This window comes from Castor canadensis, chromosome 1, assembly GCF_047511655.1.
Source record: "Castor canadensis chromosome 1, mCasCan1.hap1v2, whole genome shotgun sequence".
Classification (NCBI taxonomy): Eukaryota; Metazoa; Chordata; class Mammalia; order Rodentia; family Castoridae; genus Castor; species Castor canadensis.
Genome location: NC_133386.1, coordinates 188,855,231 through 188,927,319, shown reverse-complemented (window position 1 = coordinate 188,927,319; position 72,089 = coordinate 188,855,231). Strand labels below are relative to the sequence as shown.

The 72,089-nt window shown below is 33.1% G+C and overlaps 3 protein-coding genes and 4 pseudogenes across 3 annotated transcripts; 6 read left to right on the top strand and 1 right to left on the bottom strand.

The window, feature by feature from the left end:
- Positions 1–1,255: 1,255 nt before the first annotated feature.
- LOC109677171 (olfactory receptor 4A5-like) lies at positions 1,256–2,190 on the top strand (annotated as a pseudogene).
- Positions 2,191–17,488: 15,298 nt separating this feature from the next.
- On the bottom strand, positions 17,489–19,118 carry LOC109677168 (actin-related protein 3-like). The gene is given in 3 exon segments (XM_074068607.1): positions 17,489–17,709; positions 17,711–17,761; positions 18,092–19,118. Coding segments are annotated over 3 exon segments (1,125 nt in total). The 5' UTR covers positions 19,003–19,118; the 3' UTR covers positions 17,489–17,546.
- A 9,424-nt stretch (positions 19,119–28,542) lies between these two features.
- Positions 28,543–29,468, top strand: LOC109677167 (olfactory receptor 4P4-like; annotated as a pseudogene).
- Positions 29,469–40,415: 10,947 nt separating this feature from the next.
- On the top strand, positions 40,416–41,171 carry LOC109677166 (olfactory receptor 4P4-like). Its single transcript, XM_020153299.1, has one exon. It carries the CDS (start codon positions 40,416–40,418, stop codon positions 41,169–41,171), a length of 756 nt encoding a protein of 251 aa, XP_020008888.1.
- Positions 41,172–50,920: 9,749 nt separating this feature from the next.
- Positions 50,921–52,672, top strand: LOC109677165 (olfactory receptor 4P4-like). Its single transcript, XM_020153298.2, has 2 exons — positions 50,921–51,929; positions 52,668–52,672. The coding sequence occupies exons 1-2, from the start codon at positions 50,921–50,923 to the stop codon at positions 52,670–52,672; spliced, it is 1,014 nt and encodes a 337-aa protein (XP_020008887.2).
- A 483-nt stretch (positions 52,673–53,155) lies between these two features.
- Positions 53,156–53,947, top strand: LOC109677164 (olfactory receptor 4P4-like; annotated as a pseudogene).
- A 7,280-nt stretch (positions 53,948–61,227) lies between these two features.
- On the top strand, positions 61,228–62,163 carry LOC109677173 (olfactory receptor 4P4-like; annotated as a pseudogene).
- The last annotated feature ends 9,926 nt before the right edge of the window (positions 62,164–72,089 follow it).

Below are 72,089 nucleotides of genomic sequence, written 5' to 3'. Positions count from 1 at the left end.
CAATGTGTACATTGAGACTATTTGTAATTACACTTAAAAATGACTCAAATTCATGCTTTCTAATGCTGAGTGTTGCCATCTCCCTTGAATACACAGGATTTTGGAATCTGGAACCAGAAGTTTGATTTTGAACTTTCCTGTACCTAGCAAGCATTGTATGTATAAAATCATATCCCACAGTTCTCTTTTTTTCTCTTCCTGTTTTATCTAACTCACTATATAGCTGGAGCATGACCCTCAAAAAGTATATTAGCTGCTGATTCTGTAGTTTTTGAGAGTCATGGGTTAGTTAAGGTCAGTTAAAAATGTTTGCTAATGATCGTGATAGTGAATCTAAATGTGTTACAAACTGGTGTAGCCTAGGATGAAATGAACAGGATTATTGCACCAATGATAGTCAGAGTCAGATAAAGTAATTGGTATAATGAGAAATGTGGTAAATAATATTGGAATTATTTGATATAGTTCAAAATCCAGGATTTGGAGATTTCATGAAAGACATATGAAGACTGTAAATCCATTTAGGTATGGAAGACAGATCTCTAATAATGTAAGGTGATAGCATTGAAATTGATGTTCCTGGACAGGTGCTTTTTTCTGACTATAAAGATGATACTGTAAAGTTAATCTCCACAAATACACCAACTTGAAGAACTGACTCTATGTTAATTAAGATATTTTGGATTTATTGACAAAACTATAAAATTGATTTCATAAAAAGAGAAATTATTTTCATGTGTGTTTGCTGATGTTGATGCCATGAATTAGCATATGCTAAGTAAGTAGTTTAAATGTATGAATGACTGAGATGCCTTTGTTACTCTTCTCTATAAAGTTCCACTGAGACTGAGAAAAAAAACTTGCACATTTAGTCTAAAAGGATCATGCAATTAAAAATTATAAAAGATGGAGGAAGAAGGTGAATAATAAAGAGTAACTGATGGTATAAATTTAATCAAAACATATTTATGCATATATGGAAATATTATGATGAAAACCCTTTTGTGCAATTAACATATGCTAATAAAAAGATCATCCTATAGGAAATGGAATTATGCACAAAAAGTTCCATGGGCTCATTGGAAGAGGAACTCAGTAAATGTCAATTAAATATTTACTGTGGGTACACAATGCAGAAGATATAATGAAGATGTGATTTGTGACATAAGATACCATAGTCCTGTTCAGAATTTTATGGCATTACTTGTTCTCCTTAGTTCTCATTCATGATGAAAGGATTATAGAAGAGCAAATGATGACACAGGGAAACAATGTAACAGAATTTCTCCCCCTGGGCCTCACTCAGGATCCTGATGAGCAAAAAAGCACTATTCATTCTGTTTTTACTCAGCTATGTTGTGACAATGGTGGGCAACCTGCTCATTGTGGTGACTGTCATTGTCAGCCCCTCTTTGGGCTCCCCAATGTACTTCTTCCTTGCCTATCTGTCACTCATAGATACTGCTTATTCCACTGTAATCTCACCCAAATTGATTATAGACTTGCTCTATAATAAAAAAATATTTCTTTCCCAGCTTGTATGGGCCAGCTCTTTATAGCACACTTTTTTGGTGGCTCCGAAGTGTTCCTTCTAGTGGCCATGGCCTATGATCGCTATGTGGTTATCTGTAAGCCACTGCACTATTTGACAATTATGAATAGAAGGGTTTGCATCCTTCTGTTGATGGTGGCCTTGGCTGGAGGTTTTGCACACTCTTTTGTTCAAATTATCTTTGTGTACAATCTCCCTTACTGTGGTCACAATGTCATTGACCACTTATTTTGTGACATGTACCCATTGCTGGAACTTGCATGCACAGACACCTACTTTGTAGTCCTCACTGTGGTTGCCAATGGTGGAGCAATCTGTATAGTGGTTTTTATCCTTCTCCTAATCTCCTATGGAATCATCCTAAACTCTCTTAAGACTCACAGTCTGGAAGGGAGACGCAAAGTCCTGTCAACCTGCAGCTCACACATCACAGTGGTTGTCCTCTTTTTTGTTCTCTGTATTTTCATGTATTTTAGACAAGTTTACAACTTCCACATCGATAAATATGTGACCATTTTTATACAGTTGGTACTCCCATGTTTAATCCTTTAATATATACCTTGAGAAATTCAGAGATGAAAAATTGTATGGAAAAACTCTGGTGTAATTTCTTCACTGCAATTAGAATACCACACTGAAGAGAAAACTACTTCTAAAGCAACAAACATGCTACAAATTCTAAGAAATGGTACTGTAGACTCCTCAACAGATTTGATAAGAATGCTTCTCATTGTTCAAAGCAATAAAAATGGAGAACAAAGTCATCCTTTGATATTCCAATCCATCTAATAGAGAATTTCTGGACAATGAATAGTAGGCATCTCAAGTTCAAATTGGATTGCAGATATTATTGTGAAAATCTTTCTGAGATGAGATGTGGTTGATGATGATTCTAGTTCTTTTTGACTAAATACGTACTTGCTCAAGGAAAATCATTCTAAGCCATTTTGTAAACATATTCCTCACTAGTTAACTTGTGAAATTTTGCATTGTTTTAAAAAAAGAAAATATTTTATTTGTAATTCATGATGTTGAAGAAATCAGTAAAGAAATGTTTAGTTTAGTATAAGTATCAAACTCCCTAAAAGTAGTATTCAACTTCAATATTTTGCTTATAGACATAAAAAGAATGCACATTGGGGTCATTCTTATTCTCTCTTTCTATAGAGATGACTGACTTCATCGATTGAAATTACATTCTTTTCCTAATAAAATGTACTGTAAAAAAGGTCATACTTTGGTAAAATAAAAATTTTGTTTTTCAGTTTAATGTTGTCCACTAGATGATTCTGATTACTTACCATTATTAAAAGATTATTTAGTACAGTTAATAAATTTTATCTATGATGTTAATTTTGTACAAATGTATTTTATTGATGCACATCATTTTAATGTCATTATTTCCTTGTGTAAATATTCCACAAAATATGTATTCATTCAGTCATTAGCCATCTATACCGTTCATGTTTTTATGTTGCAAATTGTTTTGCTCTGGGCATCCTGAAGTAATTATTTTCAGTATAATAACACATTCATTTGTACAGATGATTGCGTTTCCCCTAGTGCTGTATTGTAAGTTATACCTCAGCAATTACTAGTCAGTCCATTGTTCTATATCCTTACCAAAACTTTGTATTCTGAGATGCTGATTTTTTTATAAATGTAATAGATAAGAGATTGTTTATTGAAATTTTGATATTCCTTGCTGCTACTAAATTTGAGCACATTCTTACATGTTTATTTCATATTCAGTCTTTATATTATCTATGGACTGTCTATTTCTTTTCCCTGATTTTCTACTTATCTTCCCATTGAATTAATGAAGTTCATTAGGCATCTGATATACTGATTGTTTTTCATTAGTATCACAGAGTCTTCTGTTTTTCTGTTGCTTCTTCTTTACACTATTATCATTTATTTTGATGAATACGAACTTCTCATTTAAATTAACTTTGCTTTAAAATATCTTTCTTTAAAAAATTTTTTTATTATTCATTTATTCACATGTGTGTGCATTGTTTGGGTTATTTCTCCCCCCTGCCCTCCTCTCCCACTCTCTCCCCCAACCACTTCCAGGCAGAACCTGTTCTGTCCTTATCTCTAATTTTGTTGAAGAGAAGACATAAGCATAATAAGAAAGACAAAGCATTTTTGCTAATTGAGTTAAGGATAGTTTATAGAAAGATTCCTAGCATTGCTTTCATGTACAAATGTGTTATAACCCAAGTTGATTCATCTCTAACTGATCTTTAAACTGGTTCCTGATCCCCTTCTCATATTAACCTCTGTCACTTTAAGGTAAATATTTTTCTTTTACATCTTATTAATTGATCAAGAATATTATGCACATTGTGATGTACACATGTTGTTTTGAAATATGTGTACATAAAAGAGAGGTTAATTAAGTGAATTTACATATGCATTACTTCCCATAACATTTTTTATGTGAGAACACTTACAATCTAATCTTTTAATTAATGTAGGAATATTTGTTTTTCTCTATGATAAAAACCGTTTTCTTATTACTCTGAAAATATTTTTTCAACATTTGAAAAAAATCCACTGTTTCTCTGGAGTCTGATATACTATGTTCATTGTATCTTGTCTTCAAATATTTATTTATCTATTCTAAACTATCTTAATTTGATTTATTCATTATTCTTAATTCAATACTCTTTTACTTTAGGTAAAGGAAGTGGATTTTCATATGTAATAAAAGATTTCTCATTCAATAGTCTTATTAAAATCATATTTTTAAATTTTGAAATAATTTCAGAATGTTTCACAAATCTAGTATAGTATTTTTAATGATAATTAAATAAACATATAATTAATTTGGAAAAGAACCATATTGATCATATTGAATCATTCTATAAGGGAACATGAAATATTCCTATTTGTTTATGTCCTTAATAGATTGTTTTTGTGTATAGTTTTCATTCTGTAGATCTTTCACATTTAAGTTCACTTTGAACTTAAATCTCTTTAATGTGAGAGGTTTTTCAATTAACTGTTTTGGATTTGCTGAATAAATAATATCTAAAGTCAAGGGTTTTGCTTGTAATAATTTCTTTCTAATATTTTATGCCATCTATATACTTATTATGTTACAGTGTTAGCTAAAATTGAAAAACATGGATTAATAGCTGGACACAGAACGTCAATTTATTTTTAGCTTATATGGCAATGCTTGTGATACTTCTCTATAAAAATGTGTCACGCAAAAATAGTCATCTCAACCTGCATGTTAGTATCATGACAGGAACCCAGCACATTTCAAAGGAACAATCAAAATCCATTTATTTTCTCCCCTGAGAAATCATTACTATTGAGTGTGTTAGTGAAGTCATAGCACATGTGTTGAACTACTTCATCTATACTATGAGAAATTCAGGGATTGCAAATGCAAGAAGATCTATCAAAAAGTCACATCAATTGAAAATAAGTGAGTTACCCACCATAAAGGAGAGCCATTTAGTTGTTAGGCACAGGTCATTTGCATCAAGTCCTCCCAAATCCCATGCATAAGTATAATTAAAATACGAAAAACATGTTTCTATTGTCAGTCACAGTTTCTCTTCTATAATATAAGCTCTATAACATATTGTTGATTAGTATACCTGGAAAGGTGCAGTGCATGGATGGTAGGGAGTCAATAAATAATCCATAATAAATTATTGAATGAAATTTTTATACTTAGATTGATTTACAAATATTTTACTTTTTAAATTGCTTTATTTTAGGTTAAATGGATTTAAAGTTGATGTGCATAAAAATTTAAGTTAAATTACTTGTATTAATGCATTTATTTTTATTGCTTTGTCTTTTTATTGTTAGATTCTTTTAAAAAGTGTTATTCTTTTTATGATTCTAGTTACATATGTACTACTTTGTAAGCTATTCTCCTTACTTGATTGCAGTTATATTATTTATGGATTTTTAGTGTAATACTCTCACTTTTTAAAGTCTAGAATAAAAAAGTATGTTGATAAAAACACAACCCATATAAAATGGTAAAATTGTAGGAAAAAAATCTTTACATCCCTCACCACAGTCTCCCAGTGGTATCTCAGATACAGTCATCATACAGTGTTTCTAAGATTCATCAAGTATTTATTCTTGACCAAGTTACCCACAGGAGATAAAAATGTAGCACATGTAAAGTTTAGTGATCACTTATAACAGCACAACCAATACAAGCATACTCATATGAGCCTGAGCGGTGACATTTCTGCGTATAAAAGTTTGTAATTACTTCTCAGCATCCTAAAGATCTTTATGTGACAGCCCACATAAATACACCTCATTTCAGTTTTCTCTTTATAATATCCCCTTATTAAAATGTACTAAAGTTAATGTATTCAGTGCTCTTCAACTTGTTTGCAGTTATTTTCTGATAAATAATTTTAAAACAAACTTTGACTATTTGTATGAGTTCCTAGAAGCTATATAATGAGTCAAATGGCATGGAAATTTAAAGCGCTGGTATTCATAGTTACTGCCAAAATACCATCCATGTATTAGTTGAAAAATGAGCTACTTCCATAAGTCTACACGAATATTCATTTATCCATACTCTCAACAAACTGCCCTTCATAATTACAATTTGAGGGACAATTTGACTATTGTAATTTAAATTCATTGTTTTACCTAATTTGAGCATTATTTCACTTTTAAATTTTGCCTGACCAGATTTCTGTGGTTACTGTTCTTTTCCAGGCTAATTTTTATAACATTATGAGTAAAATTCTCTTTTAACATTGTACACTCAGTTACATTTTCCCAGCTGGTATTTATTTTTGAATTTTTTATGTTATGAAGTAATTTTTGACTTTGTAGCAATATTTCTGCATTTCTATGGTCAATATTCTCTATGTTTTTTTATACTTTGCTTAAAAGGTCCTTAGTCATTTCATCTGTTATGAAATTATTCTATATTATTGCAGTATATACTATTTGGAAATTACTTTGATATAAGGAGCTTAGTTGGAGATTGAATTTTAATGAATTTTTCTACTTGGACAATTGTATAAGTGCATAACTATTTTTCTTGCTGTTTTGAAATTGCAACTTTGTTGCAAAACAGAACTTAAGTTTGGATCCAATCCTTTTACTACTGTTCATTACTCCAAAATTACTGAAATTTATCTATATTGTGTGTACAGTAGATTTGAGTATCCATAACTTGAAACTGGATGGAGTAAGCGACATTACTATTACAAAGTTACTGTTATACACATTAATGCTGCTCATCAGAAACTACAGATTATTTCATGCTCTTTACCTTGAATCCTGTGGATATTTGGATCATTTTTTCCATAATATCACCCATCTTCCAATAACAACATGCTTTTTAAAAATCTAAAATTTTAATTTTATTCCTTAAACACATTATAAGCCCTTTTTTACTTAGGATGATTACCATAATTTTTTTTAGGGAGAATTGTTTTTGAAAATTAAGGCCAGCACATAGAAATTTCTTCAAAAACGATCATATTAATACTCTGTATCACATGGAAATAAAACCAGAGCTCAACAACAAAAGAAACTATAGAAAATATTCCAATACACGTAGGTTGAACAACATGCTGTTGAATGACTAGTGGGTCATCGAAGAAATAAGGGATAAGTCAAAAAGTTCCTAGAATCTAATGAAAATGAAAATACAACCTGCCAGAACCTGTGGCACAAAGCAAAGACCATGGTAAGGGGAAAGTTTATAGCTATGAGTCCCAATGTTAAACAAATAAAGAGATCTCAAATAAACAACCTAATTATGCTCCTTAAGTTTTTGAAAAACAAGAATATGCCAAACCTAAAAATAACAGTTGGAGAGTAATAATAATTATCAGGACTAGCTGGCAGAGTGGCTCAAGTGGTAGAATACTTAACTACCAAGCATGAGGCACTGAGTTCAAACTGCAGTACCACCAAAATGTAAAATCATTTTTTGGACTGGAAGTCTGGTTCAAGTGGAAGCTGTTTGAAAGCCTTAAATATATATATATATATATATATATATATATATATATATATATATATATATATATATATATATATATATATATATCTGAGCTGAGATCAATAAAATTGAGACCAAAAAAACTACACAAAGAGTCAATGAAACCAAATGCTGGTTCTTCAAAAACATTAATAAAAGTCAATAAAACCTTAGCCAATCTGATTATAGGAAGGAGAGAAAAGACTCAAATTAATAAAATTGCATATGAAAAGGGGGATATAACCAGAAAGACTAATGAAACCCAGAGGACCATTAGGGAATACTTAGAAAACTTATATCCAAGGAAATCCTAGAAGAAATGGATAAATGTCCAGATGCATTTCACCATCAAAATTGAACCAGGAAGATACTAACCACCTAAATATATCTATAATAAGCAATGATATTGGCGCACCAATAGAGCCTCCAACAAAAAGCCCCAAACTTGATGGATTCATGGCTGCATTAAATAAGACATTTAATGAGGAATTGTGTGCCCTTTTTTACTTAGGATGATCCTCACACTTTTCCAGAAAGCAGAATGGTAAAGAACATACCAAACTCATTCTATGAATCCAGTATTACACTCATTCCAAAACACAAGGATGCAACAGAATAAATATAGACTCAAAAATTCTCAACAAAATACTGGCAAGCCAAACTCAACCACATATCACAAAAGATCATATACCATGACCAACTCAGTTTCATTCTAGGGATGAAAGGATGGTTCAACATACACAAATCAATAATGGAAATATAACATATAAACCGAAGCAACTACTAAAATCACATGATCCTCCCAATAGATGCAGAAAAATCCTTTAACAAAATTCAGCATCCTTTAATGATAAAATCACCAAAGAAACTAGGAAGAGAAAATATGTTCCTCAACATAAAAAAGGCAATATATGACAAACCTATAGCAAAATAAATAGAGAACAATCAAAACCATTTCAGCTAGAGTTAGGAAAGAGACAAGGAAATTGACTTTCCCCACTCTTATTTAATATGGCTTTGGAATATCTACCCAGAGCAATAAGACAACAAGAAATGAAAAGAATTCAAATTAGGAAGAAAGAAGTCAAATTATCCCTTTTTTGCAGATGATATGACTTTCTACCTAAAAGATTCTAAAAATTCCATGGAAATTCATTGAAATCATAAACACCATTGGCAAAGTATCAGCATACAAAATCAACATACAAATATTAGTAACCTTTCTATATATCAATGATGAACAGATTGAGAAAGAAACAATCCAACTTACAATAGCCTCTAAAGTAACTGGAAATAAAGAAATAAAACAAGACATCAGAAGATGGAATGATCCACAATGCTCCTGAATTGGTAGAATCAATATTGTGAAAATAGTGATACTACCGAAAACATTCTACACGATGCTCAATGCAATCCCCATCAAAATGACCTCAATGTTCTTCACAGAGATAGACAAATCAATACTAAAGTTCACATGGAAATACAAAAGACTTCTTGTAGTCAAAGCAATACTGAGCAAAAAATCCAATGTAGAGGTACAGAAACAGACAAAAAGACCAATGACACAGAATAGAAGACCTAGACATAAATCCACACAGCTATAGCCAACTGATTTTTGACAAAGGAGGCTTAAAGGCATGGTGGTGAAAAGACAGCCCCTTCCACAAATATTGCTGGGAAAATTGGATATCCACAAGTAGAAGAATGAAAATAGATACCTGTCTCTCACCCTCTAACAATATCAGCTCAAAGTGGATCAAAGACCTTAATATAGACTTTAAAGTTTGAAACAACTACAGAAAGTAATAAAAAAAATTGGAATATATAGGTACAGGCAACAACTTCATAAATAGAATTCTAATGGCTCAGCAATTAATAGAAAGGATCAATAAACAGGACTGCATCAAACTAAAATCTTCTGCATTGCAAAAGAAAACTTTACTAGACTAAAGAGACAGCCTGCAGAATGGGAAAAAATCTTTTCCAGATATTCATCTGATAAGGGATTAATATCTAGCATCTACAGGGAGCTCAAAAACCTCAACCCCTCAAAAAATCAACATCCCAATAAGGAAAGGGAGACATAAATTGAATAAGGAATTTTGAAAGAAAGAGGTATAGGTGAACAAAAATAAACTTCCCTGGCCATGAAAAAAATGCAAATCAAAACTACATCATGATTTCTTCTCACTCCAGTTAGAAAGGCTATTTTTAAGAACACAAAGAACAAATACTAGTGAGGATACAGAGAAATAAGAACACTTATACACTGTGGGTGGGAATTGTGCCACCATTATGGAAAGCTGTATAGAGTTTCCTCAAAAAGCTAAAAATAAAGCTCCCATATGATCTAGTGATACCACTCATACATAATGGAATTTTATTATTTATTAAGCCATAAAGAAGAATGAAACCATGTAATTTGAAGGTAAATGCATGCAGTTGGAGGACATTATGGTAAGTGAAGTAAGTCAGGTTCAGAAAGACAAAGGTCAAGTGTTATCTCTCATAAATGGGAGATCAAAAGATAAACATACACAATAATAAACATGATCTTATACAAACTTATATGTAGAACATGCTTATAATAGTGGAACTACTGTATGGAACTCAGGGGAAGAAGGAAAGGAAAAGATAATGATAGTCAACAAGATCAAAATACATTACATCTGTGCAAGTAGATGATATAACCATATGTAATGAAAGCTGTTGAATAGTGGGGGGAGGGAGAGAGAGTAACTGAAAGGGTTGATATGACCAAAGTATAGTCATAGCAGGAATACTTTTGAAAAATCTACTTAAACACTGACTTTGGAATTAATAAAGAAAGACAGGACTATAAAAATAGGTATAACAGGAGGTTACTTGTGGGATGGAGAAAGGGAGAAACAGTGGAAATGAAGGTGAGGGAATACGGTTGAGGGGTTTCATATACATACATGAAATAGAATGATGAAATCTCTTGTGATTGTTTTAAATATGATAGGAACAGGGTTGTAGGGAGAGGGTTGCAGTGGGAGAGGTGGGCATGTAAATATGCATGAGACAAAGAACAAAACCACCACAGCGATGTGCGATCCACAGGTGAGAGATCGTTCATCTGCCCTTCAGAACTATGGTTTCTGAGAGAGGACAAGATGACACCATACAAGACAAGCGACAAGGAGAAAATTATGGTGCAGACAGACCCACTGTTGACAATCACAAAAAGGCAAAAGATGTGAGTGTCAGTGCAGGCGATACTCAGTAATGGGTGCAAGTCACACATGATGTGATTGATGATATTGGAGCCACAAAACAGCAGCTGGAAAGTGATGAGAACTTGTACAATAGAATGCAAGAAGCCTCCTGTCCAGGTTATCCCATTGAGAGAAATACAGAGCCTCGAGTTTGTGATGGAAGAGTGGTGCAGGGCTTGCAAATGGCCACATACCAATCATAGGCCATGGCTGTGAGAACAATCACCCCTGCCCCAGCAAGGAAGTGTATGGCGAAGATCTACATCATGTACCCTTGAAAGGAGATGGTCTTCCTCTCCAAGAGGGAGTCTGCAATTGTCTTTGGAGCCATGACTGAGGAGAAGCACTCATCCAGGAAAGTCAGGAAAGTCAAGAAGAAGTACATGGGAGTTCCCCTCAGTGCAGGACTACATATGATGGTCACTATAATTAGCATACTGCCTCCAATATTTGCAATGTAGACAAACAAAAATACAACAAATACTATTTTCTGAACATTTGGATTCTGTGACAGTCCCAGAAGCACAAATTTAGTTATAATTCTTTGATTCTGCATAACATCCAAGGAAAGGGTCAAAATTGTAAAAGAGAAAACATGGCATCTACAATTGTAAGACAGAAAAGTGTGCTTTTGAACAATTTATGGTATTATAAATATCAATAATTTGGTGGCACTCATATGCAAAATTATCATCATTGTTTCTGTCATTTATAACACAAAATTAGAAAATTCTTGGGTATTATAGTAGGAAACCAGGAAAAAATGAAATTGAGCAAAATTGTTAAATACTTTAAAATAGTGACTGTTTCAATATGGACCGTAGGAAGTACCCTATTGTGGGAGACATGAGAAACACATTTTGTCTGAAGTGTCAAAGTTGGTTAATTAATAGTAGCTTCCTGCGTTGAATAACTGAGAATCATTCTAAGCCACATCCAAGCAGGTATGCATTTTCTTAATCCTGTCTGCTTTATCATGGAATAAGATCACGGATGACTTGAATATCACACCTGAACAGAGGATTCCCCTATCTTTAAAGAGAAGAAAAATAACATGCAGATAATATGCACTTTAAAATCGTGTCTACTCCTGAAATATTTCACTTCAAGTCAACAACAGATTCTCGGTCTGGAATTTTAATATGGAACCCCTGGGCCCCATCTAAGTCATCTTCAATAGGGAATGAGGTGTTTTCTTTGTTTGTTTCTGGAAAGGACTTCAGAACAAGGAAAGACTTTAAAGTCTCTACTCACCTGTAAAAATTAAAACATCTGATTCCTTAGGCATTTTGTAATAGAAACAGAAGATGTAATATAGATCAGTTGGTGAATTTTGCTTCATTAGTAATTATTTAAAATTTGGAGTGAATTTTCCCTAGGTAAAGTAAATATTACTTTGATGGATTATTAGCCTAATATATCAAATGGAATATATATACACAGAAACACACACATATGTGTCTGTTAAATGGGTGAATTGAAGAAGACAGAGTTAACCAAAACAATTAAAAATATTAGTGAATTTAAAAATATAAACAATTATGTGTATGATATTCATCCTTTTTCTTATTTTGAAACAACTACTTCCACTATTTTCCAAATGCTTTATACATTCTTAGATAGTTGCTGCACTATAAACAGCATATCCAATTGAAAATTATCACAAGAAAACAAGAACACAAAGCAAAGCCCATGAGGCCATTCTATCAACCACAACCATTTAGCAAAAGGTAAAGAAAATCAATGTAGGATCCAGTAATGGTCAGCTTATTTTCCAAAGCAAGAAAGATAATAAATGAAATTGAATAAGAACATCAGCTCTATCCTCATACGAACCTGGGCTTAATAACAGGCTCTTCTATTATTTCTAGCATAGCGGTTTAATTAAAATGCTTAGAGTAGACAGAGCCTTAGGTTAATGGGTATAATATGAGTTTCTATCCATAGGGTTCTTGTGAGAATCTGGTAAGGAAACAGACAAAAAACGTTTATGCAGTAAGAAATGCCGGAAGTTATTGATGAGTGGGGAAAACAAGTACCCATAAATGCTTTCACTCATGTTTTTACTTATTTATAAATGCAAAATACTTGTTTGATCACCACAAGGACATGATATTTTTTAAATGTACATTTTGAAATGTCTTTAATTATCCCTTAAATTTTTGTGACCTCAGATCCTTTAACTCCATGCACTATTATTTCGAATAGCTTCATTGTAAAAAAAAGAAATGATTGAATATGGAGATAAAGACCAGGATTCTATATCAACTTAATAATTAAATAATTCTTAACCTTAGCACTTTCTTTACCTGGAAAATTAAAAGATTAAAACCATTTTAGAATTAAAAGATCTTTAATTATTAAGAACTCTATTTCCAGATAAAAAGAATTTCCAAAATTAGTTTTAAATCTTTGATGATGAGTGGCACAGTATCCTTGTGGTTTGTGGTGACAAGCTTTAATATATTAAGTCATGTGAAGAGTAACTCTTCATAATACTATGTGTTATTCTATATTGGAAGCCCAGATGACATATGGAACAGTGAAAAATGTGGGACTATATGATTAAAATCAGCTGTTTTGGTTAGAAAATTATCAATGCTTACTAAATAGTTTTGAAAAGTAATCTTATGGTATTATTAGATGATAACATCAAAGGTAACTGTATGAAGGGTGGTGACTTTTTATTAATCTAAAATTAGCTCAGAATAAAAAGTTAAACAGAAAAGCATGTCCAGAGTTTGCTATAAAAAAACTCCAAATCCTGGTTTACCTGCCCTGTGTCATTAACAAGCCAATCAGCCTAAGGTTCCTGTCCTATCACATAGAGATAATAACATTTGTTCAAGCTCCTGGACTCATGATAGCCAATAAAGCTGTTATGAGCATGCATTGCAAATAATAAATTAAAAGTGTCAAATAGTGATATCATTATAATTTTTAAAAGTGTCTACACAGTGAGGTAGACAAACTGAAACAATCATAAGAATAATGTATTTGTTATTGAAAATCATGTTATTTTTAAATTATGCCCATTCCTAAAACTGTAGTGTACATTTTCCTAATGAGAATTTAAATCATGAACCTGCTTATTTTTTTTTACTCGTAAATTCAAAGCTAAAAATCTATTCTAAAAGTGAATTAAGGTCGATAAACTTGTACAAAGCACAATGGTGAAGATATCATTTCTAATAATGAAAATGTCTCCTATTTCTGTAATTTAAAAATAGATTAAACATTACTTTTTCTTTCCACATTTATATTTACAGATGAATGCTTCAGTCTTCTCTTTTTCTGCTCTTTTAATTATTTAGCTCATTTTAGAAGACAAACCCTGAACTACAAACAAGTATTTCAGAATTTCAGTCTTTTAAAATTCTTTGACTAAATCAGGAAAGTAATTTTATATATGATACGACATTCACAGTGAAAGATTTAAAAGGACAAAAAGTTAGAAGACTCCATTCTGTGATATGGATCACTCTTTCTTACCTTTAATCTCCTACCATGTGACATATGGCAATGTGGGGGTGGAAGAAGTATATTTTATATTCTGTCAATAACTAAGATGGTACAGCAGCATTTGAATATACCATGCCACTACTGTATGTTTATACATCTTGATAATATCTTACAGTTGAATTTAAAACATGAGGATGGAGTGAATATGAGAAGATACATGGTGAGAATATTTTACAAACAATAAATAAAATGTTACTGAAGAACTAAGACAAATGTATGTATTTGATACATTTCAAAATTACTGGTACTTGCTTGACAAAAAAAGCAGAATATAGCTCTAACTTCATTAGACTTAAAGTAATAGCTACCCCTAATAGCAACAAAAATGATTTACATTCTCTTACAATAGGCGTTATTTGGCATTTTTACATGTGTATTATGGGCTCCACAAGGAAACTTTTATTTGTTTAAAGATACTTTGAGAGTGATAATATTCTAACCTCAATAGAGCCGAGGATGTTAGAAGCCAGAAATTTCTGAAGCTCACCTATGTATACAGTTATTATTCATAGACCCATTCTTCTAGTTGAACTTGGCAGCCTGACCACAACAAATGCACAGTTAAGGACTATGTCACAATTTGAAATTCTCAGAAAATGCAAAAATGAGAAAAGTTTTTGTGAAGGTATCTTAAACTTAGTTTTATTCAGTGGTGGCCAAAATGTGATATTTTTGTATCCCACTCTTTCTTCTTCCTTTAAGAGAAAGAGGAAGAGCATTTCCGGCAGTTTATGTTGACATGTTTCTACTGCTTATCAAGTGCTTTCTTCAACAAGATCTCAGGGAAATGAAAAAATAGAAAGTTTGTTCTTTGATTTCCAAGTGGAATTTTAAAAGATTTCTGTGAGAGGTCATAAACATGTAGAGTTCCTTTCCCCTAGGGTTCGGTAATTTTCCACCAAGTGATTTTCCATAATCCAGTTTTTCATGGTTTCACTTTCTCAATTGTTTGCAAAAGTTTTGTGTTCCTGAGAGATTATAGTGTTCTGTTTGTTGGTATCTTTTCTCTGGGTTATCATTTCAAACAGCTCCAGTGTTTAAAGGGACTTTAATTTCCCTTTAGATTCAGTAATAGAATACTTTGCATGCAGAAATGTAAAATGGTGTCTCTTTTTAGAATTGGGGTAAATGCCAGTGTACTTCCTAAATGTAAAAGTTGCATCCTGTGATAAGGCAGCCTCAATCCATAAGTACAAGAAATATTGTCTAGGAAATAGAGAACCAAGGAGTGCTCATTAAACACTAACATATTTCATGTATAGATATGCAAATATCTATAATTAAATAAAAATTTTATTTTATGATCAGTAGTAAAAATACAATTTCTACAGAATTTTTTTTTCCTTTTTAAACTTGTGATAGCTCTCTTTATGCTTTTAGAACATAACATTGAGACTGACGCTTGAGGAAAAAAATGGACTTAGTTCATTAAGTCCATTCAGGAAGAATCACACTAAGCAGTTTGTGGCTTTTTAGGGGTCTAAAAATATTTCACCTCAACTGCTTTTATATCTATTCACACCCAGTAGAAAAATACAAAATTAAAATGATTCATCAGAAAAAGTAAAGCCAAGGTGAACCATCACCTCTCTCATCTATGAAATTAAGGAAGAAATACAATTTACTTCAAATAAAAATTTTGCTATGTGTCCTTAAATAAATATTCTCCACCAATTTAAGATTCTATCTTTAACATTTATTAAATTACATAATTTATATTGATTTTCCAATGATGGCTTAACAATGGCAGTGTCTTCTATTATTTATAATTCTTTTTTATTCAAACTACTGAAAACTTTTTATGAACAAAATATTTAGGAAATAATCAAATATCTAATAGATCAGTGCTTCTCTCACTATTTTATTACCAACACTGCTGTTAAAGCACTGGCATGCATAAAAGTAAATGACATGTACAAATTGCTCTTTGATTTCCATGAGAAATTGATTTGTTCTAGAAGAATTAATTTATCACAAAATTGTTATTAATTAGGCACTACTTTAGAGTATGAAGAACAAGACAAATTTATTTATTAATATATTATTTATTCCTTTCTTACCCTCTCTATGTTTCTTCTTTCCTTCCATCATCCCTTCATTTATTCCTGCCTGTCTTCTTTTCTTTCTATCTCCCTCCCTTCTTCTTCCCTTTCTTTTATCATTTCTACTTTCTCTTTTTCACAAGAATATTGTCTATATCATCAGTTAATGTAAAAAACAAATAATTTCACTTAAACTTATTGCAAAATTCATGAGCCAGTGTTAGATAAAGTGATTTTTATAAAGATTTAAAGCTGTGAAAGGAAATGAGGCACTTGTGTACTTATTTATGTAGTGTACTGTAAAATGATGACTAGATTCCTAGTGTCTAGGCATCTCTCTTCCTATTAAAATTTAGAATTCATCTCTGCCTTTCTCTTCAGAATTACTTTTTTTTTAAAGAAATTTATGCCTTTATTAGAATGGTGTTAGGCTTTAATTATACCAATTTTGGTAATCAAATTATTATTTGTTTTTTAAATAAGAAATGCACTACCGAAATGCAACACTGCTCCAACAGACTTATCTTTACTTTTCTTTTAAAGCAAGAAATAGAATGCGAGTAATCAGAAAGCACTAGCAGGCATCAGTTAATCCAAGACACTAGCTTCTTAGTTCCAAAGCACTCGCAAAGAAAACCACTTGTGGACAGTAAGGGAGAGGGGAATGGAAGCAGTTCATAAAAACTGGAATCCCATGAGTATGTATGCCAAGTCTCATGAGACTACTTTTAAAATTTATTCTTTACTTGGTCACATTTTTTCCTCAAATACTACAGTTTCTCTTTGACATTTTTTCCTTGAAGTATAAAAAGTATGAAATATAAACAAGCTCTTGCATTGCACACTTGGAAGTGTACAATTCAAACATTATTGAGCTATCTACATACTGATAAATCCCATCAAATCTTGGATAATTCAATAATATACAAAATATCGGGGCACAGAAAGAACTAAAACCCACTTCTTTTTATTGTACATAAGATTTAAATATTCAATCTAAATAAAAACACAATCATTTTGGTTCTCTTCTACATCTGCACATTGACACATTTATTAAAATATTCCTGTATAATCATGTTTGGTCTTACTATTCAAGTCAGGTTTAAAAACCTTAAAACCAGCCATCAGACAAAACAGGTAATCAGGAAGATTATTTCTTTTCCATCTCCCTAACCCCAATAAGTATGAAGTCAATTATATGTCATGACTCTGAACACTGGGTTGTGATGACAAATGGTAGGTCCAATTTCTTCATAATCCTTTTTGGTGTGGCATTCTTGGTAGAACTCAGGTATGGAAGACAGCATGGATTCTTCAAGCCAAACTGCATATCGTTGCATACTGTGTGTTATTAATAGGTTTTGGCTTCAATCTACTGCCACTCAATTCCTCACTTAACTTTTTTGTTGTTTTTTTGTTTATTTATTTACATGTGCGTACATTGTTTGGGTCATTTCTCCACCCTATCCCCTCCCTCACCCTTCTCCCCCTCTCATCCTCAGTTTCAGGCAGGTCCTGTTCTGCCCTTATCACTGATTTTGTTGAAGAAAGGACATACGCATAATAAGAAAGACAAAGCATTTTTGCTAGTTAAGGATAGCTATACAGAAAGATTCCTACTATTGCTTTCATGTACTCATGTGTTACCACCCATGTTGATGTAACTCTGACTGATGAATCTCCTGCTCTTGATAACCTGTCATTTTAAGGTTTCTGTATTAGTTCCTATGGAGGCCTGGCATCGACAGTTGTTTTCAAATCTCTTTCCAAAAGAAGTCCAAAGTCCCTGAACATGGTTGAACCTCCAGAGAGGACAATATTCTTATAGAGAGGACGTCTGACATCAGTAGGATAGTTCTGAACTACTTCATCTACAACTTCTGAGATGGGTTGTGTAAAGTCTGAATTAGCAAACTCTGGATGAAAAAAGATTTCAGGTCCCAAGAATCTCTCATAACGAACATCAATGGAAAATTCTTTCTTTGAGATAGCATTGATTCCAGTGTACTGTTTGATCCACTTTGACTCATTAGTGTCATACTTTTTAAATTCTTTTACTAAATCTGGGCAGACGTAACTATAGCATGCCTTTACTGCATTAGCAGTTTCCAGGGATTGTCCTGGAAGGATTCCTACTTCTCGGTCTCTCAGCAGTAGCTGAATAAAATATGTTATATCTCGTCCTGCAATTGGAATGTGTTTAATACAGCTGCCAATCACACACCCTTCAGCCACAGGAATGACACGAGTGACACCATCTCCTCTGTCTATTACTGTACCAGTCAACGACCGTTCCCCTACTTGTCTTGAGGTCCAGGATGCAGCTAAGCCAAGAACAGTGTGCACAGCAATATGCAAGCTGGGAACATTGAAAGACTCAAACATTATTTCAGCAGTAGAGTCCCTGTTTTCTGGAGTATTCAGTGGAGGTTCAGTCAAAAGAAAATAATGGTCTTCAGGTTTTGCCCTTAAATATTTAAAGATCACTTTACAGGTTCTGCCCTTAAAGATCACTTGCTCCATAAACCTTTCCATCAAGTCCCAATCTTCAACTATACCATGGCAGATTGGCCACTTTGATGCATATGTAGGTTTTTCTATTGCTTCATCACCAATGAAGAAGTCTAGGTCATCAACACCTTTCATCACCCTCCTTTGAGCTTAATTACCTAATTTTGCTGACTCCTTAATAGCAATACAAGATGGGATGATAAACTGTGGATCTGTATTTCCAACATATCCTAGTTTTGTGTATCCCATGCCACAGTTCACCACATAGGCTGGCAGCCATCAGGCCATCTTCTTCCTCGCCTGCTTCTGCTGCTGCTCCGTGCTGGTTGGGGCCAGAAATTGGCAGCAGGAGATGGGAGTCTAACTACTCCTACTTGCTTTCAGGCTCCATTTTCTTGTAATACTTTTCTCTCCTTTCTCATTAAACCTGTGTTCTTTTTTGCTAGTTAGATATGTTTCTCATAGGAAAAAACTGATCAGATCTTATTTTTTAATCCAACATGTCAGTCTTTGTGGTTTGATTGAAGACTTGAAACAATTCACATTCAGAGTTATTGTTGAAATGTATAGAGTAATACACATCAATTGTTTTTGGTTTTGTTCTATCCTCATTTGCTGAAGTATTCTTCTAGTGAGATTTTTTTCTCCCTCATGTTTTCATGGTTGCATTTATGTTCTTCTTTGCTTTGTAGGGTTCCATTAAGTATCTTCTGCACTGTTGGCTTACTGGTCATTAATTCATTTAGTTATGCTTACAATTGAAGGTTTATTTCTACTTCAACTATAATGAGTAGCTTTGTTGGATACAGCAATTTTATTTAACATTTATTTTCTTTCAGGGTTTGGAATATATCATTCGGTGCCATACTGACTTTTAGAGTTTCTGTTAAGAAATTTTCTGTTATTCTGATGGGTTTGTCTTAGCATGTAATTTGGTGCTTCTCTCTGTGACTTTCAGTATTCTTTCTTATTCTATATGCTTAATATTTTCATTATAATAAGAATGAGAAAATTCTTTTCTGTTCTTGTCTGTTTGTTGACTTAAAGGCATACTGTACCTGGATGATGATCTTTTTTCTCAATATTCTGGAGGTTTTCTGCTATTATTTTATTGAATATATTGTCATTGCTGTTAGCTTGTACCTTATCTCCTTCTATATCCATGATTCATGGGTTTGGTCTTTTTCGATGTCTGAGATATCTTACATGTTGCATTTGTACTCCATTATTTTTTCCTTATTTTTATCTAAATGTTCTTACTCATCTATCTTATCTTCAAGCCCTCATATTCTATTTTTCCACTTGATCCAGTCTATTAGTGAGGTTTTTAAACTCTTTTTTTTTTCTTTTGGGTCATGGATAATTTTTCATTTCCAGCAATTTACTTGATATTTTTCAGATTTTCCTTATCTTTATTTCTTTTTTATGTCTTGCATTGTCTTCTTTGTTTTGATCAGTGTATATTTGTAATCTCTTGAAATTCACTTGAGTGAATATCTGTGCCCTCTAATTTCATTAAACATTCTTCCTATAATTCTGTGAGATTCTTTGATATTTCATCCACTTCATTGTCATTCAAGTATTTCACTGTGGAATTGTCTTGTTTTTCCATCTCACTTATTTCTGCATTGGGATTTGTGCATTTGAAACTAGTCATTGGTTGGAAGTTCAGCAATAAAAAAATTTCCTAATTCAAAACCAACTCAGATATTTAAATGAAGTAAAAATAATTAGAAGCATTTTTTACAACACTAATTAGGTTCTATGTGAATGTAACTAGAGTTCTTACAGGACATGCTAGTGACCTTAAGTTATTATAAGTACAGGAATTTAATGTTATTTCATAAAAAAAAGTGAGGTGAGGGAAATAAAAAGAAAGAAGGAAATGCAGATGGGGGAAGTATATGGGATAAAGGTATATGAAATAATGTTGCATAGGAATGTATACATTATTGTACTTATTGTAATTATCATAGAGAAAGACAAACCAGTTAGAGTATGAAAAAAATATAGAAAAATTAAGACTAGAAAATAAGAAAATATCAGTAGAAATGAGTAAAAAACAGCAACAACAAAAAGTTAGTCTTCTTTCTTGCTGAGGGAGAGTACTACCAGCTGGACTGCAGCTGGGCAGCACTTGTTCTTCTTCAGTTTGTGGTCCTCAGATTTCTGTTTGCAGTTCTCTTGTTAAGTTCACTTCCAGTTTAACTCTGAGCTTGGGATTTACCTTGATTTCCCTCTCACTGCAGTCTGAGTATGATTTCAGTGGTGAGATAAGTCTCTTGGCCAGGAGCAGAGTCTAAAGAAGCTTGTGGCAGGTCCTGTTAAATAGCAGCAATTCTGTGGAGTGCAGCTACTCCTATTGGCCCACTACAGGGGTACTGGTGGAGGTGGGACATTTCCAGACATGTGTGGCAGCTGTTGATGGTTTAGAGAATTCTCTGTGCATAGGTAAGGGTGCAGGAGTGTTCTGCCACAATGCCCACTCCTGTGAGCAGTGCTTTCCCTGCAAAGGGACACAGTGGCAGGTCTAGCTCAGTCACAGACAGTTTTTCTGTCTTCCACATAGACCACTGGATTGGTGTTTTATTTATTATATGGCACAAGAATTTCCACAAGACTATGCTCGATGATGGGATTAGGGTTGAAGAAATTTAAGACACACTCTGCCGTTTGCAGACTCCAGTCATTGCCTTTTTGCCCTAGACTAGGAATTCATTCACTATTTTGCTCTTTCCTAACTTCAGCAAGGTTTATACTAGCACAGGGCTGATGTTTGACATTGTCCCCAGCCCTGCTTCCAAACAGTGCCACCCAGCAGAGAGGATTGGTGAAAGGCCTGACTGTGGGTAAAGAAAAATACTTCCATTCATGTAAGACTTTTCACTCATCATAGATGGTTTAAGATTAGCACAGGATTTTACAATGTGACTATATCTAATAGCAACAAGAGAAGGTACCAGTTAGAAGGCCCAGTGAGCCTTACAGAGCAATGACTAGACCCTGTGGAAGGGTTCCCTAGCTACCAGTATTAGGGATACATGGGATAAAAGATGCCTGGGTGCACTCTCATCACTGTAGCACTGCAATCAAAGCAACGACCAGTAAGAACAGATGAGGACTCTCTCAGCCAATTCAGCAAGGGACTTTTTATAGCCCAGACCTTTGAACTTGTCTTCTAAAAACAAAATTACCATTTTATTTGCCAAAATGCTCCCCTGAAACAGGGACTTAGTCATAGGGTTTGAGATAACTACATAGATACAGCAACCAGAAGAGTTTGAAGATAACTGCTTGACCACATGGGTGAGGAAGAATGTCAGAGAAGCACCCCAAAGGAAATAGGGATATTCTATTTTGTTATCTTGCTGATGTCACTCTCTACTCTGTGTTTTGCCATAACTTTTCATAATTATTTTGAGATTCATGTTGTTTCATGCATTGCTTATTCATTCCTGTTTATAGCTATTTAGTACTGCAAGGTCTGAAACTTCTCTTATATGTTTATATTCTCACCTGTTGATGGACATTTGGATTGTTTGTAGTTTGTGGTCATTATAAAAGAAAAGTGATAAAATTCATGACTTTTTTTCTGTTAATACCTAGTTGTGGAATGCCTCAATAAATATATATGTATATTTAAATTTCTAAGAATCTGAAAAAAAATTTTCCATAATAGTTTTGTTTTTCTACATTACCACCAGAAGTGAATGAGAGTTAGCATTAAGATTTATTCTTTCCTACACTTGGAATTTCAACTTAATTTTACTCATTCTAAATGATATGAACATATAAAACACTATGTTGAGCAACTTCTCATATATTTAAATGCCATTTAACTACCTACTACAATGAAATGTATTTTAGCCATCTTTTAAAAACATCATTATTTATCAAACAATTGATGTTTTGCATGGCTGTTTACATTTCCTTTATTAGCACTTTTTAAATTATTTTATTATTGTGCAGGGTGGAGATACATTGTAGCATTTACAAGGGTTCTTACAATGTATCAGATTGAATTCACCCTCTCCTGCTGCTCTCCCTCATCCTCCTCTCCCAGTTCCTGGAGCAGTTTAATAGGAATCATTTTTGTATTTACATACATGTCATTATTAGCTTTTAATATCTGTAGAATTTGTTGTGATAGCCATTCTCATACTATGATATTGGAAATATCTTCTTTGCTTTGGTCCAGTATGACTAGAGTTTTAATCAATGTTATTGAATCAATCAACCAACCAAAATTTTGTTTCATTTTCTGTTTTATCTCATTTTTGCCTTGATATTGATTGGTTTTTATTATTTTTATTACTCTTCTCATTCTGATATAGTGTATTTTTCTTTTTGTAACTTATACTACAACAGAAGATATAAATTTTGACACTTATTCTTTATAAAATAATTGTTTATTTAATAAATAAAGTTCTTAGTACTTCTTTAGTAGGATCCCATTAACCAAATATTGTACTTTAATTTTCATTCACACAAAATTTTTTAAAAATTTCTTTTGATTTCTGCTTTGTCCATGGAGCTGTTTAGAATTTTGTTGTGTAATTTCCAGTTATTTGCAGATTTCCTAGATTTCTTTTTAATGTTTTTGATTTAATTATTTTGTACTCAAAGAACACAAAGCATCCTCTTCTAGTGCATTTTTGTCTTCATACATAAATTACATTCATATATTCATAATATACTCACATTGAGGGATGTTTTTGTTCTCATATTTTACAAACTTTGCTTTTTTAACTGCTTTTAGGAACTTTTCAGTTTAATGCGTTTATTGAATAGATCATTTAAGGTCTAAAATCTTGTAATTTATTCACTACTTATCCTATTTATTTTTCTTCTTTTCTTCTTTATCTTGTTTTATGATTTATTCTCTTTCCTGTTGGCTATCATTCTTTGTTTTGTTATTTTAGTGGCTTATTAGGGTTTGCAATATACAAATTAAACTTTTCACAACTATCTTCACGTGATTTCATACCATTTTATGTAATGTATATTAACCTTACAATAGCATACCAACACTGTCAAGGGAAATTGACCATGATTAGGATATAAGTGTGAGTGTATTTGTATGTCTGTATTTATAATAGTCATAATTTTTATTGCTGCAACTACTTATCAGAAATAAATAACTTAAGAGAGGAAGTATTTCTTTGGGATCATAGTTTCAGTGCACAGTGCATGGCTCCATTGATTATGGGCTCCTGATGAATCAGAACATCATTGTTACTGGAATAGGTGGCAAAGGCCACTCACCTTGTGCCAGACAGAAAACAAAGGGAGGAGGTTGGTGGGAGGGAGATAGATGGAGAGCCTCCCAATGGCATGCTCCCAGTGACATAAATCATTATTTTATATGTTTGTTTGTATATATGCACAGACATACATATAACAAATTTTTGGTCATTTCCTTAAACTTTCAAATACTTTTCAATGGCAAGTTTGGTTCCAGTCTCAGTCTACCCAAAGGAATCTCAAATTTATTTTAATTTTAAGTTGTTTTGCTTATTGTCTTTATTCCTTTGTGTCTCACATCCCATACCATCTGGTGGAGGAATAGTTCATTGCAATTGAGTGGTTACTCTCTAGAATAGTGAGGTGGTAGACCTTTTTTTATTGACTGATTAATGCATCTATACCTCTTTTGTTGATGACTCTGGGATTTTTTCTGTCTTTATAATTCTTTTTCCTTACCCCTTTCCAGAAGCAGAACTTCTCCAAAGGAGATCCACTGCTTTGTACAACTAGGGTCTTTTCTCCTGTTTTTCAAAAGAGGAAGTTTTCTGGAAATATTACTAATTCCTGAGCTCTACATATGAATGACATTATTGACCTCTAGAGACATGAAGCCAAGGGAGTGGATACTGAATGGCTATTCCAAAAGTGTAAAGTAAAATTGCAGCCTTAAAATTCCCAGGAAGGTTCAAGAATATAACTTAGTAAAATAGAATTGTGTGACCTTGTGAATATATTTTTTTAAACTCCTCCTGGGAAAACTCTTTCTGATTACTTAAAAAAAAGAAGATATGATATCTTCACAGTTTGTATTTGTCTCTTGCAGATTAATTTTTTCTCAGATGTAGGCATAAAAGACATGACTCTTAGAGCATAAATATGTGAGCTGTTTTAGCAGATATTTTAATATTCTTGTTTACCTTTGAATAAGGAATCTGGAAGTTGAATCAGTAATTAAAATGTGAGGTTATTTCTTTTCTGGAAGATATAAATGCTTCACTGTAAATTGAGGAATTTCCAGGAGTATTTAAATCTTTACTCTTCTTTCACAGTAGCAGAATCTTCCAATTGTAAATGAGAGGAAAGTAATTCTGTTGAAATTTTCTGAGAAGTTACTTTATTTTGTTAAGTTTGGTCTTTTTATTTCATATAATTGCCAGGAAAGGGTTATCAATCTGTATAACTGAGGAGGATAGATATATGACCAAGGCATTTTTCTGAGTAACAGGGCACTAACTTGAAGATGACCTATAATTTATGTTCTGGTAACTACTCTTCTATTCCTTGATGTTGAACCATTAGATCTATTTGGTATTTATTCTGTCATTTTAGATGTATGAATTCAGGTGCAGTCTATTAAAATTTGAGCAAGAGTGAATAATCTTTTTGTAATGTTTGATTTTACTGTGCATTTCAAAGAGAGATTGAGTATTGGATAATGGATTTAAAAATAACAAAATGTTCACATTTGCAGTAAAATGTCCACAGAGCTGTTTAGAATCTTCAGAAAACTTCCCATTTTTTGAAATAGACTTCTAAAGGTCTGTAGAATCACTGGAAAGAGGTAAAAGGTAAAGTACACATTGATGCCACCAATGAAAATGTGTTTTTATATATGTATGGAACAAATTAACCTATTTTTACAATGCTGCCAGGACCTAATAAGAGGTGAGCAGGACTCTTCAATAATGCAAAGTGTTAACTTGAAATTTTAAAACGTAAGTTTTAGGAAACTCCCCAGAGAAGCAATACCTTTAAATGGATTTTATTTTTTGACCAAAAATATCTACCTGCAAGTTTGTTCAGAGCAACCTTCTCATGTTGGTGGTTTTGCTTCTGTTTTTGTTATATGCAAATATTTGATTGGAAGGATATATCTGTTTTAGAACATTTTAGACAATTCTTAATACATGTACTCAAGGAACAAACGAGTAAGGAGAAGAAATAATTCTTGGCTGTGTACCTCTTACTTTCTCCAGAGAATATCATAACCACATCCTCAACTCAAAGTTTTCATTAATTATATATTCCTTTTTATAGCTCATGTGGTGTTGAAACACAAACTCAGAATTTGGCATCTTGTGAACATGAGAACAGCTCTTGTGAATGGATAAATTCAAAACAATCCTACTTACATTAATCTGACTTTATTCAAAAGTCATCATAAATGATCACAGAAATGTCAAATTACATATTTGTTCTTTCAGTTAGAGTAGTATATTTAACAGGAATCTCATCTTTCATGATATAAAAATTATACTAGTTCTGCCACTAGTTTCCATCTGACACATCTCCCCTTCAGGCAGCTGAATAAGAATTAGGAGAACTTTTCAAACACCACACTATACTACCTCTCTTATTTGGTAAATTTACTGTTTTTCTTGGTTCATTCCTTCTATATAGAAAAGAATGGGGTTGGGTGAAATGAGTATTTATTTCTTAAAGCATTATAAAAGTTAGCTTTACTTAATTGTTTAAAATTTATTTTCAAGATCACTCCTATTTTTTATAAATTTTATGGAGTTACTATAACTTGTATATAATTTTGAGGATAAAACCTATAGTCTTCATACTAAAAAGGAAGATTAGAGAGTTTTAGAAAAGCTTTAACAAAATATGAATAAACTTTACTGCATTCATGTAGTCAAACATAATTAAAATTAACAGTTTGTATTAATGTGTTTTACACAATGTATTTTAAAGGTATATTTCAGAAAGACAAAAATGTTTTCTCTCATATGTTACATTTACACTTAAAATAATGATATAAGAATATTATGGGATGATTTCATACATATGAAAACAATACAATGAACCAACTAAAAACTTTAAAGGGAGGGGAAGAGGGATGAGAAAAAGTAATGGAGCGAATTCCATCAAAGTATATTATATGCACATATGGAAATATCACAATGAAACCTCTTTTTCCAATTAATAAATGTTAATAAAAACAGAGAAAAAATAAAGATATATCTCCTTACCACCTGAAGCAGTTTTGAAGATCACTAGTAAACAGTTACACAAACTGGAAAATTGCTTATTTTGTAATTGCATATGTATTGAAATTTCTGTGATAAAATTAAACTGGTATCTGGTGGTTCATATTTGGCTGCCAAATGTAATCTAGCCATAAAGTAAAAAAGCCATGTGGTTATTAGTTATTGTGTAATTCCTCAGTAGGTAGAAGAGCAGAACTGGGATATGCATGCTATCTGTACAGCACACCCATTGCCATTGTGTGGGGCCTTCCACGATAATATAGAGAATTATATATGGAAATCAATGACTTGACATCAGATAAAAGCTGAGCTTCCTGACAGCAGTGTAGGTAGCTACATTGTATAATATCCTTTATTGAATTTTGATGCCCTTTATTTATTATAGCAGAGCACACACATCAAAATATCTATGAATTTCAATTGGCAGTTTTATATTTTGTACCATTAATATTAGTGATTCTAGAATTTATGTTAACATATTCTTTTAATCCAAAAAATTAAAGGAGGCATAAATCAATTTTTGCTTATTTTGTAAAAATGTAAGTCATTAAGAAACAAGACACTATGCCTTGTGGTACTTTCATTGTATTATTTTTGGCTAATAACATAGTCAACAAGATTATTTTCACGAGTACAATGTGCAGTTCCCATCAGCCCCAGATCTCAGACATATTGTTTCATGAACTTCTACCTTAGATACCCACCAATATCTCATATTGCAAATTAGGCAACCAACAAAAGCAAAAGCATCTCTGGATGATATCTCTGCAGACAACTTGGGGACCTGATCTAGTTCATGCTGGGAGAAGAGACATTTACTTAAAATGAAAACACTGGCAGGAATAAAGAAGATGAAAAGTAGATAAATTTCTTAAATTATTTTTGCTTTTACCTAAAAGTTATAAATAACAATAGTGAAACTTATTGTCTTTGGGGAAATAGTCATTATAAATCATTATAATTTCAAAATTAAGACATATATATACTTGCTCAAATTTGACAAAAGTTTTCTCTCAACCAGAAAAAACCCTTGTTCCTTCCTATTATTGCTTATACTCTCTCTACAACAAAATTAGAAATAAGGGCAAAATAGTTTCTGCTGGGTCATGGGGGGGGAGGGGGGGGGTGGAGTGGGTGGTAAGGGAGGGGGTGGGGGCAGGGGGGAGAAATGAACCAAGACTTGTATGCACATATGAATAATAAAAGAAAAAAAAAGTTTTCAATAGTTAAAAAAAAAAGACTATTAGTGAAAAGAAGTTATAATCCCCAAGAACAAACACATTTAATGAATTATGAACTAGCTTCTGTGATCTGTTGAACTAATAAGCATGACTTGGGGATAGTGTTTACATGACTGTGATCCTCTTCAAATATTTCTCCTTAAACTCATTTTTCCACAAGTACTCAATAGTTTCAGCATAGCAGACAATATATGAAAATTCAGAGAAACATAACTGAATTCATTTTCATGGGTCTTTCTTATGACCAGAAAATACAAATATTTTGCTTCATGTTCTTATTTTGCTATATCACCATCTTGCTGGGAAACCTGATCCTTATCTCTGTTGGATGCAGTTCTCCTTCTAGCCAACCCATGTACTATTTCCTCAGTCACTTATCATGTATAGATATCTGCTAAACCTCCTGTGTGACACCCAAGCTGATTAACGATCTCATTGGAAGAAAAAAACATTTCTTACGCTAATTGCATGCTACAGATCATTGCTATGCACTTCTTTGGAATGACTGAAATCTTAATCCTTACATTTATGGACTTTGATCACTATGCTGCCATCTGTAAACCTCTCCACTGTATGACTATCAGGAACAGAACTAGATGCAATATCCTGATCTTTGCTTCTTGGGTAGGAGGGGCTGCCCATTCCATTCCCCAGTTTTATATGATCATCTGGTTGCCCTTTTGTGGATGCAATGAAATTGATCATTACTATTGTAAAATATTTCCTTTGTTGAAAATTGCCTGTACTGATACCTATATCACTGGTGTCCTTGTGGTTGCCAATTCAGGAATCATTGCCTTAGTAACATTTGCTCTCCTGTTTGGGTCTTATGTCATTGTCCTATTCACATGAAGAAATCACTCAGCAGATGGAAGATGCATCCACTTGTGGTTCTCATATCTCTGTGGTTATATTATTTTTTGGACCTTCTATCTTTACCTATCTTAGACCTCCTACCACTTTCCCTAAAGATTTTCCCTAAATCTTTGCTCTATTTTACACCATTATTGTTTCCCTGTTCAACCCCCTAATCTATGTCCTGAGAAATACAGAGAGGAAAAAGGCTAGGAAAAGTGTTAGGTGTCAAAAGATATTTTCACCAAGAAAACATAGTTGAATTGTAGTATTCAATATGCTACAGCAATGAGATTGGGCTTGTCATGAAGAAGGGTTATTAGACCTTAAATCATTGAGAGAAAAATTATTTATTTGTAAATTTCAGTGGTGAAGAACTGAGGAATTATGAGTAAAATAATAATTTTACAGTATGAAATGAAATATATTAAAATATTCTGGGCTAATGGAATGGTATGTAGGTATGTCATATATAATCAATGCTGATACTGATTGTGTAAGTTTAGTACTAATTTGCATTTAAAAAATTTTACATAAGACTACACAACTTTTTCAACATTCTCTAGTTATAGAGTTGATTGACATATTTTTCAGAAATGAAAATTAAGTTTTTGTTATCAAGCTTTATTTTCTGATAGTATATTCAGCTAAATCTTGTGTGATGTTATTCTGAAAATATGCAAAAAAGACTCACATGTAATTTTTAAGTGTGATATCAATGTGGTAGCAAAACCTGAGCTCTGAGGGCTGAAGATCTGACCCTTTTGCCAAAGAGTCCTAGACAAAGACAAAGGTTTGAATCTTGAACAATAACATATCTCATTACTTTCCAGGAAAGCCTCATTACTTGAGGAAGAGGACACATTTGGGAAGAATCTGCATGTTTTAGTTTTTCCTAATAAATAAAGATGAACTACAAATTCAATCACCATCCTGGTTGAAGGACATAGGATTAATGAAAAAATTCAACAGAATAAATTTTTCTTGACAGCAATTCATTTTGTTAAGTATTTTTCTGTTCTTTTATGTGTGAATAAAACACTATTACCAAAGGGTAGATAAATGTGACATTAAAAACCTAATAGAGAAATAGCCCAAACAATGTATGCACAAATGAATAAATGAATAAAGAAAAGAGAAAAAAACCCTTAATACCATATAAATGGATAAGACACAGTATTTGTAGCTATTATGAAGAATAGACTTTTGTTAAAAATATTCTACAAGATCCAGGGAAATTGGAAAGTAATTTATATTTTCAATAGGATCCAAAGAAACATTATCCCTATGAAAAAGAACAGAAATTAGATAGCAGTATTATGTTAACAAAAGGGTCATTTGAAAAAGCATAATTATTTTGAAATTTCAGAAACCAATTAAAAATGATAAGGAATGCAAATCATAGCAGATTTATACTGAAAAGTATTGTAAAAAATGCATTTTGAGAAATACTATAATAGTAATAAAATTAGACTACTTCCCTAAAATCAACTATAAAAAAGAAAATGTAGTAATGTCTGCAGATTTGGGGAGAAAAAGGCTGAGAATAATGAATTGTATTCCCAGTTGCTTTTAAGAATCTAGAAAGAAATACCATTACATTAATCTGGTTTCATAAGACATACTACCACATGTTGTTTTTGAACAACACATTGTAAAAGTGTTTCTTCTGAAATAAATTTCAAATATCATAAAATAATGAATCAACATTAAACCTAAGGAGGAAAGCCAGAGAATAAATGACTGATACATTTTTTATCAATCATCAAAGGTCTTATCTAAAAGCACTGGTTAGGAAAGGAAGCAATGAAACAAGGGTCATTAAACATTGGTTTGAATGTAAGTCAACAATTTGTTCACTGAATGAGTCTCACCATATCAATAAACTTATTTTATATTTTTATTTATACCAAAAACCTGAGAAGAAAACACCAATACAATTTAATCATAAAATGATACATTTATATTGCATGTGAAATAAAATTGATGAGTTGTTAAAATAAATGAAAGACAGGACTATAAAATAAGTACTGGGGGTAATTGTGAGAGCAAGGAAGGTGAATAGAGGAGAGGAAAGTGAGGGAATATGATTGATGAGTTTCATATACATAAATGAATTAGAATGATGAAACCTCTTGCAATTATTTATCTTTTGTTGGTTTATTCATATGAGCATACAATGTTTGGGCCATTTCTCCCCCCCTACTCCCTGCCTCCTCCTTCTTCCCTTACCCCCTTCCTATCTCCCCCCACCCCCTCACTTCCAGGCAGAAGCTGTTCTGCCCTTATCTCTAATTTTGATGAAGAGAAGACATTAGCATAATAAGGAAGACAAAGCATTTTTGCTAATTGAGATAAGGATAGCAATAGAGGGAGATTCCTAGCATTGCTTCCATGCACAAATGTGTCACATTCTAAGATGGTTCTTCTTGAACTAACCTTTTCTCTAGTTCCTGATCCCCTTGTCCTTTTGGCCTCTGTCACATTAAAGTTTCTGTATTAGTTCCTCTGCGTTGAGGACATCAAATACCATCATGTTTTTTGGTTTTCTTACCTATCCCCTAACCTCCCATATGTGCTCTCACCTTATCATGTGTCCCAAGTCCAACCACATTGCTGCACTTTCCCTTCATCGAAAGTCTGCATATGAGGGAGAACATACGATTTTTAGTCTTCTGAGCCTGGCTAACCTCGCTCAGAATGATGTTCTCCAATTCCATTCATTTACTTATGAATGATGAGATTTCATTCTTCTTCATGGCTGAGTAAAATTCCATTGTGTATAAATACCACATTTTCTTAATCCGTTCTTCAGTAGTGGGGCATCTTGGCTGTTTCCATAACTTGGCTATTGTGAATACTGCTGCAACAAATAAGGGTGTGCAAAAATGGTCTCTAAACTGAAGAGAACACCCACAGAGTGGGAGGAAATATTTACCAGCTATACATCAGACAAAGGACTGATAACCAGAATATATAGGGAACTCAAAAAACTAAACTATCCCAAAATTAATGGGCAAAATTAATGAAGAAATGGGCAACTGAACTAAACAGAACTTTCTCAAAAGAAGAAATTCAAATGGTCAAAAAACACATGAAAAAATGCTCACCATCTCTAGCCATAAAGGAAATGCAAATCAAAACCACTCTAAGTTTTCACCTCACTTGTGTTAAAATAGCCATCATTAGAAACACCACCAACAATAAGTGTTGATGAGGATGTGGGGAAAAAAGAACCCTCATACACTGCTGGTGGGAATGCAAACTAGTGCAACCACTCTGGAAAAAAAATTGGAGGCTCCTTGCAATTATTTAAAGTGGAGCAAGGACAGATTCGATGGGGAGCAGATGGAGGGGGGCGGTGATATAACCAACATACAATGTAAGGTTAGTCATAAGTGTCAAAATGAATGTCCCTACTACAATGAATATATGTTGATTAAAGTGAAAAAGATAAATGGAAATATTCCTTAAAGCATTGTAACTTCTCAGCAAAAGTTATATAATTAGTTCTGTATATGTTTCTGGATGTGACTTTTAGTAAAGATTTTTTTCCTTTTTTTCTTTTTTTGGTGGGACTGGGGTTTGGCTGTTGTCCTCTTTATTGTCTTAAATGAATGAATTTACAAAGGAGACATAGTTATCAAAACATCTTTAGTTCAAAAGAGATTTTCACAAGCTACTAAAATTGTGTTTTGCATCGCAAAACAGGCAGCTGAGTAGAAGTATGCCTAATTAACCCTGTAGAGTTGACCAGACTCAGAGTGTGCTGATCTAAAACACATTTTCTGAATACACAGCCAAGTTTTTTCACTAATTTATCACAGCACCCTTCATACAGAGAAGTTTCTCTTTAATGGTATTTTTGCTCATGGTATGTTTGATGAGTTAATATTCACTCATTCCTCTTTTTTTTTTAGTTAAATCCTACATAAGTTTTCATTATCCACTAAATTGTACATTAACTTTGAAACACTTCTAGTGAAACTGAATCCACAGAAGCTTTTAAGTTTCACTTTCACCTACCATGTGCACAAGAAAAATGAGATACTTGTTTTATAATTATACTTAGCATCGATGCCAACATGCTACTGACTTTATTAATTAAAAATTATTCAACATTGAAAAGGTATTGATTTTTCTCAAACAAGATATTTTATACTAAGAATTTTATATAACAGAAAAATAATATTGTAATACCTAAAAATTGAGAAAGAAGACATTCTTTAACATATTCAAATCTATAAAATATAATGTTTGAAGATCATACTAAAATGTTCATAAATTTTATATAGTTATTGAAAACAAAATGAAAGTAACTAGTTGTTTTCTTGTCTTCTTTTTATCAAGAGTTACTGATACAATGATTAAAAATGCATATTGAAAAGTGTGTATACATCCTGAACCAATTTTATTTTATCAAGTTGAGCACATATACCTTAGTGAAATGTGTGCCTAACTAGAGGAATAATATACTTTAAATACACTTAACAATTTATCTTCTGGAATAATAGCAGAACAAAAAGATATATCTGAATATTTTCTTTTTAAAGGAAAGAGAATCCATGACAGCAAATGTCCTTCCAGGCTGATGAAGTAAATCTAGATAGTTATATGTGCATGAACCCCTAAGAAGATCCTTAGGAATATCTACAAAATCAGATTAGTGGAAGCTCAGAGGACTGTCAGTTCACTGCCTACACTTGAGGAGGCATCTAAAAGTGACAATGTCTTAAGAAGTCTCCTTAGAACTTTTTGTTAGAAATTTCAGTGAGACAAAATCAATATAATTGCTTTCAAATTAAATGTTTGGAGTCAGTCAAACCTCTTACCTTACTCAAAGTAATTTGGTGCCTTGAATATGGTTTTGGGTTGTTTTAGAAATTTTTTCAAATATTCAAATTATGACATACAGTACATAAGGAAACTTTCAGATAAAAAGAAGAGGAAAAGTGAACTGCATGGAACTATCTCTGCAACTTCATGAAGTAGACTCCTGCCATGATCCCAAAGTCACCTTCGGTGCTTTTCTGGCTTTATTCTTTCTCTTCTCCCAGATCAGTTCTCCTGAGAATTAGTGGTAATCTCTTGTTTGCCTGGTCACCTAAGGCAATGCTTTTTATCTGTTACAGGGATTTTTCATGTGTATAATGTGGACAATTAATGCCCACCCCAGCAGGTGGTTACAGATAATGAAGAACAAGAAGAAGAAGGAAGGATGTGGAAGTGTTATAGGCATTTGGAGAAAACTTAAATGTTTGCAACTTTTTTTTGGCAAATTCTTTGGATCTTAATCCAGACAATACAATGAAAGGCTTACTGGATTTTCTATTTTTCTCAATGTCTCCTTAATTAAGATTTCCAAGTACATTAAAACACAGTCTATCACAGAGAATATAATAAATGCATTTTTTGAGAAAAAATGAAGCACCTTATCTACTTTGAGAGCCAGAATTATCCTTCTCTCCTCAGTTAATTTATGGAGAGTATGAAAGGAATTTGTCCTTCAAGAAATCCACCATAGTTTTTTTTTTCCACATTTTTAAAATTATCTTATTATTTTACTGAGGGTACATTATGACATTTACAAGTTCTTACAATATATCATACTTGAATTCACCCCTTCTGTCATTCTCCTTTATCCTCATTCCCCCATTACTGAAATAGTTTCAATAGGTCTCATTTTCCCATTTTCATGTATGATGAGTACATTTTATCACAAAACTCTTCTGTAAAGTTCAGGGGAATTCAGTCAGTGCAGCCCAAGAGGCTGTATATGACTGGGATTTTTAAATCACCAGCAAAGTTAATTGAAGCTTGATAACTATTTATAATCCTGATTCCATCCTAGTCTGAACAGTCTGGTAACATGGATCTAAAGGAAATGAAACTGATGATTGTATCATTTTGGAAGGCAAATCCAAACAACATGGAAAGAATTATCAATGCTCAATGATTTCTTTGAAAGCTCTTTTAGAATTTTGACCTCATGAAATATCCAAAACTCTTGTGATTTTGGACACCCTTTGGAATAATTTTAGTTGAAGCATTAAATCAATAATATCCATTGTGATTTGACTCATTTGGATGCTAATTCATCTCACTTGCCTTCGAACTGTAGCTCTGGGCATATGACCTCCAGTTAGTGTGAAAATTGACAAGTGTCACTTGTATCCAAAATGAAACAAGATTCTTTTTTTTCTCTTTTCTGTGAACAAGCAGCAGACTATGCAAAGTAAAATGTAAATCATCCAGGAAGCCAAAATAAAACAGTAGGAGAATTACTACAATTTCAACGAAGAGAGAGAGAGAGAAAACAATGGAAAGAAAATAAAAGGAATTCATTTATAATTCAAGCATGAGAACATGTATGGTGAATTACCTGTACTTTCTTGTTATCCTGCATGTATGTGTAATATCCATTTTTGCATCCATCATGAGGAAAACAGATGGACTGCAAGGTAAAAATTAACATAGGCATCCACTTTGACACTGGTAGACTATCTTTTTTTGAGATTAAGATGACAACGATTTCAATGAGTGTGGGATGTGACTTTTCAGGAAGACAAGTAGATATAAGAGGGGAAGGATTCTTAATTGGGTAGCAAGTTTTTTCAAATTAAAAAAAATATTAAGAGCTTTTGGTGGAAGGTCAATAAAGTATTAAGGAACAGGTAATTCACAGGTCAAAAAAAATAAAGAGACATTAATTCAAAGGAAAAATAAGATGCTGTCATCATCATTGGAGAGATGAAAGAGAGAGAGACAGAGAGAAAGAAGAGAGAATGAGACTTAATCAGACCTTACTCAGGTCAAAAAAAAAAGAAAAGAAAAGTAAAAGGAAATATACAGTAGTGATGTTAATTATATAATAAATCCTATTCAAAATCTTTGCAGTTATTTCTTTTAATCATTCAAACAGTACAGTAACTGTTCTTTAAATGAATACAATCTACAATCTGTATTTGATTAGACATAAATAAAATAAAAGGATTGCATATAAGAGAAAAACTTATTGAGACCCCCATCATGTACTGGGTGGCTCCATTTATTTATATAATAATTGAGAGTTAATTCACTCTACATGGCTGTAAAAAGATGTACTCATTATCAATGGGCTCATCAGAATGCTATGATCTTAGAAATATCATTACATGACAATAATCACACAGATCAGTGAGAGGAGAGGCTCAAAATTAAATATGTGTAAACATTCTCAGTGTTTCTATGGTGCAGCATAAGACAGCCTTTTCATCTTGGAGGGATTTCACAACAAGCAAATTAGTCATGTAGAGTTTACTTTGGCATAGATTACACACAACAATGTTTAAGGCATTGAGATGTCTGTTGTAAGTAACTATGAAATGTTTTATTAACATTATGATCAATTATTGTGCTGAGTGAATAAAATTTTACATGTCTTACAAAGTGAGGTATACTTTGCTTTATATCTTAACCATACCATTTTGCAGGCATTTGACCTTGGGCTGTTCAATTTCTCCATGAGTCAATATCCTCTTTCATAAAATGAGTTACTAATATTAACTTCTTAGAGTTATTGCAAGATTTTAAAAGTTGATACCTACAAGGAGCTTAGAAGCATAACAGACACATGAGAATGCTTCAATTCTACAGTAATATAATATTTATTAGATCTACTGATGGTTAATGCAAACAGCCAATTGAAGTCATGCACTTCACCATAGAAAAATGATAAAACAAACCCAAGTATTTTCACTTCACTGTGTTTACAGAATGCATAAAAATATTTTTGTAATGATTGGGTAATATAAAATCTTTACTGAAAAATGCTAAATCTTAATAGAAAAGTTTCTTATCAAGTTTAGATTTATTATTTTACAGATTGAAACCTAGAACAGGAGATTAACTTTCCTAAAGTGAGTGAAGACTTAGACTACAAAATAAATCATGATCTCATCTTTACAAGGACATAGTTCTTTTTTTTTCTTTTATTATTCATATGTGCATACAAGGCTTGGTTCATTTCTTCCCCTGCCCCCACCCCCTCCCTTACCACCCACTCCGCCCCCTCCCTCAATACCCAGCAGAAACTCTTTTGCCCTTATTTCTAATTTTGTTGTAGAGAGAGTATAAGCAATAATAGGAAGGAACAAGGGTTTTTGCTGGTTGAGATAAGGATAGGTATACAGGGAGTTGACTCACATTAATTTCCTGTGCATGTGTGTTACCTTCTAGGTTAATTCTTTTTGATCTAACCTTTTCTCTAATTCCTGTTCCCCTTTTCCTATTGTCCTCAGTTGCTTTTAAGGTATCTGCTTTAGTTTCTCTGCGTTAAGGGCAACAAATGCTAGCTAATTTTTTAGGTATCTTACCTATTCTCACCCCTTCCTTGTGTGCTCTCGCTTTTATCATGTGCTCATAGAAGGACATAGTTCTTGCAAAGGGACCTTTATGGCTGTAATCAGTGCTTTTCACCCAGATAAGTAAATTGTAACTTACTCTGTATGTATACATGTATATATATGGACAGAGTCACAAATATGTAATTCCGAATTTGTGGAATATGTATATATGCTATGTTTGGTACATCTTGCAATTTAAATGTGAAAAACAAAATACTGAAATAAAGTAAGAATTGTGAGAAAAAAGAAAAGAAATACATAGGGAGAAAGTATGTGCACATTTTAGAGTATTGAAGGGAATGAAATGATCTCACACTTAAAATTGGTGGCTGAGTCAAGTATAGAAACGACTCATCTTCTCACACCCTAAAATAAAAATCAGGACTGAAAAGGTTGGCATTTTGCACATGGTAAATCAGGATTGAATGTAGGAAGACATTGAAGTGAAAAGGAAAGTCTCCTAAGTAACAAAATTAGGCCTTACCTGTGGCCTCGGGAAGGAAAACAACTGAAGATTCAAACACATATTTTGGAATATTGGCTAGGAAGTCATACTTTATTTATCTAGAAGAAAAATTAATCTTCTATAAAAAATGAAAACAAATAACTTTTTGGAGATGCACAAAGTTTCTAAAACTTTTATTTTCTTGAGTTTTATTTTTTTAATATGAGCTCTATTTTTCAATTTTGGATGAACAACTGGAGCTGCATTTCATCTCAATGCACAGGATTAAAATAACAGTTTTGTTGAAGTGGATTCATGTGAATAAACAACTACTTTAAGAGTGGTCCAGATCAGTAGCTTAAATATTATTTTTAAATAAAAATATACTTCTTTATTTATAGGTGGAAAATAGGTACAGTATAAGTACTATAATGATAAAAACAATTGCTTTCCTATGATTTGCCTCTAATCTAATGCTAAATACTGAAAATGTGTCATAAATATAAGTTAATTTGTTTTAAGGTGTCATAAATATGTTAATTTGTTTTAAGTCTTCATTTTCTTTATAATGATTTTTTTTAATTTAGTGGATGCCACTGATAATCTCTAAAACTGTATTAAACTGAAAATTTAAAATGAAATGTTGAGAAAAGATCAATACAAGATTACCACAGAGTAAATATCATATGTGTAAATATAGTAATAGTAATGATATTTGAGCTCAAATTTATAGTAAAAACAATTGGACTATTGGTTAACAATTTTTTAACAACAGTTTTGAGACTTGAAATAAATTAGCAGACACTCTAGCCAACCCCAATAATATACCATAGACGTGTATAAATTGAGTCCTCTTGGTTTACATTTGCAGAGTGATGAAGAAATTCAAACTATTTTATTCATTCTTTATTTGAATTTTAAATGAAATCATTGTTTAGAACTAGATCTTCTAGCAAGTCAAAGTTTCCTTCTCCCTTAAATAATTTTATTTCAACTACTACATGGTTGGCAAATTTTGAAGTATTTTGATAAAGAGCATATGTTGGACACAACAGAAAATTGAAATGCAGACTATTTAATTTAAAACAAAGCAGAATCAATAAAGAAATCCAAGATCTAAAATATGCAATAGATCAAGTGGACCTAGTAGATGTCTATAGAACATTTCATCCAACCTCTACACAATATACATTCTTCTCAGCAGCCCATGGAACCTTCTCCAAAATAGATCATATCCTAGGGCACAAAGCAAGCCTCAGCAAATATAAGAAAATAGAAATAATACCGTGCATACTATCTGACCACAATGCAGTAAAAGTAGAACTCAACAACAAAAGTAAAGACAAAAAACATGCAAACAGCTGGAAACTAAATAACTCATTACTTAATGAAGAATGGATCATCGATGCAATAAAAGAGGAAATTAAAAAGTTCCTAGAAGTCAATGAAAATGAAAACACAACCTACCGGAACCTATGGGACACAGCTAAGGCAGTCTTGAGAGGAAAGTTTATAGCCATGAGTGCATATATTAAAAAGATTGAAAGATCCCAAATCAATGACCTAATGATACATCTCAAACTCCTAGAAAAACAAGAACAAGCAAATCCCAAAACAAATAGAAGGAGAGAAATAATAAAAATAAGAGCTGAAATCAACGAAATAGAAACCAAAAAAACCATACAAAGAATTAATGAAACAAAAAGTTGGTTCTTTGAAAAAATAAACAAGATCGATAAAACAAAGCAGAAGGTTTCAGGGAGTGTCTCAAGCAGCAGAATATCTGTGTAGCAAGCATAGCAATAGTGAGGACCTGAGTTCAGACCTCAGTACTGCCAAAAAAAAAAACCCAAAGTACAACACAAAATATTTATTTGCAGAATATAATTCATTAAACAAAAAGAAAAACATCCAGATATAACTGCCTTCTGTTCCATTCTTTTAATTTTAATCCTGTGTTATTATTTGTTTCACTTAAGTATATAATTGTAAACGGAAGGCTTATAGAAATATATATGTACATATATATTTATGTATATATATATATACTACTGTTATAAAATATTACCATTTTACTTTAGAAATAATTTTTGAACAACTCTAAAATTGTTTGTTTGAATGAGTTGTTTTTATAAATGTAAGAATTGAACATAATGTCCTGCAAAAGGACTTATGAACTCATTATCAAATGAACCAAAAAAGAAAGATAAGAAAATTGCACTTCATTTTAAATATATGATTTTCTTTTTCTGGAACATTAGAATCTTACCCACTGTACATAGTTTCATGATACTGTGTTCTCATCAATTCTCTCCAGGACATTTCTGACATTTACTTGGGTCTTTTCAGGTGATTGTTCCATATCTTCACCCACTGGACCATGGAAAATAGGAATAATGTCACTGTGTTTATTCTCCTGGGACTTTCTCAAAATAAGAACATTGAAATCCTCTTCTTTGTATTAATTTTATTTTCCTACATTGCTATTTGGGTGGGAAATGTGCTCATTATGATTTCTATCACATGTACTCAGCTAATTGATCAACCTATGTATTTCTTCCTCAATCACCTCTCACTCTCTGACCTTTGCTACACATCCACAGTGACACCCAAACTAATGACTGATCTACTGACAGAAAAGAAGATTATTTCCTATAACAACTGCATGATACAGCTCTTTATCATTCATTTCCTTGGAGGCATCAAAATCTTCATACACACAGCAATGGCCTATGACTGCTACATGGCCATTTGCAAGCCCCTGCACTACACCATCATCATGAGCAGGCAGAGGTATAACACAATCATCATAAATTGTTTTACTGGGGGATTTGTACACTCAGCCAGTCAGTTCCTTCTCACTATCTTCTTGCCATTCTGTGGCCCCAATGAGATAGATCATTACTTCTGTGATGTGTATCCTTTGCTGAAATTGGCTTGCACTGATACATATACAATTAGTCTCTTGGTTATTATTAATTCAGGTGTAATTGCTTTGGTGACATTTGTGATTTTGATGCTATCTTATTTTTTGATATTATACACCATTAAGGTTCACCCTGCAGAGAGCTGTTCCAAAGCTCTTTCAACCTGTGGTTCTCACATAACAGTTATGGTCATGTTCTTTGTCTTCTAACCTTATTGTTTTGGGATTCTCATTCTTGAAACCGAGCTTATATAACTGTTCAGAAGTTGAAACAAATTCACCCAATGAGTCTATGAGTAAGGATAAGCTGTCGGTTTTTCTTGTCAACAAGTTAAATGAAGTTCCATGCACCAGCCAGCATTACTTGATCAGAAGTTAATCCTATCTAACAGGAACGAATTAGGATATCTGTTATCAGTTCTATAACACTATGCTGGAGGTTGTAATTATTATATTAGTAAAATCAGAAGAGAAAACAGCTTCAAGAATTCATACACAAATGCACACAGAGAGATACACACACATACATAAAAATTAGTCTCAATTTGTGTGAATGTTTACATGAAAAGTAGCCAAAGATACAGGAAGTATCTGATATTTTCAGAAATAAAATAGGAACAAATGCCAAATTCATCTCTTTGCACTAGTAGAAAACAGAAAATAAAACTTGAAGCAAATGCAATTTGTAACAGAAAAACATGTAAGTGCCCAGAATAAATGTTATAGATCAGAAAAACTTATACACTGTTTTGAAGGTTGTTACAGAATATAATGTTTGTTATGTAAAAAACATTTCCTCCAAATTGGCTTACATAGTCCGTTCAACTATAATTATTACCACAGCAGTTTCTCTAATGGAACTCATTAAGAATATTCTAAAATACATGAGAAATTTCACAAGAGGTGAAACATGACTGTCAGAAGAATAAAGAGGAGAGATCAGCTGTGAAGGGTTTGAATAATTTCAAGGATGATTAAAGAAAATTATTTGACTATAAGGTGGCAGTAATAATCTGTTGTATTTTAGTAATCGTAGAGCTGTTTGCAGTGGGGGGGGGAGGGAGGGAATTTCTCACAGCATTAGCCTATCCACAAACTACTGTGACACCATTAAGAATGGGAGAGTAGAGCAAGGATATGCCTGGGAAGTGAAGGATGAGAGAAGGAGTTTACCTGCCTAGGTGATGTCATTCAGCAGCAAGGTGAGAGAGTTTTACAGGCCAATAATGATTTGGGATGTTTACAATCCCAGGGGTTTATATTTTCCATGACTGTCTCATATTGGATATCACTGCATGGGTTATTCAAAGGAGACAGGCTCCAGATGGCCAAATATATTCTCATTAGGGCAAAATTTAAATCAGTTTGACATGTAAAAGTTAAATAAAGTGTTGATGAAGTTTTGAAAAACTGAGTCTCTGACAACTGTGAAAAAGTGAACACTGAATCTGAACAGTATACAGATGTCATCTTGGATTATCTTTATAGTATTGGTGTTTGATGATACTGTCATTTATTATATCTATATTAATAAAAACTGTGTCATATTGGCATAAAATAGTCCAATATAAAATCCACATTAAAGTACATTCCTGCTCTATGAAATATACGGAATAAGATCAGTCACAGAGTACATCTTTGTTTTGTTCCTGATCTTGAGAAAATGCTTTCAGCTTTTCCACACTCAGTGTGGCTACGAGTATATCATACATTGCCCTTATTATATTGAAGCAATGTCATTCTATTCCTAATGTGTTCATAACTTTTATGATGATTCCTTACCTCTGGACAAATGTAACTCCCTTCCCAGAAGAGAAGAGATTCTTATTGCCTAGAGATCATAAAATGTCACCTGAAGCTATATCCTTGCAAAATTATGCTCAATTTCTTAAGAGATATTGTCATATAACGCATTTCTACCAGGCCAATAGCAAGGATCTGGTCTCACAGCAGCTCCAGGGAGAAGCTTATACATTTTCAGTCTAGAAATGCATCGATGTAGGAACTAAATACACTGGCATATGCCTGTATCCCTAGCTGTGTGGGATGTGGGACTCAAAGGATTGAGGTTTGAGGCCAGTCCAGGCCAAAAAATGTTAACAAAATCCCCAAGGAAGATGATCAAAGGAAAAAGGGCTGGTAATTCAAGTGGTTGAGCACCCTGATTTCTAACTCCAGTAGTGAAAAAAATAAAAACATGAAATGTGAACATTTTATTGAAGTGTTTTACCAATGGTCCTTTAGATTAACAATAATGGGATAATTAGTGAATATCAATGGAGGATTCATAATTAAGAGGTAATTTTAAGTTTTTTCTATGTGTAGAATTATGTCATCTACAAACAGTGATTTGTTTTTACCCTGTTTTTCCTATTCATATGCCTTTTATTTCTTTCTCTTGCCTAATTATTGTCATTTTCAAAAAAGACGGATGGAAGAGAAGGACATCATGCTGAGCAAAACAATCCAGGCCTTCTTGCAAATGTAAATAATTGTACAATTATGTCACAGAAGTGGACATCACCAAGATGGTCAACTAGGACTTTTCATTACTTATGCCCCCAGAGAAATATCAATTTGAATATCGATTCATTCACAAAAATGTCCACAAGAGTTAAGTATACCAGGTGAGATATTACAGCACCTGATTGTAACACAGAAAAACACACTGAAGATCACAGGAAGAACAGTTTTATGTGAACTTCAGCACCATTCTTCCAACACTAGGAGCACAGACAGAGTGGGGGGAGAGAGACCCTCAGTATGGAGGAAGGAGAAGGAAGTGAACATCAGATTTTGTCTGTGACAACAACACTATGCTAACCACAGGAAAACCTAGCACCTGGCAGGTCCCACAGGTCCGGATTCCAAGCCAAAGTGTGTGGAATGAGCCTCCAGTCTGCCAGGTTGGACCAGGCTTACTAAGGCTGTACATTTAGCACTTGGACTCCAGGCTCACCACAGTGCCAGGGCAACCCTTACAGGCTCAGAGAGCAGGCTGAAAACCCGATTCCAGGATAAGGCTGCAGGCTTAATCTTCAGCTCAGCAGCTGGGAGAGACCAGACCCAGATGACCAGGGCTCCAGACTACCCTCAACCTTAGGCTGGCTTCAGGCTTCAGAGTGGCTACGGTGCTCAGACAGAACTGTGGTCTCAAGCCTGTACCTGCCCAGTGCCAGACTGCTCCTTCTGATCGCACCAGAGGTCTAGCTCTGATAGCCCCATGCTCAAACAGACCCAGGGTCCAAGCCCTTTCCAGTAAATCCTAGCTCCGGACTACTTTCCACAGACACAGGCTTCAAGACCTCATCTAGAGCTCCGGTGCCAAGGAGCAAAGATTAAACCTATGAAAATTTTTTGCTACTATAGCTAAGAGTGTAAGTTAGGCCATTCAAATTGTGAATTCTCATAGTAGAAACATTCCACTCACTTTTTATATAACTTTTTTTCACTGACAAAACAAATACAAAACTTGGCTTCCATTTCCACGGTCTTAGGTTTCATCGGGATTGTTTTTGGCTTGTTTGTTTTACATTTTATTAATGTATACTAATTGTACAAGGCTGTTTCATTATGAAATTTTCATATATCAATACAATGTATTTTGATCTAATTCAACATCTCTATTACCCTTTCTCATTCCTCCTACATTCTTCAATCTTTTTTTTGCCTTTCTTTTTTTTTTTTTTTCAGTATGGGTGTTGAACTCGGGTCCTACACCTTGAGCCACTCCACCAGCCCCTTTTTGTGAAGGGTTTTTTCGAGACAGCGTCTCACGAACTATTTGCCTGGGCTGGTTTGGAACCGTGATCCTCCTGATCTCTGCCTCCTGAGTAGCCAGGATTATAGGCGTGAGCCATGGGTACCTGGGCCTCTTCAAACAATCTTAACAGGTTTCATTACTCTATTTTCATACATGTGTATAAAGCACTTCTACCATATCTACTTCCCCTTCACAGTCTCCTTTCACTCTCCCACTGGTCTCCACACCCAAGCAGTCCCGGCTTTACATTGCTGTCATTCATTTTTAAGATCTGTATTCCACATATGAGAGAAAACATGTGATGTTTGTACTTCTCAGTCTGGCTTATTTGGTTTAACTTGATGATCTCCAAAGATGTCCATTTTCCTGCAACCCATATTGTTTTATATTGTTTGCTCCGAATTTGTTTCAAGATAAAGCTCATGTTTGCAACTGTTAACAATGATTGAAAGTACACTATTGGTAAGGTTTAAAGATTATTAAAATTGATGTAACTATTTTTAAGGACCTGAGAGGAAATGAATTATCTTAAACTGCACGTTGGCAGAGATTTCCTTGGGGAAATGTCTCAGGCCACAGGAAAAAAAGAGAGAGGTTAGGGATTCTAATCTTTCAAGTAATCCACTTTAAATGCCACTTGGAAATTAACCAGACAACTTACATTAACATTTTCACCATTGAAATGACAAAGGGAATACAAGTATAGGTAAGAAAATAGAACCATTTTCAGCATAACCAACAATGATGGTTTATTCTCAAAAATTGGCAGAAAATACTTCCTTTCCTCAAGGAAAGCAGGAAAGTCCTACAACAAGGGCACACGTGGGCTGATTGATCATCTGGTAAGTAAAATTATAGTCAAACAATAGGATATAAATGTTACTATGAAACAAAATCTTCATCCACAAGTATACTACAAATTACCTTTATATATATAGAGTGTATACATATGTATCCGTGTGTGTATGTATATATATATAGATAGATAGATAGATAGATAGATAGAGATGTAGATAAACTGATTTTATAAATGCATTTTTTTCTTTCACATATTTGGAAATTTCTTTTCCATTAACTTTCCAAAGTTTAATTTTTGAAAAATGGAGAGAAAGGAGCACTGGTTTCTTGTTAGGATCAATAATACAAAATATTTAGAATGCTTAAAACTACAACTAGAGTATAGCAAACACTAATTACTAGTTAATATAATTATTTCTCTTTCAGTATATGTAAGTTCTCAATAGTAATCAATTTAATGTGAATGTTATTGGTGTTACTTTTTCTATTAATTTTTCAATGTACTTTTCTTTATTCTTCGTTTTATTATGTATTGGGTACCTAATGATTGCATAATGTTAAGAAAAAAAGGAAAATAAAAGAAAGATGAATTATATCCTATGATCTACAAAGTACCATACAATTTACCCCAAGCAGCCCATGATAATTAGTAATTGAAATACTCATATTGAAGAGAGAGGCAAACAGCATTAGGCAAATTCATTATCTTGTCCCAGATCAAGTGGCAGAACCTCCTGCATGAATCTGAAATTCATACGTGAACACCAAGGTGCTGTTGTTGCCGGTCTGAAGAACTACCTTGAAGAAATTAAATAATAATTAACACTTAGCTCTTCAAATTTAACTGTTAATAATGAGATTAATGTCAGTCTTTTAGGATGAAGGAAAGATTGCCACAGTTTTAAAGAGCCAAGGAAATCTTCCTAAAGGTGAAAGAGCAAGTGATGGGCTTTGAACATGAGTGTAATAAAAACTGATTTTTAGAGTTAATGTAGCATGGTAAATCAAATGATTTACATGTAGGTAGAGAGTTATTTTAACAGTGATGTAATATCTCCATTACCCTCAAGGAAGCAAGCATGGTGCTGTATTATGATATTTTACTATTAGGAAAGAGGAAGGACTCAGAGCAGGAGGGAGGATGCAAAATATTCTAACAGGTATTGTAAATTGCATTTCTGTATAAATGAGGCATGGAAAAGACAGATCATTATCCCACACATCCTTGAATTGTACTTTAAAATCAAATAATCAACCATTAACAGAACCTCTGGGGTTCTCGAAAGAATGGTATAATTCTTATATTTTAAGTATAGGAAATATTGGTCTGGTAGAGTGACTCAAGTGTTAGAATGCCTGCCTAGCAAGCATGAGGCCTTGACTTCAAACACCTGAACTGCCAAAAAGAAAGAAAGAAAGAAATAGGAAATAGAGGTGGAAGTAATACTGTATTCTCTGACATATAAAGTAACATAACACAAAGAACAGTAAAGTAATAGAAATAAATAGCAGTTGAATTATTTGCCCATTGTATTAGTATGGAATCTTGTTAACATGAGAATGAAAGGGGAAGGGAGAATGAGAAAGACAGATATTATCAAACTATCTTGCTTGCTAACTAATGGAAATTTTCTGATGCGGTGGGGGAGAAGTGTGGGTGCAATACTGATTTTCAAACTCAAGGTTCATGCTTGCTTATTGGCAGGTGATCTACTGCTTCAGCTATGCCCTCAGCACATTTTGCTCTGGTAATATTGGAGATAGTGTCTCACTTCTGGCCTAGGTAGGCATGAACCAAGATCTTCCTGTTTTAGGTTTCCTGCCATAGCTAAAATGACAGGCTCACATCACAGTGCCCTGCTAGTTGTTAAGATGGGGGTCTCATCAACTTCTTTGCTGGCCTGACTTTGAATCATCATCCTCCCAATTTCTGCCTCCCACATAGCTAGAAATACAGGCTTGAGCTACCAGCATCTGACCCTGAGTTTAATTTATAACATTTTTGTCCATGTATTTATATATACCAAGTATACTGCTAAGTATATAGCTCAAAGGAAGAGGGCTTGCCTGGCATATTTGAAGAATTATGTTCAGTCTCCAGCACCAAAAAACAAAACAAAACAAAACAAAAACTCATGTTATATTTTAGGGGCAGAATGAGAAAAATATTAGTTACCTAAGATACTTGCAATGGACCTAAGATATCCTTCTAACTACAAAAAAAAATTAATTGGAAGTGAATGTATCAATAACCTAAACTAAGATTATTTATAAACCGTAAAATGATTTTCAGATTATAGACTACTAAAAATGAATGAGGTATTCAGAAAAAAATTTCTTTGCACTGTTTACAGAATCATCATTATAAATAAAAGAAATAATTTAGCCATATTTAAAAAGAAGAGAAAACATGAAATAATACATGTAATCATTCATTTATCTGAAAAGTAATTAAAGTTGTACTTGTGCTAGGTGCCATTTATGGCTTTGGATGTTGGTGTACCTTCCCCTTGAAAGCAAGCATTCCTTTTGCAACTTCATGGGCTTAATAACTTCTATTTTTAATCTGTATAAATCAAAAGAATATCATAGTCACTTATATTTTATATGCTATCATGTTCTTCCTTTTTGCTTTCTACAATATTAATAAATATGCAATGCTTTTCCATCCAAGACCAGTACTTGAATGAGGGTGCAAACAATTTACTTAGCAAGACATAATGTTTCTTTTTAATCTTTCTTCTTATTATTGTTGTGCGGTGGTACATTGTGACATTTGTCAAAGTTCTTACAAAATATCATAGTTGAGTTCACCCCCTTCATCATTGTCTTTTGTCCTTCTTCCCCCCTTTCCTGGAATACTTTCAACAGTTCTCAGTTTTCAATTTTCATACATGTGTACATAATATGTCTACCAAATTTACCCTCCTACACCTTTTCCTTATCTCCCTCAGACAGGATCTGTTTTGCTTTCTGTTCTATAATATTGAAAAAAAAAAGACATTTTTGTTGTTCAAGATAGCTATCCAGGGTGTTGCATTTTGACACTTCCTTGTATATATGTATAATAACCTGAATTGGTTTATCCCCTCTATTTTTCTCTTTTAATACCTTAACACCTTTCTTATGGTGATTTCAAAAGGTTTTAAAAATCCATATTCAGTCTTGTATAGAAAGTGTATCATCCATATTCACCTTCTTAACTTTCTGCTTTTTCATTTCTTATCTCTTTAGTGACCTCCCCATAGTGTAACCTATTTCTCATAATGTGACTTGTATTTGTATTAGGACTATATTCCACATATGAGAGAAATTTGTATTAGAACTATATTCTACATTCAGAGAGCCTTTGGCTTACTTCGCTTAAGATAATGTTCTCCAATTCTATCCATTTACCTGCAAAAGATAAAATTTTGTTCTTTATGACTGAATAAAATCCAACATTTTCCTTTTTTAAATTTATCTTTAATTTTTACTATTTTTATGAAGAAAAATAAATATTTATTGGATATATTTTCTTTCAACAAAACTTTTTGCAACTAGACTCTTTATATTCGTTGTACACTGGAGGATTTATTATGACAATTCCAAATTGGCTTAAACTGTACATTGGTTAGATGGCCACCACCTTCACTTCCCCTCAACCTCTACCTCACCCCATTTAAAGCAATTACAAATAGTTGCTTTGTTCTATTTCATATATGAAGTCCATCAACCATATTCTCTCATCTTAATCTCCTTCGTTCACCCTTCCACCTCCTACAAGTACCTACCCACACTGTTCGTATTTTTCAGTCCTGTCTTTTGTTGTTTTTGTCTAAATCGATATTCATGGGAGCTTCTCCATGTGTCCCTGCTGAGAGTAGAGAAGGAGGGAAAGGAAAAGGGATAATAGAGCATCAGCAAGATCTTAATACATAATATCTACAAAGGTAGAGGATACAAGGATAGGTACTAAAAGCTGTGGAAAAATGCAGAAAGGGAGCTAAGGGTAAGGAAAAGTAATGGAAGGGGTTGAATGGACCACATTTTCTCTATCCATTCATGCATTGTGGAGCATCTTGGCTGTTTCCATAGTTTAATTATTGTGAATAATTCTGCAATAAGCATGGGTTTGCAGGTGTCTTTATTGTAATTTGATTTATATTCCTTTAGGTATGTCACCCTAAGAGTGGTATTGCTGGATCCCATGACACTTCTGTTTTTAGTTTATTAGGGTACCTCCTTACCACTTCCATAATGGTTAGATACAATGTATTGTTCTGTTTTCTTTCATATCTGGAACCTAGACCCAAAATATAAAATGATATGAAAGTAAAAGAGGGACTGCTTCAGAATACAAACCAGAAGGTGTTGGGAGGACCAAAGAGGAGTGTGATGCAGGGTGAATGAATATAATCACCTTATTCTATATGCATTATGCAAACACAACAATGAAGCCCGTTCAAATTGTAAAAAAATAGGGGGAGAGGTGGTAAGAAAGACTAACAGAGTGGAGCAGGTGAATTTAATCAAGCATATTACATATCTGTTAAGGGTATAAAATTACAAAACACCTTTATAAAGGATCAGGCAAGAGATTCTCTCTTGCAATCCAGCTATTTATGAGGCAGAGGTAGGAGGATCATGATTTGAGATAAGCTCAGAAAATATATAGAGAGAATAGAGCTCAAAAAACAGGACAGGCATGGTTGTGCATGTTTGCAAACCCTTCTCCATGAGAGGCAGAGGTAGGAGAATCATAGTCTGAAATCACACTTGGGCAAAAGCACAAAACCTATCTGAAAAATAACTAATACAAAAAGGCTTAGATATGGTCAAATTCTACAGCACTTCCTTAACAAGCTCAAGGCCCTGAGGTTGATCTACAGTAGTACCAAAACTAAAGCAAAAGCAACAAAAAACCAAAAACCCACTCTGTATAATTAATGGACATTAATGAATGTGTAAAATGAAATTTTCACAATAAAATCTAAAATTTCAAATACAGGTGTGATTCCTTCCTGTTTGCACAATTCCCTTCATTGTCCTCACTCTAGTGTCCCAACATAACAAATAGGCAGGGACCTAAAACATATTGTCCCTAAGGTCACCTATGTATCTCATATGTAATGTTCCTGAAAAACTTTGTTAATGACTTTAGCAAGTATGAGTATTAATGTTACTTCTTCTCACTGTAAAAACTAACCTAATTAGGATGATAAATTAAATGGTTTGCCTACTCCAAATGAGAATTACAAATAAACTACTTTATAATATATTAAGAGAGTTGCTTAAATTAATGAATTTATTTCTACAATAATCGTAATGACTAATAGCATGCTAAGTAAAACACTCATTATTACATGTCTGTTTTTTTTTTTCAGTCAAATCCATTGAGTCTTACCTGTATTGGGCCATGGAAAATACCAATAATGTCACAGAATTTATACTCTTGGGACTTTCTCAGAATAAGAAAATTAAATATCTATGCTTTCTACTATTCTTATTTTGTTACATAGCTATTTGGATGGGAAACACACTGATAATTATTTCTATCACATGTAGTCAGCTAATTGACCAACCCATGTATTTTTTACTTAATTACCTTGCTCTCTCAGACCTTTGCTACACCTCTACAGTGACACCCAAGCTAGTCAATGACTTGTTGATAGAAAAGAACATGATTACTTACATCAGATGCATGGTACAGCTTTTTGCCATGCACTTCTTTGGGGGAATTGAGATCTTGATCCTCACAGTGATGGCCTATGACCCCTATGTGGCCATCTGCAAGCCCCTGCACTACACCATCATCATGAGCAGGCAGAGGTGCAATGCCATGGCCACTGCTTGTTGTGCTGGGGCATTTCTGCATTCCTCTGTCCAGTTTCTCCTCACTATCAACCTACCCTTCTGTGGCCCCAATCAAATAAACCACTATTTCTGCGATGTGTACCCTTTGCTGAAACTGGCCTGCACTGACACGTACAGAGTTGGAATTCTTGTGGTTGCCAACTCGGGCATGATGGGGTTGGTGACCTTTGTGGTGTTGATGCTGTCTTACTTGTTGATATTCTACACAATCAGGGCTTACCCAGCACAGAGCCGCAGTAAAGCTCTTTCCACTTGCAGTTCCCACATAACAGTTGTGGTTTTTCTTTTCGTGTCTGTCCTCTTCATTTACATTAGGCCAGCCACCACTCTTCCAGAAGACAAAGTGTTTGCTCTTTTCTACACCATTATTGCTCCCGTGTTCAACCCTCTGATCTACACACTGAGAGACATGGAAATGAAGAAATCTCTGAGAAAAGTTTGGTGCCAGCAACCATTTTTGACTGGAAAGCAAGTTATACGAAACGGACAGACCTTCATTCTCATCACTCAGGGCATTCGAGTGGAACTTTCTTCCTTATTAGTTTATGATAGTAATTGCTTTCCCATAATAAATAATCACAGAAACTGTTGTCAGTTTGTTAATAATGCAATTTTCTTTGAGCAACCATATTCCATTTTTGTTGATCTGCAACTGTTATCTGTATCTTTCTTCAACATTTTGAGTCATGATTTCCTTCTTTGGCCACAGTCACAATTTGTTGAGTATTTTCCTCCCTTTATACTAGTCCAATCATTGTTAATTAGAGCTCACAATTACTTTTTTCTCCTCTGCTCAAGACATTGCATATTTATTCTGCAAATATAAACAGAAAAATGTATTTGAGTATGGTCTAAACAATAAAAACATTATATGTAAAAATGATGAAGAAATGGGAAGATTTTTTAAAATTTTAATGAGATCATTTTAACAATCAAAAAATTAATAATAACAGAAATATGTGCGATAAAACTGCCTTTATATATTAATTACAATGTTTCATTGGCAATAGATAGGGCACCCATATAATTTATACTCTAAAATAAGACAAACAAGTGTAAATTACAGTGGAACAATATACATAAAATAAGCTCATATCTGCAGAGCAGACTTTCTTGATCCTAGAAAAGCATATGGAAAATAAGGGAATCTTAGTGAAAAGGATAGTGACTGGGATGTTGTTCAAACTCTACTTACTACTTACTATCATACATACAGAGCAGAGATGATCAATTTAAGACATCAAACTAGATAAGATAAAAATGGGTTCTCTGAAATTTTACATGTGTAGAATAGATGCTTAATGTATGGGTTTGTATATGAGACAGAGGAATTGATTAACTGAACTTCAGCATACACATATTGGGGTCATCCTATATTACACATAGGAATAAAGTAGCAAAACAGAGAAAAACTGAACAGAATAAAGTTCTGCTTTATATTGGATACTCATTCGATTTTGTTTTTTCATTGTGTTATCAACGATATACCATTTCTATCATCATAGAGTATGGGTTACACAATGTTTGCTATGTTATCTTTTTCTTTTGTTCTCTCCTCCATTCCCCCAAACATTTATTCCATCAAGTTTCATTCTATTGGCAACCTGGTCTCAATCTTGATCTCACTGGTCACCAATTTTATTGATATTTGTACTCTAGGCATGAAGGTTTCCCTGGAAATTTATGCACTTATGACCACAACGTACAAATGTGTTGCTTTGTTCTCTTCTTATCCTACTATGTTGCTCTTTTGCTGGGAAACATTCTCATCCGTTAAATGCAGCCTTTTTTTCACCAACCAATGTACTATTTCCTTAGCCACTTGTCCTTTATGGATATGTGCTTTACCTCCTGTGTGACACCCAAGTTCATTGGAGATTTACTAGAAGTAAGGAAAACCATTTCCTATGGCAGCTGCTTGCCTCAGGTCTTTGCCACCATACACCTCTTTGGCATTATTGAAGTGTTTATCCTTACAGTCATGCCTTTGATCACTATGTAGCCATCTGCAACCTCTGCAGTACATGGTTATCATGAGTAGGGCAAAATGCAATCTCTTAATTTTAGTTGTTTGGGTGGTGGGGCTGCCCATTCCTTTCCTCAATTTTCAATTGCAATCACGTTACCCTTTTGTGGACCTAGTGAAATTGATCACACTTCTGTGATATTTTTCCTTTGCTGAAGGGTGCCTGTACTGATACTTCCATCAAAGGTGTCCTTGTGCATGCCAATAGTCACGCTAGTGACATTTGTGGTTTTATTTGTTTCTTATGTCATTATTTTATTCACTTTAAGAAATCACTCAGCCGAAGGAAGATGAAAAGCCCTCTCTACCTATGGGTCTCATATCACTGTGATTGTTTTAGTTTTTGGACCTGCAATCTTTTCCTACCTCAGACCTCCTACCACGTTCCCTGAAGATAAAGTTTTTGCCCTATTGTACACAATCATTGCTCCTAATCAATATCATTTTATGAATGGAAAAATTGTCATTAGAAATTTTAAAGCAACTTATAATCGACATCCTAATTCTCTTGTACAAAAATATGTTGGAAATTTAATTTTGTAGGCTTTAACAAAATACTCCTTTAACCATACAACAAATGAAACAAAAAAATGCTCAAAGTGGAGACAGTTGTTTTCAACGTTATTGATGTTTTCTCTCCTTATCAGCAAATGTCACATGGACTGAAATGAGTGGTGGAAGAAGAGTAGTATTTTTTTTAAGTAAAAAACTAGAATTTCTACTTTTACCTTATGTTTATTGTCTTAATTTGACCAATTTGATTGATCTTTGTGATTTTTTGATTTTCAGTTTTTAACTAGCACTTTCAGTACAAGAATATTTATAATACAGGAAGTAGAAAGGTTAAAATAATATGCTCATGAATGACAGGTCTATTGCAATACAATTGTTTCTATTATTATTTATGTGGTGGTAGGCATACACAGTGCTTTGACCATCTCTATATTCCTCAATAAGTAATTCAATATTAGGAACAAATTTTATATGTTTTATCTCTTAAAATGTTAAATTCCTGATTGATCCAAAAAAGCATCTGAAGTAAAAAGATAAGAACTTTTAATTAGTTTTAAATAGTTGATGGTTTCTGGTACTCTGCCCTACAAAAAGTGTTTTTAAACAAATGATCAGTTTACTATCCACTGAATTCTACAAAAGAAGCTATATACCTTTGGGATGGAAGGAGAGTTTAAAATACTCAAGTCAAAAAAATGATACAGCATATAAATATGATAAAGGACAAAATAATTTGTTCTTCTCACTATGTGCAGAAAAAGCATTTGACAATATACAACATCATTTTCCGATAAAAGCACTCAATCTCAATGTATTATATACAGGTGGACATACCACAACAAGAAAGGAAGAAGTGAAGTATCTGTGCTTTGAGATTGCATGAGTTTATATAGATATATATAGATATAGACATAGATATGTAAACCTAAGGATTTCATTAAAAACTGAACTGAAAAACAAATTCAATAACGTAACAGGACACGAAATTAATGCGTAAAAACTACAGCTTCTTTGTATATAAGCAATGAATTTAGAGGAAGGAAATCAAGATAGAAATCCAACTTACCCAATCTGATATACACATATATATTTTAATATATAATTTGAAACAGAAACTTCATTGTATGCTTGTTTCATATCTCCCAATGAAATAAAATAAACTTGGTCAAAAAAAAGTACATGAAGAATCTTAATGACATGATTTTATTCCACTTAAAATTATATTAACATTATACAAGAACTTACCTATGAATAGTAGTACAGCAACTCCCCCTTATCCATGAGGTATACATTCCAAGAACCCTAGTAGATGCCTGAAATCTCAGATAGCAACAAACCCTATATGTAGTGATTTTCCCATAAATACATACACAAATTTGATGTCTTTTACATCTTAACAAAGCACTTACCACACACTGTGGCCTCATCTTTTGAGGTTGAAATCTGGCTACAAAGTTATCAAAAATTTATTTTTTTCTATTTCACAATTCCACAGAAGAGTCATTGTTCTCATAGATTTTAGTGACCCCAGTTAATGATTCTTTTCCACTCTTCATTAAATGGAGAACTTTCATCTTTTTAGTTAATAGAATATGGGGTTTTTGCACTGCTCAATTTATATTGTGACATCATAATCAAATAAATTACTACATGTGTGGTGTGAAGCCTCCATTAAAACTCATCTGTAATTGATCCAATCTGTGACTCTTTGAGTGCTGACAAACTCAGAGATGTTGCTGTTGGAATTCTTCTTGGTTTCCAACCTCTTATATAATTTAATTGTATAACCTATGGACAAGATTCTTTACAGGGCAGTGCAAAGATTTCTCAGTCTGTAGTTTTTAAATGATCATTTTAGTATTTTTTGTGCTCTGGATCAATGCCCATATTTTATACTCAAATTGTTACTAATACTGAGAAAAGTGGAGATGAAAATTGTCAGGCAGAAGGTGTGGTCTCAAGAGGCACATTTAGAATTAAACTTAATGTGGGGAAAATGACTGTGCTTTCCAGGATAGTTATTTCAGGTGTTACAGGAAGAATATAAGACTTCTTTGGCAAGTTGAACTGAAGAACTTTGCCACAGATGAATGTTATGGTTCCTTAGAATCCAATCTGTAATATAAAAAAAAAAAACTCAACTAGTTCCAACTCAGACCATGTGGATTTGAAGGATGCAAGATCTGGTTTGTGAAGGCACACTTCTGATCATATCACTCCCTCCCAGCTTAAATAAAACTCTATTTTTCTTAGGCAAATGTCTATTTTTCTCATTTGTTAATCAGAAATCTTCCAAAATTTGTCCAAGTTTCACTTTCTACTATCAGAATTCAGTACACTGGAAGAAATAGTGATGTTATATCTTTGGACTCAGCAAAAGCTGGGTGACATACCAATCTTGACAGTTTTTCACTGTCTTAGTAATTTGCAATAATTATATGAACCTCAATTAAATTATTGATGAAATTAGGTAATATTATATTTTGTAAAGATATAGATCACGTTGAACAATGCATGTAAATTTTAATGTGGCATATTGCATAACCTAAACTGTGTCAGATATATTTTTTCTCTTTACCACACTTCTTTTTGTCTTTCCATATGCTTAGATGCTTTTGGATAGCCACACTGGTCTTTTTTACATTCTTCAACATTTCCAAAACACCTCAATTCTATTGCTGTTTTTCTAGTACATTAAATGTAATATCCATAGCCATAAAGGAAGTGCAAATCAAAACTACACTAAGTTTCTGTCTCACCACATTCACAATGGCTATCATCAAGAAAACAAACAACATCAGGTGGTGGTCAGGATGTAGAGGAAAAAGTAATCCTTATACACTGTGTATGAGAATATAAACTAGTAAAAGTACTATGGAAATCAGTGCAAAAATTCCTCCAAAAGCTAAAAGTAAAACAACCATATTATCCAGGTCTACCATTCATGACCATAAATCTAAAGGATTGTAGGTCAGCATAAAACTGAGGTATCTGTGTTTATAATGCCCTACTCGCAATACTCAAACTATGGGATCAGCTCAGATGTCCATCAAGTGAAAAATAACTAAGGACAATGGAGATTAGATAGATACACAGACAGACAATGGAGATTATTGAGTTACAAAGAAGAATAAAATTATGTCATTTTCAGGAAAATTAACAGAACTGGAGATTTTCATGCTTAGTGAAATAATTCAGATTCAGAAAGACAAATATCTCAACTTCTTTTTCATATGCAAAAATTAGATGTTAAAAAGCTGAACAACAGGAGTGTAAAATTGGGGCTGTTGGGTGATAGGAATTGGAGTGATGGGTGATGGGAGTGGGTGAAAGCAGAGAGCAAAGGGTGTGTATACAATCAATTTATTTTATACATAGGTATGACAATAGAATTGTGAAACTTGTTAAAATCATTTTAAAAAGGGGGAAAAAGATGAGAAAGAGTAAGAGGGGGTGAATTTAATAAAAAATATTATTAGTATGTGGAGAAATATTGAAATAAATTCCCTTTGTATAATTACATAAAATAATAATAAAAAGAAAGAAATGGACCGTATATACATATGTATACCTTCTAACAAATTAGCAATGATTTTGGAATCTTGTTATTCAAATAATTTTTATATAACAAGTTACAGATACCTTCCACAAAAATGATAAATGGAACTAAAACTTTTGCAGCAAAACAAGTTATATAAATAAGGATAAATTCAGAGTTGAAGATGTAAATGTAGCCATATATAAATCCCTGAGTAGTATCCTAGTCTGTGTTGGATACAGATATATCTAACTCTCTCTTTCTATGGTTTGATGAAAGGTAAAATTAAATAAGATTTTGTAAGCAGTGGTGTATATAGAAGTGAACACCAACAAAACACTGGGTTTTGGTATATTTAAATGCTGGAATAATTCATATGCTATCAATCCCTGGGAGCAAGTGTCAAACTTTGAAACATACATCTCCCTCTTATATTTCTTACTATCTCTTTAAACCACTTAATTACATTCCAAAAGCTTCAATATTCCTATCTGCATAATGGAAAATATTGCTTAAGTCAATATATACATAATGTTTGTTAAAAATATGGCCATAAACCATTAATAATCTCTCAATAAATTCTGGTTTCATTATATTTTCCTATAGGCTTTTGTTCAAACCAGATTATGCTATAAAATTTAATTTCTGAATCTTTGAATGCTGTATTTATGTCTAAATCTATGCAGTTGTATACAACGGAGAAGCAGAAAATAACTGGCTGTTGGTGTGTGAAGACGAAAAGGAAGCTAAACCACCTGTGAATGTCTATATCTATATATAGGTTGATAAAGAAATAAATAGATGATACAGAGATAGGGTGATTTGGGTAAGACTAGCATTTGAACTCAGGGCTTGGGCTTGCAAGCAAGGGGGTCTACTGTTTCAGCTACACCTTTAGCCCATTTTGCTCTGGTTATTTTGGAGATGATATCTGGGGGACCATTTTCCCTGGATGCCCTAGGTCCACATCATCCCAATCTCAGATTCCCAAGTAGTTAGTATTTCAGATGTAAGCTATTAGCAATGGCTCACTTGTGAATGTTAAGTAAATACAAAAAAAACCCAGAATGATAAACAGAATAAAAGCTTTGCTATATTTTCATGGTTGCATTCCTCTGATTGTTCTTATCTAAAAATTGTTTGATATATTTTCTTCTTCCATGAACAGTACGTATACAAAATGAGGTTCTTTATTCTGTTTTTCCTTCTGTGCTGATGCTCATTTCACAGCTATCTGTTCTATCTATGCTCTGCTCTGGTATCAAGAAACTGGAAGGCACTGTTTGTATTAATCTACATAGTGGCAAAAAGATAATATATAATAAATATCTTCCTTTGGTTTTCTTGGTCATTCATCGTCTCAGATTGGATGAACTCTTGTCTAGTACTATTGAAGACTGCATTATCCCCCTTCTGATCTTCAGAAAGCTGAAAAGGCACAAGGCAGGCAGCTTTCCAAATTGCTCAATTTGGCTTTGGCATTTTGGCGCCTGAGGGAAAATAGTGCCTGAGGCAGTCACCCTAAAAGTGGAATGCAAATTCTCAGAGATACCAGGGACATTGCCACCATCAGAGTCTTGGTAGCATTTGGTCAGGATCTATTTAGAAATGCCTGTGAGAATATAACTTAGAGCTCTCAAATACGTATTTATTATTGCATTGACACTTAAGTTAGTTTATATTCTGGTCTTCCTAGATCAGTTCCTGTAGTCACTGGCAAAAGTAGATAACTCTTGGTGTACAAAATACCAGTTAATTTTTTAAGGAATTTTTATTCTTATTCTGAGCTCATGTGAAAATGTCAAATAGCTATTCAAAACACTCATGTGTTTTTCTGATATGTTTACCCCTTACATTGTCAATGGCTTATACTTTACTTCCATTGCAATCTGTAGAATGTTTGACATGTGGAGATGGTCAAAATACTTTGAGAACCAGTGTGGGTGTTTTTGAATGTGTGATTTGTAACTCTGCAGTTTATTTAAAGTTTCCATGCAGGAAACTTGGTGAGGCAAGTATCTGAGAGAAAAATACTTCTTAATGCAGCTTCAGTATGACATGGTCTTTACTCAGACCTGCAGGTGAGAAACCTGGGTTTGTGTAGGTTCTCACCAACTATGTGCTCAGTAAGTTATGTTCTGTTTATTTTCCCTCTGCATCATTTCATTCAAAACACATTCCTTGTAGCATATGGCCATTTTGTTACTATAAATTGTTTTAGGATTTAATTTATTTCAGTGCATGATTTTATGCAGGATTTCACTTAAGAACAGTAGCATTAGAGACATTTTTAAGTTAGTGATGATTTTCATTGTGTCCTGCTGTGAGGCTTGTGTGCATTTCTCCATATTCCCATCAAGAAACAGCTCAGCTTCTGCTGGAATATCTACACAATGAATAATTTCTTGTTTCTTAAAGTGCTGGCCATCTCGTAATAGACTAGTTTCATCTGAACTAAGGTAAGATCACATCATGTCACATTCTGATATATAAAGAAAATTTAAATTTATGGTCGATGCCATTTTAAATATAATAGTATCGACTATGTATGCAGCACAATTCCATGGGTATGCAGAATTTTTATTCAATATTAACAAAGGGATAAAGTAGTCATTTGTACACCTCAAACAATTCCACCAGCTTTTTCTGTGTTCAAGATAGGGTCTCGCAAACTTTTCCCAGGCTGCCTTCTAGCCTCAATCCTTCTGATCTCTGCCTCCTGAGTAGCTATAATTGCAGGCATGAGACACTAGTGCCCAGTTTGGCTATATCTTTTAAAGGGCAAGTAAGTAAAAAGCAAACAAACAAAATAGAGACTAATTTTAAGAAATGCCCTTAAAATAAACAATCTATTAGTAGAGATTTAATTTCATTTACTGACAGAATGTCAAAATTGAAATTTACCTGATCACATTCATGAAAATGATGTTATGGTAACTTTTATTTATGTCTGTCTTCATTGGATTGAGTTATACAGTACATGACAGTTTCATTAGTTGTTAAACTACTCAAAGAACAAAACATATAAGGAGAATGACTGTGTTGTAGTAATGTATGAAAATAGGTATTTCACATGATCAGTGCTCATTGCATTTTCAAATTAGCGAATGCTCTCTTCATGTTACAGATAAGGAATTGGTGCCTAGAAAGCTTAAGGACTAGGTCAGGAATCACATCAGGTCAGTCTATTTCTTCAAAGTTTCTAACCTTCTGTTACCACTGTTCCAACCAGTGCTTTCAGGAGTTGCCTAATATTACTAATTCCACCATCATGATTTTATTTTTCTTTAGAATTTTGTTTACTATTACCATCATCAAGAAAATATTATTCTTATTTTTATAATTCTTGAATTCTGTTTTTCCTTTTGAATTGATGCTAGTAGAAAAAATACACCACTTAAAATGTTTTCAAAAAGTTTTCATGTCATAGGAAAATAAAGCCTTCATTGCTTTTTAATTATACAAATTATTGCAATTTTTAAAATGAATTTTCAGAATAAATATTTTAAATCATTACAAGTAAAATGGGGTAACATACATGACTAATTAAAATTTAAAAATTTGTGCAAAATACATGTATAAATTGAGAGATAGTAAATAAGAAATAGAAACTTTTCCATACATCAAGAAAAATTAAGATTATGATTTTACATGTTAATTTAAATATGTAATAATTTATATTATGATGATCAGATTTCCAATTTTTCACTTAAATTTAAGTTTTATTTCTTTCAGACCTTTATTTGTATAAATATATACCCAAGTTCATTGCATGGAAAACCAGTGAAACATCTCTGAATTCATTCTTCTAGGACTTTCTGATGACAAGGACGTGAAAAGATTTTGCTTTGTGCTCTTATCATTCTGTTTTGTTGCTTTGTTGATAGGAAATATTCTGATTCTTATTTCAATTCTGCACAGCAATCTTTTTCACCAACCAATGTACTATTTCCTTTGCCACTTGTCCTTTATGGACATCTGCTAAACCTCTACTGTTACACTCAAATTGATTGGCAGCATGGTGGAGGAAATCAAAACCATTTCCTATGGTTATTGCATGTTACAGGTCTTTACCATGCACTTCTTTGGTGGCGTTGAGATCTTCATCATCACCGCCATGGCCTATGATCGCTGTGTAGCCATTTGCAAGCCTCTCCACTACTTGGTTATCATGAACAGGACAAAATGCAATCTCCTAGTTTTAGCTGCTTGGGTTGGTGGGGCTGCCCATTCCTTTCCTCAATTATGTATGATAATCTGGTTGCCCTTCTGTGGCCCGAAGGAAATTGATCACTACTTTTGTGATATTTTTCCTTTGCTAAAAATTGCCTGTACTGATACCTACCTCAGTGGTGTCCTTGTAGTTGCCAGTTCAGGAATTGTCTCATTAGTGACCTTTATCATTTTATTTATATCCTATGTCATTATATTATTCACTTTAAGAAATCAGTCAGCTGAAGGAAGACGAAAAGCCCTGTCCACCTGTGGGTCTCATATCACTGTGGTGGTCTTATTCTTTGGTCCTTCAATCTGTTCTTACCTTAGACCCCCTACAAATTTCCCTGAGGATAAAGTGATTGCCCTATTTTACACCATCATTGCTCCTATGTTCAATCCCTTAATCTATACACTGAGAAATACAGAGATGAAAAATACCATGAGAAAAGATTGGTGTCAAGGTTTATTCTCAATGGAAGCATATAATTAACCTGAAGAAGTTTACTAGGTATGCAGTTCAAAAGGGAAAAGACTAGATATGAGTTAAATAGAAACTATGTCATATATCTAATATATTTTAGTGTTTTTAATGAAAGAATAAATATAATAGGACTTACAAATTTATAGAAGAGAGTAATCAAAAATTAATGCAGACTGAACAAAAAAGTTGGAATGTCAATTTTGTAGAATATTGAAATGGTGCAACTAGTATTAAATGAATAGAATAAATCCAAACCAAATCAAGATGGTATTTTGAGCAGTAATACAAACAGTGTAAGTATTTTAATGTTAATTTTATTAAAAATTTTGGACTTTCAAAGCTGACTACAAAATTGTACATTTTTTCAAGTAGATATGAATTTGAAATTTATAAATGAAATTCTATTTTGAAATTTTGATAGGATACTCACAAATACATAACTTGGTTTTTTCAAAAATCAGTTGTGGAAAAAAAGAAATCAGTACAGTAGAACATGCTACTCCTGATTTCCCACTAAAAGAATGTAAATAACTAGATTTAAAAAAATGATGGTCAATAACTGAGTGATGAAAGTAAATCTCTGAATTCTGCTCAGCATCCTAAATTTAAGATCATTTAACACAAAACCTATGGAACTGAATTATAAAGTGTAAGTGTTATTGCACTCCAATGTGCATAATGGTGATAGGTAAATGGCTAGTCAATGTATCTGATCCAAAGACATTCCTTGCTACCATGAGAAAGTACCAAAGGCAAAATAAAATTTTATAGCGAAAAAGAAAGAGACCTAAAATCAAATTACATTGTGATTGCATGACACTTAAGATATCCTTCTAATAACCCCAAATTGGAAGCAAAAATGATGTCTGTTGTCAGTTGACTGGACATAGAATTAAAAAGAAAACATTGAGATATATATATATATATATATATATAGGCAATGGATTATTATTTAATGCTAACAGACAATCAGATTCCAAGACATGAAAAGATGTGGAAAAACTTAAATAAATACTACATCATGAAAGAAAGCATCTGAAAGGGCCATGTATGTGTGCAGTAGATTACATATTTAAAATCTCTGTACCAACACTAACTTTGATGTAAACTGAAATTGCTCAAAAAATAAAATTCATCAGTTTAAAAATCATATAGCAAATGATGACTAAGGAAATCATTCCATTGCTATAAAAGAAGATAATTAGAGGGATTTTCTATTAAAACCAGAAAAAAAACCTCAAATCAGAGTTTTTTTGCATGCTAGAGTACATAAAAATGATTTTCTTGGACTTAGAGGTGTGGCTGAAATTGTACATAGCAACTTCATAGCAAGTGTGAGGGTAATCAACCAATAAGATGTAAATGTTACTATGAAACAGAAGAAGTAAAATCTACACAAATATACTATGTTACCCTTATATATATATGCATATAAATAAATAAATATTTATATATGCACATGTATATGTATATATAAATATATATACATATATGTGTATATATAAATATATACACATATATGTGTATAATATATACTTATTTTATGAATATTTGGAAACTTTTTATGTACCAAATTTCTAATGTTTAGTTTTTGAAAAATGTAGAGAAAATGTCACTGGGTCCTATTTCAGATCAATGATATAAAATATTTAAAATGTTAGAGGTGTACCTAGAACATAGCAAACACTAAGTATTAGGTATTATAATTCTTTTTCTTTTCGGTATGTGTAATGTCTCAATAGTAACCAATTTAATATGAATGCTATTAATGTAATTTTTTTTCTGACTTTTCAGTGTACTTTTCTTTGTTCTTCATTTTATTATATATTGTGTACCTACCAATTGCATAATATTAAGAGGAAAACAAAAACCAAAGGAAAAAGAATTGGTGCTGATGATCTACTAATTACCACAGAATTTACCCTGTGCAGTCACTGATAATTAATAATTGAAATACTCATATTGAAAAGAGAGGAAAGCAGCATTAGGCAATTCATTATCATGTCCCAGATCAAATGGTAAGACCTCCTCTCTGAATCTGAAATTCATACATGAACACCAAGGTGCTGCTGTTGCCTGTCTGAAGAAATACCTTGAAGAAATTAAATAAGAATTAAAAATTTTGCTCTTCAAATTTAAATGTTAATGATGAGATTAATGTCAGTGTTTTAGGGAGGTTGAAGAAGATAAAGATCTCCACAATTTTAAAAAGCCAAGGAAAGTTTCCTAAAGGTGAAAGAGTAAATGATGGATTTTGAGCATGAGTGTAATGAAAGATGATTTTTGGAGTTAATACAGCATGGGAAAGCATATGATTTACAAGCAGGCAGAGAGCTATTTTAATTTTAATAAAGATTCAATATTTCTATCACACTAAGGAAGCAAGCCTGGGTGAGGTGTTAGGATATTTGACTCAGGACAGGAGGCAGGATGGAAAACATCTTAGAGATAACATAAATTCCATTTCTGTGTAAATGAGGCATGGGAAAAATAGACCAGTACACACACCCATCTTTGAATTACACTTTAAAATCAAGTAACCAACCATTAGCGGAACCTCTGGAGTTCTTAAAGAAAATCCTGCAATTCGTACATTTTAAGAATAGGAAATATTGGGCTCTTGGCATGACTTTACAAAGTACCTGCCTAGCAAGCATGAGGTCTTGAGTTCAAACTCCAGGACTGCTAAAAAAAAAAAAGAACAGAACATGTAAAGATGGGAGTAGAACTGCATTCCATGACATATAAATTAATATAACAAAGTATACAAAGAACACTGAAGTAATAGAAACAAAGAAAAGAGTAATTGAATTATTTGCCAGTTGAGTAGGTATAGAATCTTGCTTTCATGAAAATGAAAGAAAATGGTAGAAAGTGGGAGAGAAATATATGTTCAAACTACTTTGGCTGCTAAGTAATGGAACTTTTTCAAGCATTTTTTTTTTTTTTTTTCCTGGAGGAAATAGTGATTTTCAATCTCAGGTCTTCATGCTTGCTTGGCAGGTGCTCCAATTTTTGAACTATGCCCTCAGCACCTTCTGACTGGTTATTTTGGAAATCATGTCTCAGTTTTTGCCAACATAAGCCTGGACCAGGGCCCTTTTCTTTTAGGTTTTTCACCATGGGTAGAATGACATTAACCCCCACAGTAGCCAGCCAGTGGTTAAGATGGAGTCTCGCCACCATTTTGCCTGGACTGGCCTTTGAATCATCATCCTCCCAATTTCCACATACCAAGTAACTTGAGCTACCAGCATCTGACCCTGGGTGTGCTTTATAATATGTTCATCCTTGTAAATATGTATGTGTACTAAGTATAGCTAAGTATGTACCTCAGAGGAATAGTGCTTTCCTGGCATATTTGAAGGGTTGTGTTCAATTGCCAGCACCAAAAAAAGAGAGAAAATATCATGTTATACTTTAGGGGCTGTATGAGAAAAATGTTATTTTCCTAAGACACTTACAATGGACCCAAGGTATGTTCCTAACCATAAATAAAAGATTATCAAACTAATTGAAAGTGAATGTATTAATAATCTAAACTAAGATTATTTATAAACACAACTCAAAATGCTTTTCAGACTATAGATTACTTAAAAAATGTGGTATTCTGAACAAAGTATTCCTTTACAATATTTAGCATCATCATTATACCAAAATGAATTACTTAGTCACATTTAAAAAGAAGAGAAAATAATGAAATAATTTATGAACACATGTTGTCATTCATTTATCTAAGAGTAGTTGGAGTTGTAATTGTGTTAGGTGCCATTTATGACTTTAGATCTTGGTATATCTTCCTCTTGAAACCATCATTCCTTTCTCAACTTCATGTGCTTAATGACTTATATTTTTAATCTAAATCAAAAGAATATCATAACCACTTATGTTTTATATGCTATTATGCTGTTTCTTTTTACTTCTACAATATCAATAAATATGTAGTGCTTTTCAACCCAAGACCAGTACTTGTATGAGGGTGCAAAAAATTTACTTATCAAGATACAATGTTTCTTCTTAATCACTTTTTATTATTGTTTTACTGTGGATAGATTGTGATATTCATCAAAGTTCTTACAAGATATCATATTTGATGTCACCCCCTCCAATCATTCTCCTTTGTCCCCTTTTCTCATTTCCTGGAACAGTTTCAACAGGTCTCATTTTTCAATTTTCATACATGTGCAAACAATATTTCTACCACATTTGTCCTTCTACACCCTTTTCTTATATCCTCCAGATAGGACCTGTTTTACATTGCTGTTCTTTGTTCTGGAAAAAAAATCCTTATTTGTTTAAGATAGGTAAAGAGGGTGTTTCATTGTGCCATTTCCATGTATATATGTGTTATAACACAAATTGGTTCATTTGTATTATTTTCCTCCTTTTTACCTAATCCCTTTATTATGGTGATTTCAACAGGTTTAAAAAAATCTGTATTCATTCTTGTATAGAAAGTGCATCACTCATATTCACCTTCTTAGCTTCCTTCTTTTACCTTTTCTCTCCTGTTAATTCTCTCCACTTAATGTAACTTGTTTTTCATAATATGGCTTGTATTTGTATTGAGTATATTCCACATATGAGAGAAATTTGTATTCAGAGTAAATGCTATACTCAGAGAGTCTTTGGCTTTCTGAACCTGGCTAACTTCATAAGATAATGTTCTCCAGTTCCATCCATTTACTTGCAAATGACAAAAGTTCATTTTTCTTTATGACTGAATAAAATTTCATTTTGTATATATATTTTAAACATAAAAATATATGTTATGTAATTATATATATATATATATATATATTATAAATTTGTTTGATCACCCCCACTGGCTCCCTCCTTGACTCCCTCCGTGCCTCACTTAAAGCAATTGCAAGAGGTTTCTTTGTTCTCTTTCCTATAAGCATGAAGTACATCAACCACATTCCCTCACCTTAATCTCCTTTGCTCACCTTCCTTCTCCCACAGGTACTTCGCCACACTGTCCCTATTTAACAGTCCTAAATTTTGTTGATAATATCAAAATCAATATTCAAAGAGGTTTCTCCATGTATCCCTGTTGTGAGTGGGGAAGGAGGGAAAGGAAAAGGGATGATAGAGCATCAACAAGATCTTAATACATAACATCTATGAAGGTAGAGGATATAAAGATATGTACTGAAAGCTGTGGAAAAATGGGGAGAGGGAATCAAGGATAAGGGAGAATAATGGAAGTGGTTGAACAGACCACATTTTCTTCATCCATTCATCAGTTGTGGGACCTCTTGTCTATTTCCATAGATCGGTTATTGTGAATAGTGCAGCAGTAAATCTGGGTGTGCTGATGTCTTTTTTGCAACTTGACTTACATTCCTTCTGGTATATCTTTGGAAGTAGAATTACTGGGTCACATGACTTTTTTTGTTTTTTTTGTTTTGTTTTGTTTTATTTTGGTGGGTCTGGCATTTGAACTCATGGTTTCATACTTGGAAAGCAGGCTATCTACTGCTTGAGACACACCTCCTGCAGTTCTATTTTCAGTTTATCGAGGAGCCCCCATATGGTTTCCATACTGATTAAATACAATGTTTTGTTCTGCTTTCTCTCAGATGTGGAATGTAGAACTAAAAAATAAAATGACACAAACATAAAAGAGGGACTGTTTGGGAATAGAAACCAGTAGGAGTGGAAATCACCAAAGAGGAGTGTGATGCAGGGTGAATATAATCACACTATTTCATATGCATTATGCAACACAATAATGAAACCCATCAAAAAAAGTGGGGGGGGGAGTGGAAAAAAGACTCACAAACAGGGTGAATTTAATCAAGCACTTTACTTGCATATAAGGGCATAACATTATAAAACAATTTTATAAGAGCCATGCAAGTGACTCCCACTTGAAATCGCAACTACTGAGGAGGCAGAGATAGGATGATCATGATTTGCAGTCAGCCAAGAAAAAATATAGAGAGAATAGATCTCAAAGAACAAGCTAGGCATGATTGTGCACATCTGCATACCCTTCTACTTGAGAGGCTGAGGTATAGGAATCATAGTCTGAGTCCAGGCCTGGGAAAAAGCATGAAACCTATTTGAAAAATAACTTAAGTAAAAAAGGCTGGTGCATGGTCAAGTTCTACAGCATAGGACTACTGTGGATCAAATTCAGGGCCTTACAAGCCCAAGGCCCTGAATTTGATCCACAGTAGTACTAAAAAAAAAAAAAAAGCAAACAAAATTTTAAAAATCTTTCATTGCACAAATAATATACATTGATGAATTGTAAAATAAAAATTTCATAATAAAATGTTAAAATTTCATATAGCATTGTGGTGATTACTTGCTAAGTAGAGCATACCTTTCTAATGTCTTTATATTTTTCTTCCATAAATGAATCTCCAAACGTACATAAGCTAAACACATACTTATCTTGCCGGATCCCAAGGTCTATTTGGGCTTGATTTCCTTTTTGAATTTCTCATCAAAAAACAAGGTTCGTTAATTTAGAATTACCTTTTTCTATTCTGAGATATTGTACATTCTAAAAATTTAAAACACAAAAAGTTGTTGAGTAAGATCTAATCAATTAAAAATATTTGTGTAAGTTATGGTGACTATATAAAAATTGAAAGAGTTTTAAACTTTAATGTGATTTTTTAAAAAATCAAACATAATAATGATAGAAATATTTGCTGTAAAATTCACTTTTATATAGTAACGAAATTGTGGTATTGATAGTAGATAGGTCAATCATATTTTATATAGTCTACAATGAGACAAATGAGTGTAAATTGTAATGAAACACACAAAAAATGGGATCATTTTTAGAGAAGAGGCAATCTAGCTATTGGCAAACATAGGGGAAGTAAAGTTATTCTAGTAAGAAGGATAGTGACAGGGATATTGTGGAATTTCCAATAGTGTCAGAGTATTGTAAATAGAGATCAAATTCTATCACTGAAGGTACTTTGTCCAAAGTATGTCCAAACTAATTTGTCTATCACCACCAAAATGAAAAGTACATGTCTCAAATTTTCTATGAAATTCTTTACATCTAGATACATTCACATATCTATTGGAATACTTCTGAAATTGTTTTAAAGGTAAAATTACATATGTGATTTTCTTAATTATTTAAAAAGTTAGAATTAGTTGACATCATGAAAATAATGTGGTTGTATATTTGGTAGGTTAGTGATAATAAAAAATCATAGGTGGAATTTTTGTGAAATCTCCTGATTTCCCATTGCAAGAATTTAAAACAAAAAAAAATGAGAGTCAATAAGTGAAAGCTGAAAACAAATTGCTGTATTCTCCCCATCATCCTAAATTTAAGATCATTTCCCATAAAACCTGTGGAACAGAATTATAAAATGTAACTGTTGCAATGGCCCTACATGCATAAAGTCCATAAGTAAATGGCTAGTCAATCTATCCAACACAAAGACATTCTTTGCTACAATGATCAAAAAGTAGCAAAGGAAAAATAAAATATGGTAAAGAAGCAAAGAAACAAACAAATAAGCAAATAACACTGTGATTGCATGATACTTAGATATCCTCCTAATACTCCCAAACTGGAAGCAACCAAGATGTCTTTTATTAGTTGACTAGACACAAAGCTTAAAAAGCAACAAAAATCTGGTATATCTGGACAATGGAATATTATTTAATGACAATAGGCATCATAATTTGAAGATAGGAAAAGATGTGGAAGAAACTTAGCTGAATATTACACAGGGAAGGAAACCAATCTGAAAGGGACCTATATGTGTGCAGTGATTGCATATGTGAAACCCCTGTACCTCCCACTAAATTTTCATGTGAACTCAAAATCAATCTAAAACTAAAGTTCATCAGCTTAAAATTCATATGGCGAATGTTGACTAAGGAAATCAACCTGTAACTATAATAAAAGATAACTCTGAGTAATTTTCACTAGAAACCAGGAAGTTTTTTTGCATGCAAAAGACAATCCAAACATGATATTTCAGGACTGAAGGTGTGACTCAAGTGGTACAGAGCCTACCTAATAAGTAAAGTGCAAGAGCCTCTGTTTTTAACAGTAACCAGTACCCTAGTGCCACCCAAAAAATGATATTTTAGTAAAATTCCATATTTTTATGAAGGGACTGAATTATTAAAATACTGAAAAGTTTTAATATTATGAAAATGCAATATACAGTAACAATCATCCCATAACAGAAAAATATAAGAACTAAAAGCAGAAAAAACCAAAGCAGATGAAATTATGTGATAGTCTTAGAAAGAGGCTTTAAAAGTTACCCACACAACACTTAACAATTAAGCAATTTTCTCTTCTCAGAATCTATGACAAGACATTTGTTAAGTCCAAAGGTTGGAAAGGAATGGACTGGAAATGGCAAATATTGTTTAATGAAAGACAAAATTATTCTTTCCTATTTAATTGATCCCTGTCACAGAAATAATACAAGTACTTTTTGTGAAAACAACATTGAAATGTTTATAAGAAGTAATGAAACATATCATTGCCCCTTTTTATTTGATTATTCTCACATATATGGAACATGTATTTACATTATTTGTAAACCTACATTAATAATAATAATAACTTAGCAATGTTTGAAAAGTCAAAAATGTAACACAGACCCCTTATGCCTATCAGGGAGGGAATGAAATTCAGCCAACCCTGTTTTCTATAATGACTGGTTTAGTGTGTGTGTGTGTATGTTAAGGAGTCATTATTATCCTAAGTATCATTTTTTCCCATGTCTTATAAATCCTCTACTCCTCTGAGCCTTATGCCACAGTCCCCACTTTCTAGTCCTCTTTTCTTACTCAAGCACCTGTCTTTTCCTAGCTTCCACAAAGCACCTCTAATTGAATTCTCCCTGCTCAACAGCCAGGTAGTGATGCAGGAAAGCACAAGGACAGATGTGCTTGTCCCAATGTTACAAACTGCTCTGCTCTGCTGATATCTCCCTTCTTGGAGCTTTTCACACATGTAATTCACATATTCCTACTCCCAGCATCCATGGAATCCTCTGGATTGTCAGGGAAAAACATTTTGTCAATTGCAGAGAAAATTTGCTCTGGCTAATCAATTATTGTTTCTTCCCATTGCTTTAGCTTATGTTATATTTTCCAATGTAGTATTTAAATGTTTTAAAGAAAATTGAACATCAGATTCAGAGACCCTGGGTATAACTTGCTTAACTTCCCTGAACTGAGTACTTAAATTTTCTGAAATCCTAATGGCAAGACCAACTACTACAATCATATGTAGGATACATATTACATACCAAGAACTAATCTAGGAACACCACATGGGTTATGTTCAATGTCTTACAGCTAGACAGTCATAAATAGGTCTTTCTGAATTGAGAGCTTAAATTCTTGGATGTTATAATGCACCTGGCCCACCACATGTCCTAAGTACGACCTGCATGTGAAAATCTATTCTAATCTCAGTGTATCTAACAAGTGAGTTGACAGAAATATGCAGGTGCAGTGTCTGAGAAGACATATGCACCTTCTCCAGCCAATGTGCATAATTGAAATAGTTGTCAAATATGTGTTCAAAAATGATATACACAAAGTTAGATCAACATCTATACTTACGTGGAGGGAAAGTGAGGGGACGGGGGGAAGAGGGGAGAAATGACCCAAGCATTGCATGCACACATGCATAAAAAAATCTATACTTATAAGATCATCAATGCAATCATATTAAAGAACATATCCATCTTACTCAAAAGTTTCCTCATGCCTCTTTATAACTTTAAATGTAGATTGACAGATGGAATAGGTGATCAATTTGTATTTTCTAGAATTTTGTATTATTTGGGCAGGACATTGATTACATTTCATTTAATTTTCATAATCTAATGTTAATTTCTATTTCAAAAGGTATCTTTTTTTCTTACTTCTGAGATTTTCCTATTATACAAAAGTTCCACAATGTTTTTAACCAA

Excerpts from the sequence above, each read along its gene's own strand:
- LOC109677165 (XM_020153298.2), top strand. The coding sequence starts at position 50,921 with ATGGAAAATACCAATAATGTCACAGAATTTATACTCTTGGGACTTTCT.
- LOC109677166 (XM_020153299.1), top strand. The coding sequence starts at position 40,416 with ATGGAAAATAGGAATAATGTCACTGTGTTTATTCTCCTGGGACTTTCT.